This window comes from Macaca thibetana, chromosome 8, assembly GCF_024542745.1.
Source record: "Macaca thibetana thibetana isolate TM-01 chromosome 8, ASM2454274v1, whole genome shotgun sequence".
In the NCBI taxonomy this organism is placed as follows: Eukaryota; Metazoa; Chordata; class Mammalia; order Primates; family Cercopithecidae; genus Macaca; species Macaca thibetana.
The window spans coordinates 134,778,599-134,848,537 of record NC_065585.1 but is presented as its reverse complement, the minus strand read 5'-3'; the positions used below and the strand labels follow the sequence as shown (position 1 = coordinate 134,848,537).

The window sequence follows — 69,939 nt, the reverse complement described above, 5'->3', positions numbered from 1 at the left end:
TTTTGTAGCCGGCCCTGCCATGGCCATTTTTATACAAGTTATCTCATTTAATCCCCAGACACAAACCTGCCAGAGGGGTATTACCCAAGTTCACCGAGGCAGGTCCTGGGGCCTAGAAAGGCTAGAGGACATGTTCAAGGTCACCTGGCTACTAAGTGGCAGAGATGCAATTTGAAATAAAATCCCCCTCTCTTCAAAGCTCATGTTCCTAACCACCGCCACATGGTGTCCTGACAACCTCCCCTCTTCCTCCTCCTACAACCCCAAAGCTACAGTAATGCTCTGCCTAAGGCCAGAGTCCATGGAGCTACTGTCATTCTCTCCTATCTTCTGAGCTCAGTGGTGAGTTAGAGCCTGGCCTGACCCTGCAGGAGGTGAGGGAATCAGCCCGCAGTTACTGCCACCTGTTGGCGGCTCATCTATCTGACCCTAAAACGCAGATTAATCTCAGTTTCCTGCCTCCCTGAACCCTGGGTGTGCACCTGAGACTTCTTGTCATTTCTTTACCCCTTAATGAACCTATTGAGAGTTCTCACAATTTTATGGATCCTCTCAAGGAATCAGCTTTTATTTATTTATTTTTAATTTTTTTTGTGTGTGTCCATTTTCTTTTTATTCACTCTTTTTCTCTGTCTCTCTCTTTTTTTTTTTTCTTATTTACTTTGGGTTTAATTTGTTCCCTTTTCCCTTACCGTTTCTTACAGTGGAACCTTAAATTGTCTATTTGTGAGCTTTTCTGCTTTCTATCATAATGGCATTTAATTATAAATTTGTCTCGAAGAGCCGCTTTTGTGGCACTTCCACAAATTTCATTATGTTATAGTTTCATTTTCTAACAGTTCAACATATTTTCTAATGTATCTTGTGATTTCTCCTTTGACCATTTAGAAACATGTTCATTGATGTCCCAATATATGGGGATTTTTCCAGATGACTTTCTGTTATTGATAGCTTTGTAAATTCCACTGTAGATAGACACTATCTTTTGTATAATTTTAAACTTTGTTGATTTTTTGAGACATTTCATAGGTTAGTATGAGCTCCATTGGGTAATATTTTAATGCATTCTGCTGTTATTTGGTAGAGTGTTCTAGAAATCTCAAATAGGTTGTGCTGGATGATACTGTTGTTCAAGCCTTCTCTATCTTTACTAATATTTTGTCTGCTTTTAAAAATCTATTACAAGAAGAGAAACATTGAATTGTCTAATTGTAATGTTAATTTGTCTATTTCTTTAATGTCTACTGATTTTTCTTTAAGAATTTCAAAATTCTGTTATTAGGCACATACTGATTTAATATTAACGTCTGTTCTTGGAGATGTAACCGCTTTATCATTAGGAAAAATATCCCTCCCTATTACTGATAATACCCCTTGCTCTAAAATCTACCCCAATTTATGTCAATGAGCCAATATAGCCAATACTATTTTCTTTATACTAATGTTTTCATACTATATCTCTTTCCATCCTTTTATTTTTACTCTAAATTTGTTCTTACAGTTTATATATAAAGTGGGTTTTTATAGACAGTATGTAGTTGGGTGTTGTTTTTTACTGAACTGAAAATCTCTATCTTTAAGGAGCTTCTAGAATGTCCACAGCACGCTCTTTTCATCATGTGGAATCAAATTTTTACCTGGCATCTTCCCTTTCTACCAAAAAAATTATTTTTGCTTTTTATAGTATGGACTTGCTGGTGAGGAATTCTCTTAGCTTTTACTGTTGTTACTGGAAAATGCCTTTACTTATTATTTGATTATGTGTTTACCCTTTTTTAGAAATATACTTTTGCTGGGATGGATTTCTAAGATAACATTTTTTTTTTCTTTTGGCAGTTGAAGATATCACTTATGTTTTGTTCTTCTGTAAGTAACATGTCTCCTTTCAGGCTGCTTTGTAGTTTTATTTTTGTTTTTGAGATGGAGTCTCACTCTGTTGCTCAGGCTGGAGTGCAGTAGGGTGATCTCAGCTCACTGCCATCTCCACCTCCTGGGTTCAAGAGATTCTCCTGCCTCAGCCTCTCGAGTAGCTAGGATTATAGGTGCGTGCCACCATGCCCAGCTAATTTTTGTATTTTTTTTTTTTTAGTAGAGACAGGGTTTCACCATGTTGGCCAGGCTGGTCTCAAACTCCTGACCTCAGGTGATCTGCTCGCCTTGGCCTCCCAAAGTGCTGGGATTATAGGCATGAGCCATTATGCCCGCCCTCAGGTTGCTTTTAAAATTTTCTTTTTATTACTGATTTAAAATAATTTGATTATGATATGTTTCAAGTGGTTTTCTTCATGTTTGTTCAGTTTGGATGTCTTCGTGTGGTAATTTTGTGTGTCTATAGTCTCACCAAATTTGGAAAACAATAGGCCATTCTTTCCTTAGCTCTATCCTCTCTCCCAAAACTTCTTTTTTTTAATATTTGAGACAGAGTCTTGCTCTATTGCCCAGGCTGGAGTGCAGTGGTGTGATCTCGGCTCACTGCAACCTCTGCCTCCCGGGTTTAAGCGATTCTCCTGTCTCAGACTCCAGAGTAGCTGGGATTAGAGGTGCATGCCACCACACCCAACCAAATTTTTATTTTTAGTAGAGGTGGGGTTTCACCATATTGGCCTGGCTGGTCTTGAACTCCTGACCTTGTGATCTGCCCTCCTCAGTCTCCCAAAGTGCTGGGATTACAGGTGTGAACTGCCACACCTAGCCATCTAAACACACATTGGTGCTAGGTTGCTTCATGTTTCTGCACAGGTCACTGCTTATTATTTTCCAGCCCTTTCCTCCTCTCTTTGCATTATTTTTTTATAAATATAAACTCAGTAGTAATATAAACTCAGGTTTACTGATCTTTATTTTGGAATATATGCCACAATCCAATTCATAATATTTTTTACTCAGATGTTTATTTTTAATCTCTGGAAATTCCATCCTTTTTTTCTTTATATCTCTCACTCATTATAAACAGTTTTTCTCTTCAACCTTGGACACATTCATAACATTTATAATAGCTCATTTATATCTTTTTTGCTGATCCTAGTGTTCTTGTCATTTCTGGATCTGTTTAAACTGAAAGATTTTCCTCTTGGTTATGACCATATTTTCCTGCATGGCTACTAAGTTTTTACCAGGTTCAGTGCATTATAAAGCACAAATTGTTGAATGATGGATTTACTTGTTTCCCTTTGAAGAATGTTAGGCTTTATTTTGTCACACATTTAAGTTTCTTATAGATCAGTCTGGTCCTTTCAAGAATGGTTTAGAAAAAAATTTGTTAGAGTAGTTGCAGAACATTTTAATCTAGAGCCAAATAGCACCACTGCTAATGTGTTAGTTGTCTGAGAACTCTACAGTCTCTCCACTTTGCTGGTGGGAATGAAAACTTTTCCAGCCTTTAGTGCTCCTGAAATTGTTATCCAATCCCTTTTGGGTGTTTTCGTTTGCCTCTGGCCTTGTGAAATCTTACCTCAAGCATGCTCACATGAAAACACAGCAGCCCGGGACTGAAGATTTACCATGTGTCCCTGCCCCTACCGCCAACACTTGGGGGCCTGGCTTCCTTCTAGGTACCCTCTCTCTGCTATTCTGCCCTGGAAGTGGGGGTGTCTTGTGCTTCGGAAAGTTTAATTTCAGTCTCTTCAATGCCTCAGGATCGCTGGTCTTCGTTTGAGTCTTCCTCTGTGTGCTGTGGTCTGGACCCTGCCGCTGTAGTGAGCTGGAGGCAGTTGAAAGCGTCACTTCACTGGTCTGTTGCACTGCTTATTACCCAATCTCTGAACACAGCTGTCACACTTGTTGACAGGTTCCCTTTTGTCTACTGTCAGAGGGAGATTCCCATAGCAGTGAGTCCATTTTGGATGGAAAGTGAGGAGCAGTCTCATCTTTTTGGGTCCTTGAGCCTTTCTTCCTAAGAGCCTTGTTGTATTGTCTTTTCTCCATATATAGTGCCATGACTGGGGTCTGGTGTCGGGTATGCAGGACCACACACTCCATTTCCTGGAATCCTTCTGCATCAACGTTGAGAGAGCACTAGATAGTTAAACTGCAGTACCTCCAAATCATTTGAATGATTAAAGATACTTCAATCAATAAATCATCTGAATGTACTTCAATTCAATAAATACTTGTGAACAACCTTCATGCTCAGGGCACTTTACAAGCAGTCCAGGAAGAATTAAGACAAACTCCTTGCTTTAAGGCTCACAAAATCTAATATGGAGATGGGCAGTATGTCACTGTACATAATGTAAAAACCAAGCAAGGGTTATAGATGGAGGACTCAAGTCAGAACCCTGTGGTGAACCAGAGGAAAGACTGTAAGCATTTGGAAAATCACCTGTGTTTTTAAGATGGAGATAAAATGTGAAACGGTCCCTGAAGGACAGGTTAAAGTTTAGAGATGAAGTTGGAGGAGTGAGGCAGACATGAGGCCAACCAGAGCAGAGGCATGGGTGAGAGAAAGCAAAGTGAATATCTGAGGAAGAGCCAGGTTCCCTATTTCTCCGAAGACAAAGTTTTTGGAAGGAATTGGGATAGCCCCTGAGGGATGCATGAAAACCTTAGAGATAGATTTAGTGGAGAGATGCCATTTGGGGTAGAGGGACTGAAAAGGCTCAAGGCTTGGGTGACATGAAAGCAAAGGGCGTATTTCAAGAGAGTGAAGAGTCCAACTTCACTGGGGCGTCACGTTCACAAAGGAGGAATAGAACCTGGTAACCCTTGGATAATAAGGTCAGCCTCCCTTGTCGATTTCTCCAGAGATTCTACTTTCTTTGAAAGAAAGGTGAGTCCTTAAGATTTTCTGAGTTGCCTGTTTGGAAACAACTACCAAAATGACCAGCTTTTTTTTTTTTTTTTTTTTTTTAAATCAAGCTCCTAATTTTTTTTGAAAAACATTTTAATTTGATTTTACTTTTATAAACTTTAAGAAGGCATTTCTACACTTTACAACATTCTCGTCATGTTTCTGGGTTTTTACTTCTTTCTTCGACAGCATTTTCGGCCACGTGTCGAGCACTTGCCAATCTGTTCCTCCTTTGGAAGGCAGCTGAGCACAGCACACCGGCCACCTCTGACTCTGCAATAATATTTCTGCAATGTGTTTATGATTCCTCCATGACCTGCAATGACAAAATAGCACACATGGAAAGGTTTTAGGACGGCTTTTGGTATTCCTCAAATAAATAACTCATCTGTTGCTTTTCTTGTATTCTTTTATTTCTTTTTCCTTTTTCTATAAAATTGGGAGAAAAATAAAGGTATGACTAAACGACCCATAGACAATGTTTCTACGGCTGCAGCTCAGCTGTGGACCCACAGTGGCACCAGGGAAGTGGCGCGACCCTGTGACTGCCACAGGAACAGTGGGGGTGCTGAGGCTGTGGTGTCCTCAGAGGCAGCCCAAACACTCCACCTCCAACCACTGCACTTAGTAAAACAGGAGCCTGTGCTTCTGTTCTGTTCAGAGTAAATCAATCTTCCCTGCTGTATTAAAATTTTATGTTGGATTCATGTCTCATCAGCAGGTATAACAATCTTCCCATGAAGAGATGGGGAAAGAGCTTTGGGGAGCTATTTAGTTTCTTACGAGTGGATCAGGAAAGTTTGGGAAACCTGATTTACAGTTCTTTTTTTTTTTTTTTTTGAGATGGACTCTCACCCTGTCACCCAGGCTGGAGTGTAGTGGCACGATCTCGGCTTACTGCAACCTCCACCTCCCAGATTCAAGCAATTATCTGTCTGTCTCCCGAGTAGCTGGGATTACAGGTGCCTGCCACCATGCCCGGCTAATTTTTGTATTTTTAGTAGAGACAGGGTTTCACCATCTTGGCCAGGCCGGTCTTGAACTCCTGACCTCGTGATCCACCCGCCTCGGCCTCCCAAAGTGTTGGGATTACAGGTGTGAGCCACCATGCCCGGCTGCTAAATGATTCTTGTCTGAAAAAAAAATGGTGATGCCTAGTTCCCATACAACAAACCTGCTTGGTCTAAGGCGCTCTGAAGGATGGAGAAAGACTGACTCTGAATTATGTATTCTCAATTAGTTCAATCCTTGGATTTCCCAGCCCATCTTACCTGGAACAGGCACCAAAAACAAGAAGAGCAAAGCAAACAGAAGATAATGGATCCTCATAGCTGCCAGGCTTCACCCCACGCTGAGACTGGATGGAAAGGTGTGCTGGGTCACTTTATAAAGGTTCCAGCCATGGCTGCAATTCTTGTCATGTTACAGTGATGAGACTATGACATGTTTCCTGATGCGTCATACCAGTACCTCTCACCATGTAGAACACACCCACTCACTCAGTTCATTAGGAACCCAATGGACAGGCAGAGCTCCCTGTGAATGTGTGGCTGTCCTGGAGCTCTCTGGGCTCCAGGGGCTTGTTTGAGTGTGGGTTGGATTGGGTTGTGGGTACAGATAGGGCTGGCATGGGCAAGAATGCCCCCTTTGGGGAGTAGTCTCAGGGCATGTGGCTAGGGCCTGACTTGTCCGTACTTTGTTACTCTGGAGCTTTTCTTCCTCTTCCTAAAATGCTGGGAGAGTCTAAGACCCTTCTGGGGACCACATAAATCCAGCCCTGGACATATTCAGTATCTGGCAATAGGACTAGCTTTTTGGTAGTGAAGTAAGGGAGGAAAATGGGCTACATTCCCTGTCCCCCTGGCCCTTGGCCTATGATGGAGTGCTATAATTTGAGTGAAACATGGGTCATTCTTTCATTTTTATTGCGGGGGGAGACAGAGTCTCACTCTGTTGCGCAGGCTGGAGTGCAGTGGCCTCATTACAGCTCACAGCAGCTGCTGTCAGGCTCAAGAGGTCCTCCCACTTCAGTCCCCTGAGTAGCTGGGACCACAAATGCATGCCTCCACACCTGGCTAAATTTTAAATTTTCTGTAGAAAATAAAGTGGGTTCTCACTATGCTGCCCAGACTGGTTTTGAGCCCGGATGTGAACTCCGGGGCTCAAGCAATCCTCCTGCTTCGGCCTTCTAAATTGCTGAGATTACTGGTATGAGCCACTGTGTGCAGCCCATGTCTGATTCTTCATTATTGTCTAAAACCTACCAAATTTATGAGTAAAGAAGGTGTTTAATTTTACTTCATCAGAGAAAGGGGTGCTGGGATGATAGATTTAATAGACTGGCGTCTCCTCCTAGTCAAAGACTATCCCTGTACAAAAGAGGGGCTTCAGAATAGACATTTAAGACCTCAAGTTACTCTTGACTCAGGAGCATTCGAGGTTGTCCAGGGGCCAGATGATTTCCCCTGGATATAGATTCAATGTTCGAGGGAAAAATGCTAAAAAAGAAAAAAAAAAAAAAAAACAGCGATTAAGCGATTAGACTTAAATGTTCAGGAATCCAATAGATGGGTTATATTTGGTTGACTATCAATTGGGAGTGAAGTAAGTCAGTGACAATTCAATTGGGAGTTGAAGTCACCATGATGTCTCCTAGCTGCTGCTTCATGTGAATGCAATTATAACGGATCCACTAAGGATCCAGGGTGTGTTAGTTCTGGCAGTGTGTGTTCAGAATTTGTGTGCACCACACCTGTCAGATTCAGTAAGCAAACTCTGAACACACACTATAGGAAGGGACAAGTATCATGTTTTCAGGGTAGGTGAGGGTGAAGTGGGTGAGATACAAAGAGGAACCAGTCTTGGTTCTTTCTCTCCAGAAGCTCCATGTAGGGCCAGGTAGATGGGCAGGCAGTCAAATTATAAATTTAGGATGGATTCTAATGGGAGTCATAGGAAGAGTTCAAGCACAGGGCTGCAGAAATGTAGAAGAAAGATAACTCAGGCTAAGAGTGGAGCCCGATCAGCAGATGTAAGACTTTAGATTTGTAGATAGTTCTTTTTAAAATCTAACTTTCCTCTTAAGTTCATGATTTGAGACAAAGCAATTGGAGATATTTATAAATGGGGGAAGGAGGTGAGTGTGGATGGGATGAGTGCTGACTTCACAGTCTTACGATGTCAGAGATAACAATGGCGTTGGGTGTTGTAGAAGATTAGCACCAGCTCTCAGCCTGGGGTGCAGAGAGTCAGACGCTGGAGATGACTTGCTTTTCCACATGGAGAATAGACCTCCACAGGTGAACCCCTGGTCTAACCTGTTCCTTCACAGACTGGGAGGCATTTTTATGACAACACCACTATTTCATAAAGGTTCCTTGGGAAGGAAAAAGCGCCACTTTTTCTTGTCAACTAATTTGGGAGCTGGGAATTGGAGACTGGGCTGTGACAATCAGCCTTTTCAAGTTTGGACACACTCCTCACTCACAAAATCAGTTTTGAGGGGGACTTATGTGTTTTAAGAAAATTATAAAAGTAATGCATTTTTATGGTAAAATTCAAACAATAGAAGAGAGAGACTGTGTAATTTACTTCTTTACTCTGGGGAACCACTGGTAACTGTGAATTGCCCTCTTTTTGGCTTATTACAATCCTTTTTATGTCATAAATACTTTTAGCCTCCCAAATGATAACAATTACACATGTACTGTCCTAATAGTTGGGTGAATAAATTCATGCATCTGAAGCTTTACAACACTAACAAGAGCTGGGTCTTGTCACTCCCTGTCCCTGGGCTGAGTCATAGCTCTTGGAACTGCAGATCCTGCAAATTTTTGCACTCCATGTTCTTGATTTCCTTGTAGCTCTCACCGCCAACATTTCTACAATTTTGATTAGGTTGCGCGAGGAAGAGAAACTTTAGTTATTTATCACCTTTGTTCATGTCAGACTTTCCTTTAATTATTCTTTTTAAATCCTGTTCTGAGAATGTGGAGCAGAGATGTGAGTGCTCCAAGTTTTTGGCTTGAGGGCAGAGCTCTGTGGAAGACAAACACCAGGTCTGAAGTGAGGCATCATTGGGCTGTGGCTCAGCCCTACCATGTATGGTGTGGGTTTACCTGAATGAATTACCTAAGCTCTGTGAGCATCTGTAACTCAGCAACAAAGCACAGAGAGCAGTACATTTCCTGTTTAGGTCACAGTGAAAGCCCTATGAGTTAATGGTGTGAAATTGACTTGTACATTGCAAATTACCATGTGACCCATGTATCACCAAAGTGTCACCCACGTGACCCTCGGCTAACAATATCAAGCCTCTGACATGGGCTCCCAGCACGGGAATCCAGGTTGTCAACTCTTCTTCATCTTGACATAGTCTAAGATGAAGGTTGGCTCAGCCATTCTCCTTTGCAGCCATTAATCTTATCACAACCACCATTATATAAGTTATATAAAGGCAGACAGTTTTGCGGTTTTATAGATGAGGACACTGAGGCTCAGAGAGGTTGAGTGACATGCTGTAGTGAATGGCAGCATTGTGACCTGAAGCCAGCGTGGCCAGTCATTCCTCTGTCTGCTCTCAGAGCCATCCCTTGCCTGCTGGTGGTCTACACTCATATGTAGTGGTCTATACTTAGGTGTGTACCCTTTTCCATCACCCCATTGTCCCTAAACTCACTGCATCCTCGCATCTCAAGAAATCTGTCCAAACTACTTTTCCTAAGTTCAGCCAAGCCTTTTACATCCCCAGCTCAATGGATTTTTTTTTTTGTCTGTAATCTCCCAACCTGACTACTTTGCAATATGTGTCTTGTAAGGCCACTTTCAGAAACCTATCCCTCCATTTCAGTTCAATATCCAGAGAACTTCATGGACATCTGTTCTGTATTAGGGTCTTTGGACCTGGTGCTGTGCAGGATAGAAACATAAACAATATTTACAATCTAGGCTCTGAATTTTCGCTATTTCCCAGTCTAATGGAAAAAGATACAAGCTGACACAGTAACACGATGTAACAGACATCTGCTTTCCATTTTCTCCTCCTGTCCTTCCCATTACTGCCTTTGATTCATCATGGAATTTTTCTTCCTTCTCCTGTCCCTGAAGTCCCCAAAAGGGAGCATCTACAAGAATTTAACACTTTTATGGCAATCATAATGATGATGATGACAACGATCCTCCTCCTTATCATCATCACCACATCATCGTAACAGATTTATTGAGCACATATTATGTTCCAGACACTGTGCTAAGCAATTTACTTGCATTTATTTCATTTGAATCATGCAGTAATTTAATAATGTTGATACACTTACTTGCATTTCACAAATGGGGAAACTGAGACCTAGAAGGCCAGTTGATGCTCCCATGTTCCTAACTGTATTCCAGATGCTTACTTGCTGGCCTCTGCTGGCTTCATACGATCTTTGGGATGTGGTTATCTATGCCTGCATGCAGCTACCTTCCATCTTCATCTCTAGTCTGGACCATTTCTCTAATGTTCTCAACCAATCTTTACATCACTTGAATATCTTTACCATCTTGATAACATTAATACCTTGTACCTCTTCTCTCTTTCTGTAAACATCAACTTCACTCCCCAGATTGCTTGGTGACAGAGGCTGGAAACTAGATTCTTTCTGACTCTTCTCTTCCTAATTGCCCAGACACCATCACACATGGCATCTTTTCTTTCTTTCTTTTTTCTTTCTTTTTTTTTTTTTTTTTTTTTTTTTTGAGACAGAATTGCACCCTGTCTCCCAGGCTGGAGTGAAGTGACGCAGTCTTGGCTCACTGCAACCTCCACCTCCCGGGTTCAAGCAATTCTCCCACCTCGGCTTCCCAAATAGCTGGGACTACAAGTATGTGCCACCATGCCCAATTGATTTTTGTATTTTTAGTAGAGACAGGGTTTCACCATGTTGGCCAGGCTGGTCTCGAACTCCTGACCTCAATTGACCTGCCCTCCTCGGGCTCCCCATGTGCTAGGTTTACAGGCATGAGTCACCATGCTTGGCCAGGCATCAGCCAATTCTTTCTACAAAGTGGTTTGCATAATTTTCAGGGACCAACCCAAATACCAGCTCCTTGTTGAAAGTGATCCCCAGTTGGAAGTGATCCTTCCCCCCTCTGCAGTTCTGCAGAGCACATTTTGCATGACACTTGGAGCTTCTACCAAGTTCCATAATGAATGCCGTATACTATTTGTGAACATTTCTTATTATCTTTAATAGATGGTGTCTTTTCATTTATGTCCTTACATTAATGAGTAAGTACATACTCAAGTCCCATGTTGCTTTTACCCTTTGGATAATAAGAATTATTTTCAAATCCTAGAGTATCCCCTAGGATGCTCAGGATGAATATTACAAAGAAGAAATAATTCCAGAAGATTAAGGAAATAGGAAGAGAACGCTAGCAGCTAATGCAAAGACAACAAATGATTTACAACATGAGAACAATCTGAACACACTTATGGTTTAACAAAACATAAATAAATTCGTGAGATACTGAGTGTGGCAGGCAGCCACTACAATGGCCCCCAATAACCTCTGCCTTTAGGGAATGCTGGTATTGTGCTTTGGTACAGATATGATATGATATGATATGGAGCAGAAGCTTACGAGACTGAAGGCCAGAAGACCAAGAACTGAACTCAGGGCTGCTGTGTTTCGGATGCCAGTGGGAGAAAGATGCAGACTTGAGTGCCAGAGCCATCTAGAAGAAGCAATCAAGAGTTAATACAATGGTTGAGCATGAGAGAAGAAATTAAGAGAGGAGGCAGGCTAGGGAGACTGTTCAGGGGACAGGGTAGATGGCGGTCCCATTAATTAGAATTAGAGTGGTGATACCAGCAGGCACTGAGGGAGACACGCTATGGAGAGAGACAGCCAGGGTTAAACATATGACATCTTTTTCAAACAGGCTCAAACTAGTTTAGGAATTTATAGGCTTAGCAGTGATGCGGGGTTGCGTGCCTTTCCCAGAGTTTCTAAAATCATGCCTGACAAGATGGGGAATGACTCTCCTAATTCCTATGGGCAAAATCAAGGAGTGGATAAGTGTATGAGAAATTCATATACAGTTACCCTAAAGACATTTTTCTACCCATCTGGCGGCAATATTTTCGCCACAAATAGAATGAAGTGCATAATAGTGCCTCAACTTCTGTTTACACTGTGATACTCCAGTTGGATTCTTCCTATTTAATCATAGCCCTGTCCCAGTGAAATCTCACCCTATGCCACCTCTGGCCACCAGCCTACACAGTTCTGCTGGCTGCTTCCTCAGGCAGGACTTTTAGGGGACAGGTGGCTCTTACAAAACAATCATGAGGTCAACTCATCAATGGGCTGGCAGCCGAGGTGGGGAAGTGATGCGTCCAAGGCAAAAGGTGTGACCCAGGGGATTTTTTTGTTAAAATAGCTCAGCTGCCACTGTCCTTTCTTCAGAACTGGTAATTGAAATGAGCCTATTTACTGACGTGGTAATAGGCCATGGATGACTATTAAATAATTTGCACATTGTGGCTGGTATCTCTGGAGCTGTTAGTACGAACCTGGCACTGCAGTTGGTGCTTTAATGCATTTCTCTGACAAGAAAAGGGCATAAAGTAGGTATCAGAATTTTTACTTAAGGATAAGGAGGAGGCACAGTGGCTCATATGTGTAATCCTAGTACTTTGGGAGGTCAAGGTGGGTGGATCACCTGAGGTCAGAAGTTTGAGACCAGCCTGGCCAACATGGTAAAACCCCGTGTCTACTGAAAATACAAAAATTAGCTAGGAGTGGTGGCAGGCACCTGTAATCTTAGCTACTTGGGAGGCTGAGGCAGAACAATTGCTTGAACCTGGGAGGTGGAGGTTGCAGTGAGCCGAGAGCACGCCATTGCACTCCAGCCTTGGTGACAGCAAAACTCTGTTTCAAAAAAAAAAAAAAAAAGATTAGGAAACTAAGGCTAAGACAAATGAAATAACTTTCTAAAATTTGAAGCCCAGGACCCTCAGGCTCAAAGATTATGCTAACTACTTGCTTTATTATTCAGATTATTGTAGTTATATTTTATATCCACGTTTTTGTCAAAGGTTTTTGGTGTGGGGTTTCCCAGTGGAAAGGTAAATGATTATATATGGTGGAGAATAAATGAGAGAGGGCTTGGGGAATGGAAGCCATACCTCACCCACTTGGCCCAGACCACAGGGCTACTCCTGTTTTGAGGATTTCCAGCTAACTGCCTTATAAAAGTACATAGCACGGTATTTATGGTGCTAGAGCACCAAGAAAAATTCAATAAAATGATGAATTTGACATCATCTCTGGCTCAATCTCCTCTTCAATATTTTTCAAGAGATTTTATGATTGCATATATTAGGGGCCAGCGAACTTTTTCTGTAATGGGCTAGACAGTAAATATTTCCAGGCATTGCTGGCCATGTGGCTTCTGTTGCAACTACTTAATGATTCTGCATGTGTAGTACAGAAGCAGTCATAAACAAAACATAAACAAATGGCCGTGGCTTTGTTCCAATAAAAATTTATTTATAAAACGGGGTGGCAACTGGATTTAGCCAGTAGTCCACAGTTTTCTGACCCCTGGCATAAATTCGTGAGACAGTGCGTGTGTGGCCGGCAGCCTCTATGATGGCTGCCAGGGATCCCTGTCTTTGTGAAATGCTGTTATTCATGCTCTAGTGTAAGCCACTCCTTTTGATTATGAGCTGACTACATTCACTCATTTCTAATAAATAGATTATAAGTCTATGAAGCAATAGATTATAACCTAATCTCAGAAGTCATGAAAGTAAGCTATAAAAAGGCTGTGGGTTCAGTTTTTGATGCCTTCTCACTCTTCTTGCTCTTATGGAAGCCAGCTGCCATGTTTTGAGCTGTCCTATGGAGAGACCTTCGAGGCAACGAACTGAGGGGGTTCTCTGGCTAACAGCTAGGGAGGTGCTGAGGCTCTGAATATACCAGCCCACACGGAACTGACTCCCGCCAGTAACCATGTGAGTGAGTTTAGGGAAGTAGATCCTTCCCTGTGTAGGCTTCGGATAAAACTGCAGCCCTGGCTGACAACTTATCTGCAACTTCGTGACTGAGCTTGACCTAGAAGCACCCAGCTGGGCCATGCCTGGATTCTGCAACCCACAGAATGTGTGAGATAAACAATGTTTGTTGTTTTCATCCACTAAGTTTTGGGATAATTTGTTACATAGCAATGGATAGCTAACATAGTGAGGTATAGTGCAAAGAACAGAAGAGATTTAGAGACCTATGTTCCAGTCCCAGTTTTCTGACAAATTTACTATGTAAATTTAGGCTAACTGTCAACCAAGTCAGGCCCTTCCATTTTTTATTCTGCCTACAAAAGGGAAAGGAATCATAGATTTCTGAGGTCATTACAGGTCTAAGTCTTCATGGTTCATTGAATTGAGTCAAGCTGATTCCTGCATCTAAACCAGAGTCTTGAACTGGAAACCTATGAGTCAAATATAGTCCATCAGCGTATTTTGATATTAGGTGTCAACATTTAAAAAACTAAAAATTTTGTATAAAAATCCAGCTTTCTCACTTCTTCAGAAAAATGCAATGATTAAACCACCAGGGCTCACATTTCTACATGGAACACTAAGATTTATCAAAAAATCTCTTGCCCCGTTACATCAGGGGTCCCTAACCTCTGGGCCATGGACCAGTACCAGTCCATGGACTGTTAAGAACCACGCCACACAGCATGAGGTGGGCGACAGGCAAGTGAGCGAAGCTTCCTCTGTATTTACAGCTGCTCCTTGTCACTCGCATTACCACCTGAGCTCCACCTCCTGTCAGGTAAGTGGCAGCATTAGATTCTCATAGGAGCGCGAACCCTATTGTGAACTGTGCAGGCCAGGGATCTAGGTTGCATGCTTCTTATAAGAATCTAGTGCCTGATGATCTGTCACTCTCTCCTATCACTCCTGATAGAGCTCTTTAGTTGCAGGAAGACAAGCTCAGGGCTCCCACTGATTCTACACTATGATGAGTTGTATAATTATTTCATTGTATGTTACAATGTACAATGTAATAATAGAAATAAAGTGCACAATAAGTATAACGCACTTGAATCATTCCAAAACCATCTCCCCCACCTTGGTCCATGGAAAAATTGTCTTCTACGAAACTAGTCCCTGGTGCCAAAAAGGTTGGGGACAGCTTCTTTACGTAGAATATGAGCGCTCCAATGCACTGCAGTACCCAATTCCTTACCATCTCTCACTGGCCTGGCTCTGATGGACTTTGGGAAACCACTTGAATGATGCTTGATTTTATTTTGAGATCTTCCCTAAAACAGAGAAATTATGTTCTTTTACCATCTGGTTGTATCTTGGGTCCAGGACACTGGCTAATTTTTAGTTCAATGTGGCCTTTGCAAAGTTCTATGATGTCATAACATCTAGATCCACAAGTCCTGCTGGCACAAACTTCAGGGAAATCCCAGATTAGAGCCACATATTCCTATGTTAGAACATTAGAGCTCTTATGTTCTTCTCTCTCTTCGTCATATCTAGAATACTTCTTATCCCTCCATCTTTATAGAAAAACACAGATACTTCTACATACACACACACATTTCTAGTTTCACACCATTGTGGTTGGTAAAACATACTTCATATGATGTTAATGATGTTAATCTCTTAATTTTATTTATTTAAATGTATTAACTTGTTTTGTGACCTAACATGTGATCTACTCTGGAGAATATTCTATGTGCCCTTGAGAAGAGTGTGTATTCTTCTCTTGCGTAGAATGTTCAGGATGTGTGTCTGTCAGGTCCATTTGGTCTTTAGTGTTGTTCAAGTTCACTGTTTCTTTATTGTGTTTCTTTCTGGATGACCTATCCAATGTTGAAAGTGGGGCACTGAAGTCTCTGCTGTTACTGAATTGCTCTTACTCCTTTCAGTTCTGTAAATCTTCACTTTATAGATTTACAATTATTATCTTGAGGAATTGGCCACTTTATCATTCTATGATAACCTTATTTGTCCCTTGTTACAGTTTTTGACTTAAAGTCTATTTTATCTGATATAGGTACAGCCACTCTTGTTCTTTTTGGTTACCATGTGCATGGAATGTTTTTTCCCACCCCTTCACTTTCATCCTGTGTGAGGTCTTCTAGCTGAAGCGAGTCTCTTGTGGACAGAATATAGTTGGATCTTGCTTTTTTATACATTCAACCACTTTACATGTTTTGATTAGAAAATGTAATCCATTTACATTCAAAGGGATAGGTAATGACTTACTATTGTTATGTTGTTGATTGTTTTTCTTTACTGTTTGTAGTTCCTTTGCTTATAAAATCAATGTACTATTCTCTTTCTAAACTTCAGATCTCAGAGTGTATTTAAGAATATCACGTCTTTGAGCAGTTGCTCATTAATTCAGTCTCAAAACTGGGCATCTTCTTTAAGTCAAGCTATGAGATCCTCACGCCATCCTGTGCAATGGCAAACCAAAAATGTGCTTTAGTTTTTCTCCCAAGTATATTGAAATCTCTTTATCTAGTTTTTGCAGATGGAAGATTATGGGAGTGGAAGTCAATCCCCTCCTCTTCTCTGTTAATCTCTGATATAAGCATGTGCACAGAGGTGGTTTTTGCGATTTCTCCATTTTCCAGGGGACAGCGTCTTTGAAAAGAAAGTCTTTTTTTCTCTCTTTTTATTTCCATAAAGGCTACTCAGCCAAATAAATGAGATAACTGTTTATTTCCCTACCCAGCATCCTATTTGTTATTTTTTCAAGATTCCAACTTCTTCTTACCTTTTTTGCTTTTTTCCAGGAAGAAAAAAATATTTAATTCGATCCTAACTTGAAGAATCCAGGCTCAACACCTCCTGAGATACAAAAAGAGGGTGACAGTGTGCCTTAATGATCCAAGAAGGCATGAGGTGGAGCAGGAAAGAAATCAAATGCTACTTTGGTGAACAATAAGATCCTAACTCTTGGGGAAGTGAGAAGCATCTCAGTAATCAAGGAAATATTTCTTTCTTCACTTTGGGTTAAGACTGTACAGTCCTCAAAACCTAACATTTGTCCTGGGGAGTTATACAGGTGTTCTATCTAACAGGTTCATGAGCTATGAAATAAGCTTGTCTGCACTCACCCTGGTGGGCACTCATGGAGAAAGCCTGAGGGTTGGACCAGTACCCAGTAGACAAGGCGTTTTGGAGAGCTCAGCCCCTCAGGCTTAATGTTCTCTGGAGCTTGGGTGTGACTAGACACCCATGATATTTCTGCTGTTGTTCTCGGTGACTGTTTCAGCCTGTTTAAGGGAAGGGAAAGAGGTGCTGGGACAATAAAGTGGTGTCCTCCCTGCTGGCAGGTGGGAGGGAGCTATCCCAAGCAGTGAAGGAGAGAAGGAGGGTGAATGAAGGAGGAGGACAACTTGGGGTCAAGAGACTGAGGCTGGAACATGTAAGAGCCCACTGGCCTTTTAAAGGACCTAAGCAAAGAAACTTCCCTTTTGGAATCTGGGAAAAGCATAAACGTTCCAGACTTTGATTTGTCGCCCTTTGATAAAATCTCCAGAAACTTTGGTAAAATGTTCTGTTTGTACTGCATAGGTCTCATACAAAAGTGTGAGGGAATTTGAGGGAACTTGTGGTCAAGGGAGGGTCACTGTGGTCCACTGCAACCCTCCCGTGTGCTCCTGGAAAGAGGGCATCACCTTTTACATGGAGGTGACCACAGCAGAAAACCGTGACCCACACAGCAGAGCCTCGGCTCTGGGGGATGCTCAGTGCTCACAACACATAGGAGGACCCAGAAACACTTTGTTCAGGAAGAACAACTCTGTACTTCCAGCAATGGTTCTGAGCTCTGGACGCCGAAGAAGCACAGTGAGGTAGCTTAATAAAAACAGTAAAGATCTGCCCCAGACAAGGAAGTCAGGTCACTGTAGGAGGTGCCTTAGCACAATATTTAATTTTCAAAAGCGGCCAAGATGGGACCGAGAGCCACAAGATTAGAGGAAGATGACTCCTTAAGGATGAGGACACTCATCTGGCTTAGAGACACAACCCGGCCTGTAGCTGGTACCGTCTGCACCTCAGGCTTCTCCCTGTAACAACTCAGTGACAACAGCAAACTCAGATGTGAAGCTTTTCCAGTTCCTTTGGTTTTGCTCACCTATGACATGCACCACACCTAGCATCAAACATCGCAGCTGAATATTCAGTCCTGTGAGTCACCGTGACTCTCTGCCATCAGCTGGTCAGGCAGACGTGAGTTCCAGGAAGCCCGAGGCTGGCACATCCCCCTGCCGGGAACAGACCCAGTCCCTGTCCTGTCTTGTGGCGTGAATGTGCATTCCTGGTGCTGAGAATGCACCTTTACTCCTAGTTATGCTAGAGTCTGCCAGGCTTTCCTCACCTGGAGGAGGACACATGAGTCTTGTGGGAGGAACTGTATAGACGGACACCCAGCTTTAGAGGAAGGAGGATGGGGAAGCACAATGATGCCAAAATCCTGCCTTCCAAGACTTCTTCAGCTGTAGCAACTTTCCCCACTTCCAGGCACTACCACACGCCTGGTCAATCCTACAGAGAGGCTGAGAGTCTCTTTGTCACCTGGTCCCCCCATTGATGTCCCTCTACCCGGCCTTGCAGCTGATGCTTCTCTCCATGGGCTCCCCCACCCAGAATCCAGGCGCTGAGTCAACTGGGAAGCAGGAAGGGAGGACAGAGTCCCTTTGATTCTCCCCACATTCTGGTGGGGCTAATCTGTCACTGTTCCGGGTGCCAGCCACTGGGCTAGTCCTTAACTTCCTTCCTTCATTTCTTCCTTCCTTCCTCCCACTATCATTCCTCCCTCCCTTTCCTCCTTCTTTCCACAAACATAGGCATCCAGCTAAATATTCAGGAAAACAAATGGTGCACAGGTCACAGGCCCTGGGTGGCACAGGGGTCTGCTGTAGAGGACAGCAGACACAGGAGTCTGCCGTAGAGGACAGCAGACACAGGAGGCAGTTGCATGGTGACAGACTCCAGCTCCAGGTGGGCCCGGCAGTGGAGGAGTCACAGGAGGGGCAGCTAGCCACACTCAGTCCTGAGCGTTAGCTTCCCAGAGAAAGTGTAGCCAGAGCTGCCACCTAAAGGGTGCATAGGGGAAAATGTGAGCAACGCCCCAGGTGTAGGAACCAGAGGGGGTGCAAAACTGGAAAATAAAAAAAGCATGTGAGTTCAGGAATTTAAAATACCTTGGGGCTGGAAGTGGTGGCTTAACACCTAAAAAAAACTAGCAGTGTGCAATGGTGCATGCCTGTGGTCCCAGGTATTTGGGAGGCTAAGGTGGGAGGATCGCTTGAGCCCAGGAGGTGGAGGCTGCAATGAGCTGTAATAGTGCCACTGCACTCCAGCCTGGGCAACAGAGTGAGACCCTGTTTCAAAAAACAATGGCAACAAAAACAATACTTTGGGCAGGTTGGAGGTGAACAAGGTAGCGTTTCTGGCTGGAGAGTTTAGCAGGGGCTTCTGTACAAGGGGTCTTGGGGACCCTATCGGGAAGTTTGGGGCTAACCAGGAGGACAGCGAGCAGCTTGTGATGAGGTTTAGGCAGTCAGTGTGGGAGTCAGACTAGGCTTCAGGACAGTCAGCCTGATACCTAGGGAGGCCTGGGAGCACCAGGCCCAGCGCCAGGGAGGCCCCTCAGCTCCTTTCTCTCTGGTGCTCATCGCCCCTTTACGGGCCACCTGGCTTTGGTTTTGATGTCTTCGTCTTGCTTTTAGACCAAAACCGGTTGCTGGATCCATGCCCAGGGCCTGGGACCCGGCTTTGCTCTCTGCCGGCCTCCCCGCGGCTTTGCTCTCTGCCGGCCTCCCCCCGGCTTTGCTCTCTGCCGGCCTCCCCCCGGCTTTGCTCTCTGCCGGCCTCCCCCCGGCTTTGCTCTCTGCCGGCCTCCCCCCGGCTTTGCTCTCTGCCGGCCTCCCCGTGCTTTCTCCCCGAGCCTTTCCCACTTGCCATTTTCAGCTTCCACGCTGTACCCAGGATCCCAGCGTAGGAAGGAAGCCAGCTCGCTCTGCTACATCGAGTTTTTGCATCTCTCTTGATTTTCTGCACCGTGCAGACCCACTCGGGGACTGGGGGAGCCTACTGTAGTGAGGGGTCTCATGCCTGACCCTTTTCTCTCCCTGCAGCCCTGCATTGGAGTCCTGGAACATGAGAAGCTGCCAATTCAAGGCCTGACAGCAGGCTTAAGCCAGTGTCTAGAGGCATGGAACTGTGCCTCCAGTTCCATTATTTTTTGAGTAGGAAATATGAACAATGAATTCAAACTTCTCCTTGGAAGTTCAGATGGCAGGAGGAGAGGCCTGCTGTGCTAACATGGATCAAAGGGATGGAGACTTTCGAGTGTAAAATCATTCACCAGCTTCTCCCGATACCCACTGCTTGCACAGACACAAATCTCCCTCCGTCCAGGACCATCTTGCCAGGCTCCTGTCTGCTTCCTTTCTCCTGAGACAGGGCAGCGGTCCCTTATCTCTTAATCTTGAGGTGAGCTCTGAAATACCTTGAGATGGCTTCCCAGAGCAGCATGGAGCAAAGCCCACACGTCGTTTTCCACCTTGCCCAGATCCAGTAATACACACATTTGGCAGAAACCCCAAACTCCTTTCACACATTCCCACCAAAGCGAGAATAGGAGACTCCGCTCCTTTCTTCCACTTTACCAGCTGTGTGCCCTTGGGCAAGTTTCTTAACTTGGGTGAGTTTCCATTTCTTCATGTCCAAGTAATAATAACCACTTCACCGCAGATCAAGTGTACAACATGAAAAGCAATTCTTAATGCTTGGTCTTCTGTTCACCTTGTTGTGACCACAGTGGTTGTCGCAAGCACTATTTATTAAGAGAAGGAGAGCTAGAAGTGACATTGTGGGTGAACAGCATGTCTCCTATATTTGATGGCATAGGAACCATGTGGCATAAGGGAAAGTGCACCAGGTTGGGGGCCCATCTGGGTCCACCGTTGACTTGCTCTGTGCAGACATGCCTCTTGAACCTTAAAATAGACATAGTAAAAGTCGGCTGGCTCCTGGCTATGTGGCTCTGGGTAAGTGACTTCACATCTCTGAGCCTTAGGTATCTCATCTGCAGTGTAGGCATATTCATGCCACACCATAGATGACCATGATCAAGGCATGGTCAGTGCTTGGCATAGAAGCTGGAGTGGAGAAAGCATTCAGTAAGCTCCAAGGAGCTGGGAGAGGTGGTGTTGCTAGGTTTACCTGCAGGAGGGCCCCTGGGAGTTTAGCAGCAGAGTTCTTCTATACCTGTATGCTGGACAGATCTGGTCTGAGCTCTGCATCTGCCTAGGCCTTGTCTATGCTGGTGCTTGTGTCCCGTCCCAAGGGCCTCACTCTGGGTAACCACGGTGACCACGAAGCCCTTGCTTGCCTGTCTATGGGGTGGGCTACTCCTTTGTGTGCATTCTCAGATTTAGGCAGAACAGGCACATGTTTCCCTGCAGGTGAGAACTATGACTAAGCTTCCAGTGGAGTCACCTGCAGAACAACCTGCAGTGATCTCACGCACACGTGGCATCCCACGGGGAGGAATCCTGGAAACAGCTTGAACCTCTGGCATCCCGCCATCCCGAGGACCATCAGGATTTTAGAGACGCTGTTTATGGTCTTCTGAGTGTGGCGGACCCTTGCTTCTCCCCAGAGTGAGGGAGGAAGCTGAGGACCTTGGGTGAATTTCTTTTAGAATTTTGGGTGAATTTCTTAATGTTCAGGTGTCCTTGGCTGAGAAATGGTAGACTAGGTTCATTCCAAGCAGATGACATTATTTGTGTGCATAGAGGGGGATGCGGAAGGCAATTCCAAAAGAGGAATTTTAGTATTCTGAGCTATTGCAGTGTTATTGTTAAAGCACATACATAGCCTATGGTCCTGCAAGAGTAGTATTTTGAAAGGTTTCCTTGTTTTGTTAAAAATCCGTCTTACCTCTTTATTGTTGCAGTATCTTAGCAGAGAGCCATTTTCAGGTGGTCGATAATCAGCCCGGGAGAGCTACGCTGCCCGTCTCTGCCTCATGTGAGGAAGTAAAGGGGCTTGGAGGAGTTTCGGTGGGATGGACCTGCTCATCTCCCCCAGCACAGAATTGTGATGTGGGTGGGATTTGGTGGTAATAAATCACCTTCAGAGATGGGTGGCAGGACAAGCGCCTCACCTTTCTGTGACGATTATTCGCATTCAAGGGTTCCAAGAGGTGGCGGGACAGGCCTGACTGCCTTGATCTGAAGAGCCCAGACCAACTCTAAAATGTTTAGACATTGAGCTTATGTGGGAGATTGGCTCATGCATGGGTGGTTTAAAACTCCATTCTGGGCCGGGTGCGGTGGGTGACGCCTGTAATCCCAGCACTTTGGGAGGCCAAGGAGGGTGGATCACCTGAAGTCAGGAGTTCAAGACCAGCTGGCCAACATGGCAAAACCCTGTCTCTACTAAAAACATAAAAATTAGCCAGGGGAAGTGGTGCACACCTATAATTCCAGCTACTTGGGAAGCTGAGGCAGGAGTATTGCTTGAACCTGGGAGGTGGAGGTTGTGGTGAGCTGAGATCACACCATTGCACTCCAGCCTGGGTGACAGAGTGAGACTCAGTCTCAAAAAAAAAAAAAAAAAAAAAAAAAAAATCCATTCTGGCTATAATTGTATAGTGAGACACTATGTGTACATGATACATGTATCTGCATGTGTGTAGTTTAGTCACTAAATTACTCCACCTGTGTGATGTTAAAATGCAATGTGCACTCTTTCCAGCTTGACAACAATCTCAAATCACATTTGCTGTATCTTATTTGAATCAAGAAGATCCAATTATTAGTTAATAAAATGAATCACCTGTATAGTCCCAATACTGTATGGTTCACAAGGAATTTTATGTATCCTTTGTTTTCAAAATCAAAGAGCACATGTGTGTTCAAATTACCAAGGAAGGGCCAAAGCTCAGTGAGGTCAAGGACGGCAGACACAGGACAAGGATGCAGGCATTTTCATTCCTAGTTCAGGGCTTTTTCCAGGATGCCATGAGGCCCATCGGGGGATGGCTTTGTTTAATGACATCCTGGGTCCCTTTTCTGTCTGTGATTCCATGAGGGAGGGACAGAGGGTGCACACGTCACGCTGTCAGAGCCAGATGCTCAGTGTGGAGGCTCAGGGGCCAGGGGGCTCTTCACTTCTCCAGACCCCACATGTCCAGCCTGCCTGTTAGTTCTGCCACCTCCCATGGTGTAAGTGCTAAGCCCCTGAAAATGAAGGGGTTACAAGTTCTGTTGTGAGACCCTGTAATAAAGTAATAAAGGAGAGTTAATAAAGGCTTTGCCCCACCTTCTGACCGGATTTTTAGAGACGAGTACCCCAATGGGCGGGGGAATGGCTGGAAGAGAAAAGGAAGAAGGTGGTGAAACCAGGGGGCTTGTGAGAGACAAGACAGGGATGTGGGCTTCAGGCTGTGAATAGGATGTGGCCACAGCCACAGTGGGATTTCCCAACATCCCCTGGTGAAACCTGCCCCAGCGCTTGGGACAGTAGTGGCGCACTGAAGAAGACCCTTGTTTGAGGCTTAGATTAATTCCCTCATTCCTTCCTCTATTTCATATTTATTGTTCTTCACTGGTTACTAAAGGTGTAAATAGGATGGTTTATGAGTACCAGGCCCTGTCCTTGAGGAGCTCAAGGTCTAGTGGGAGGACTATAAATACGTAAGTAAATTATGGCAACAGAGTGACAAGACCCTATGATAGGGTGCACCAAAGTGTCTGAGGGGCACAGACGTAGGGCAATTGATAATGCCAGGCAGGAAGGTGGGGACAGGGCCAGCAAGGCTTCAGAGTGGGGTTGAAATTCAAGCCGATTTGAGTCTGAGGAGGGAACAGCTTTGTCATTCTGGGTTACTGTGTTATCTCAGGAAGCCGATTCCTTAGAGATACAGTGGAGATGATCATACTTATCTCAGAAGAAACAGCTATGTGGAAAGTATGAGGACTTGCCAAGAAAAACATCCTGGGCCCCCACTGGACCAGGCCTGGTCCTTCTGCCCCTGTCTGCTGGCTGGAGCTCCAGCCCACCACCAGGCACCCTCCTTTCCCTTCCTGGGGTTGGCAGAGGGTTCACGTACCTCTGAGTGCCAGCCAGAGAAGCAACTTGCAATGTCCTGGGTCTCCCAGCACCTGTTCCCAGTTTCCCCTGACCACAGGCTGAAGGTGTTTTAGCAAAGACAAGGCAGGTGAATCCTCAAGTTGAAAACAGATCTGGACTGAGGGCAGGATGGGGTGGACACAATCACTACTTTTGTTTGTCCTCCCACTGAGGATCATACTCCGGTCTCTCACATGGATGCGGGGGAAGCCAGTCCAGGGAGCACAGCGGAGAGGCAGCCCAGTCTTAGTCAGAGCCACCGACTGTGGGCGAGGCTCCCGCTCTTCAGGGAGCTGCCTTCTGGCCTCTGAGGCCGATCCGCCTGGGCCACCCTGCGGTCACAACTCCAGAAGACAGGAGGCAGGAAGAGGACGGCTCTACTCTCCTTATCCACAGGGTTGTCTGTGCTGCTGACCTGTCCCTGTTCCCAAATAAGAGCAGATGCACGACAATACCTCAATAAATATCCCTGCAGATTCAGTCTGAACTTAATTCATTTCCACACACCTGGCGTGAATGGTACCCCGGGCAGGGCAGAGACAAATGAGGCACTGTAATCAGTGCCACGACATTCAGGCCAGAAGCGTTGGTAACCTGGGTCCCCTGGCTGTCCCCTGCGGTGACCCGAGCTGCTCCTGTCCTTAGCCCAGTGCCCACCTTCAGAACAGGTGGTAAAAAAAAAAATCCCATCTGCAGGCTCTGGAGGGGCAGCGCGCCCCCGCGTGGTAGGTATTGGTATTACCGGGATGCCTGCCTGGCCCAGGCCTTTCAGGCTTTGAAAAAGAGCGTTTTGGGGACTCTGTCTTAGAGCCACGCCAGCACTTTTTAGGACTGAGTTCAATCCTGTACAGACGGGGACAGGATGCTATGGAGATCTGCCCAATATCCCAGAGGAGCGGAACAAGAATGTGAGCCCCAGTTTTGGGGGCTCACTTCGTCTCTGGGCTGATCCAGTCAGATTCATTCTCAGGCCTCACAGAGACACTTTACATTGAAAAAAAGAAAAAGAAAAAAACAGTCAAAAAGTAAACAAAAATTAAAAAGGGAACAGAGCAACTCTGGAGCTCGACACTGAGGACTCCAGGAGCCTGCGCCGCCTTCCCTCCCCTCCCCCCCCCCCCCCCTCCCCTCCCCTCCCCTCCCCTCCCCTCCCCTTCCCTTCCCTTCCCTTCCCTCCCCTCCTCCCCTCCCCTCCCCTCCCCTCCCTTCCCCTTCCCTTCCCTTCCCTCCTTGCCTTCCCTTCATGTTTACTTCCCGGAAGCCTCAGCAAACACTCCCAGGCAGCCTGTTTTGTGCTGGGCAATGCCATAGGTACCAGTTTTTTGCCATTCCTGACAGGTGGACACACACTTCCTTTGGAGAAGTTTTACTTAAGAAGGAGATAACATTTTCCACAATTTAGATCAGCCCAGGCCCAGGGTCCACCTTAAAAATATTCAATAATACAGCCCAGGGCCCATGCGAGTGCCCTGCTGGCCGGCCCTGGACTCTGCGGAGGACTCCCTGGGGGTTCTCACCTGTACCACCCTGGCAGGGAGGAACGGGGTTCCCATCCTCCCCACCTCACCTGGTGGAGACCCCGTAGGTCCTTGGGTGAGGCTTTGCTTCCACACCCACAGGCTGCTGTGCTCTGATGGGGTCTGAGATTGAGCCCAGCTCCTTCATTTCATTTCTGAGGAAGATGAGGCCAAGAGAAGGGGCTGCTGTCTAACAGCACCTGACCAGAAGTCCCATCCTCATGGAACCAGGCTCCAGCCCCCCAGTGCCCCTTCATGGTACTTTGTGTTTCTGGTACACAGATCTGCTGGTGTGGGTTGGTGGCACTCCTGCCTGAGAATGTGTCTGCCTGTTCTGAGGCATGGACGTTTGCTGCGTTTCACTCTGAGTCAAGGCTAATAGGGGCCAATGCCCTTCAGGAAGTCATTCCCTTCAGGGATGGAACAATGGCTCTTCCCTCTAGAGGCATGACAGAGGGCCCTGCAGAGGTGCCTGTGCCTAAGAGAGACTTACTCTGTGCACTTCCAGGGGTCTGTCTGATTGTATTTAGAAAAGAGGAAAAGCAAGAGTGAGTTTAGAAGAGGCTGCGAGAGGCCAAAGGCATGATGCCAAATATTCATTGCAACCTGAGCTGGGAATTGAGACTGGGCCCCAAAGTGTACATTCTAGGGGGCTCTTTGGAGCAGCTCAGCTCATTCAGAAGCACACTGGACTCAGGCAGCAACACAAACAGGGACACAGAGCATCTTCCCAAGCCCCCTGTCAGTCGGGAGAAAGCTTGTCATGTGGTCTCTACCCCTCAGCACGTTTGTTTTTATTATGTTTTGCATTCCTTACCTGTAATTAGTATGCACTACTCTTGGAATTAGTATTCAACAAATTCAAGCAGGATCCAGAGAAAGGCAAAAGGCAGCTAAGCATTCAGGAATCTCCATGAGCAGGGGCCCTGCCTTGCTCCAATTGCACAGAAATATGTTTTTTAGAAGGAACATAGAAGAATGAATGCTGGCTGATAGGCATACCGAGAATGCCATTTATGAATTGCTAGCCTGGGGGAAATGTGCTTCACCTGATGATTTTCATTTTTCTTTCATTCCTAAAATGGACCTGCTTGCACCTCATTATACACACTATCAGCTTGTTGTATTCATCAATTGAAATAGCCTAAGAGTAAATGCTGGAAAACAATACTATCCTACCAAAATGTGACCTATTGGTGTTATTGCTTGAGGAGGCATAAAGGGAAAAGGGATAAGGTGCTTTACCATCTGGGTGAATAAGCAGAAGTCTAGTGCTGGGTGTGGCAAGAAAGATGTCATCAGATGGAAAACAGAGCAGCAGATTGGTTGCACTTACGTCCCTCTGAAAATCAGTTTGGAGCTTGGTTTCTAGTCTATTCCTATCTCCAGGTAATTAAGAGATATTCCCTTGACTAGGAAAGGAAAGTGGAATATCACGAAATTCTGAGACCCCTTTGAAAAGGCAGTACATGGAGAAGTAAGGAAGTTAAAAAAATTATTTTATCAGCTCTTCACCTTTGGTGCTAAATTCATTCAACAAATATTTATTGAACACCTACTACAAGCCACACATTCCTTTAAGCCCTTGGGATACTTCAAGATCCCTGCCTTCCAGGAGCTTATATTTTAGATTCCAGATCTGCCATCGGTCTTTGGCTTCTCTTTTCCTTCTTCATCTGTATTTGATACGCAACACCTATTCCAGGGATCAGAGCAAATGTCACGCTTTTTCTCACCAGAATGGCAGAAAAAAAGTCTGCAGGTCCCTTGCTGCATAAGGCAGATGGTATTTCTAATTCCCGGTGGAACGTCCCCTATGGATACAACAAAAGAGAGTTGACATTTAACTCATATAGTGCAGAGAATAGGAGATGACCCCAGCCCACAGCCAAGGGTTGCTATATTCTGACAATGCTAAGTACTTTTGGAAAAGTCCCAATTTAACCGAACTTTGGCTTCTTAGCTTTAAAACAGGAACGATAATTTATATCTGATATGTTGCCAGGAGGATGATAGGGTGTGTTGTATGCATGCTCACCTGGCCCATCTAGGCCCTAAAAAGCCCATGCAGCTCTTAAATCAGGGTCCTCGAGCCTCCTGGTGAGAGATGTGCACTAGAAGGAAGCAAATGGAGTTTTGGAAAACAGAAGTAGTCCAGAATGGGACAGGTCTTGGTCTCTAAGGAAATTAGAAGTATTAACCCATTCTCAGCTTATGGCCCAATTTTTAGTTTTATGTCCTACAATGAAAAGGAGGAAATAAAACCTGTCTCCTCACCAGGACCTGTGGGCTTGTAAGTCACTAATGACCACCTGAATTTTGTTATAACAACAGGACATTGTGCAAGAGATGGTTGGAAGAAAGATCTTACTTATGTCAGATCTGCAAATGCCACGTGCAATGACTTTAAACAGCAGCAGCAGCAGCAGCAACAACAACAACAACAACACAGTGTTGGTCTTGCGTGATTATAAAAACACTCTTGCACAACATCCAACCTCCAAACGGGGTCTGATCTCTGATTCTGTATCATTGCAGCCCTGTCACAGCTTGGAGGAGACAGCAAAGTGAAGAAGGTGGGGGAGTCCATCTTTAGTCAAAACAGAAGAGCCCCCAGACTGGAAGCGTGGAGACCTGGATTCTGGTCTTATGTCTTCCAATATCTCATTATGTCTCCCTAGACAACTCATTTAACTGGTTACACTTCAGCTTGCCCATCTGTAAAATGAGTTATATGAGCAAGCAGGGGGACTATTAAAAGTTTGAAGACCTACTATGCCCATAATTATTCATTGCACAGTGGTAAATTAACACTTTCTCTGGACTTTGGTTTTCTTTTTGTAGAATATGCGGCTGCTATGGATGATCTCTGATTCCCTTCCAGCTCTGACATTTGTATGACTGTAACTTCCTTCTGAAAACTTTTCTCAGACTGCAGTGAGTGCTTCTCACTTGTATCACAGCAAACATACCCATTTGTCTTGTGTCAAGATCCTTGTAACACTTATTTAGCTTTTAAAAAAACTTCACAGGGGAGATCAAAATTGTCCAAGGCTGAGCCCCACTGTGGCCCACCTGCACCCACTAACCACATACAGACACACCTCCACACTGTCCACACAGACACACACATAAATGGAATTCCTGCATGACCTTCCCCAGGGCCAACCAGGAGACATTTACCTGAGTTTCTTCGGACCAAACAGAAAAGAACAGCAAATAGAAAAAAGACCTTCATGTTTTAAGGTCCGTTGAACCTCCCTGCCCTCCCGTGAAGGAGAGCAAATATGATGAATGACGGAATGAAATGGAGCGGAGAAGGCACAAAGTGGGACATTTATAGGTTTTTGGGAATACTGATCAGTATGAGCGTATTTATCTGCTCTACTGAGTAAGGCTGTGGGCAGAAGGTTACTGACTACTCTTCCCTTTCTGCCTAAAAATAGACTGGCTTCCTGATATTCAGAGAAGCAGGAATCAACCAAGAATTCCATATACGGATGTTGAAGAGGAAAGTGAACCAACGTTGAGGTGTGGCTACTGAGTGCCAAGCGCTGTGCTAGGTGCTAGAGACATGGTTGTGTAAAGATATATTTTCTGCCTTCAGAAAGCTGCGGTGTCCACCACAGTTGAGCCGATAAAGAGCTTATTTCCCAGCAACATGACTCCCATCTACCAACAGAAACATAGGCCCATGTGCATCAGGAGACACGTGCATGAACGTTCACTGTAGCACAGTTCCTTGCAGCCAAGAGAACGCAACCAAATAGTGTATTATGACAACAATAAAACACATAGTGTATTTCCACACCACAACAAGAATAGAAAAACAAGATGATGCGTACAACAACGTGAATGCACCTCACAAATGCTATGCTGAAAGAAAAAACAAACCAGAGACAATGTACCACATTATTCCAAAAATTTGGCAAAATTCATCGATTTGTGAAAAGCCAGGACGTTGTCTACTCTGGGGGAAGACGACAGGGTCTTCTCTCATTTGATGAAGTTATCCCCTGATGGAGGTGACAGTCTAGTGAGGAATGCAGAGAGCCCCCGGGGGCTGCAGGGCTGTGCCATCCTGGGCTGGATGCCGGGGGTTGTGAAAACAGAGTCTGCAAGGACACGATTTTTTGTGTGGGTTTGTATAATGTGTGGTATTAAAACACACAGTTGATGAAGCTGCGCATTTTGCCCCTATTTGATTTTAGTCCCAGGGTCACTTAGATTTATTTTCTTTAAAATTCTCTTAAGCATAAGGGGAAAGTGAAAAGGGTGTCGTCTATCTCCCTGGGCTTCATAACAATTGCTATTAGCTTCTTATTAATCCTTCCAGAGGTGTCCCACATATATGGAAGCAGAGATGAATCCATACCCCATTTTTATGTAGGCGATAACAGACTCTAGATATTATTCTGGCCTTGCCTATATTAATATCTTGCAGAGCTTTGTTATTCTTCAGAGCATCTTCCTCATATTTCTGCAAGCTGTCTTCTGCCTTCGTTAACCTGTCTACAACAACCATATCTCACCATGAGTCTTACCTAGACATGGATTTCGAAAAAGAGACATCAAGCAGTGGCCTTGGACTTTCTGCATGGGTGAACAGTGCGAGCATGCCAAAGAGGCAGAGGCTCGGTGTTCATTTTGAACTTTCCATCTCTGGAGAGATTAAGCAGGACAGCGTGCCTTGGCAGGGACTGTGTGATTCACAGACCTTTCTGTACCTTGCAAAAGCACCTTTGAAGTTAGGACTTTAGGGGAAATTGGGCACTCCAAGCTGCTTTTGACCCTCTGCCAAAAAAAAAAAAAAAAAAAAAAAAAAAAGGTTACCTTAAATGTTAGCCATGTACTAAGTAATTGTAAAATAGTTATGAATATTTGTGAGGGTCCAACTCAGTACATTAAAAAATTGATTAAAATGTGAAATTCTTTCTCTGTGGAGCATTTGTTCTGAAGACATCTCTGAAATCTCTCATTAAAAAAAAAGAAAAGAAAAGAAAAGCAGTTTCATTTGCCCCTTAGGGAAATTGGCTTCCACACCAAAATGATACCCTAACTTCAAGGACCCCAAGGAGTAATGATAATTCTGAATGTATCCTGTGCACGGACAAAGTGGCTGCACGATACATGAATAATTGTTTGATAAAAACACTGAGTGTGTATATTCAAAAATTTGAGGCATTTTTTAAAAGTCACTAAGATGACTTATAGATAAAACAATAAAATGCATATTTTATACTTTATATTCATTCTTTCTATTTATACTACACCTTATTTGGGAAGGATCTAAGGTAAAGCTGGATGGCATATTTTTTCTAGCAGTACAGTCACTAATCAAATCATTGTGAAATTATAGTTTAAAAAATTTCTGTATAGTTTGGAAACAATAGACTATGTTGGAAAATAAACTCATTTGAGGGAGAAATAAATTAATAGTGTCAAATTTTATCACATACCTTCTCCTCCAGACTTGAATCCATTTCCAAATCACAGATCCAGAAAGCAATCCCCAAGGAACTATTTCGTGGATAATTCTGAATAATAAGGCATATCATTTCAAAGAAATCAAAATAGAAAATCAACCTTATTGGCTAATTTTGTTAATATCTGGTCATAGGCTCATAGGTTCATCTAACTGCAGAGTCCAAAGGAAATAAGAGTTCAATTTGTCTCTACATACAAGATAATTATTCTGATGTGCATCATACTCAGGAATGGAAAAGAAGAGTGTAAGGAGAAGAGAGGAAAAATACATCTGGGTTTGCAAACATTTGAAAGTAGAAAAAATGTTTTTGTATTTTAAAAAATCTTGATACAATTCAACAACAAAAAGGCAAACAACACATTTAAAAATGGACAAAGGACTTAAATAGATTTTTCCAAAGAAGAAATTCAAATGGCCAGCAAGCACACGAAAGATGCTCAATGTCATTAGTCATTAGAAAAATGCAAATCAAAACCATAATGAGCTATCACTTCAGATCTACTAGGATGGTCATAAAAAAAAAAATAAAACTTCAGAAGCGGTGGCTCACACCTGTAATCCCAGCACTTTGAGAGGCCAAGGCGGGTGGATCACAAGGTCAGGAGTTCCAGACCAGCATGGCCAATATGGTGAAACCCTGTCTCTACTAAAAATACAAAAATTAGCGAGGCAATTAGCCGGGCGTGATGGTGGGCACCTGTAGTCCCAGCTATTCGGGAGACTGAGGCAGGAGAATCGCTTGAACCCCGGAGGCAGAAGTTGCAGTGCGCTGAGATGGCGCCACTGCACTCTAGCCTGGGCGACAGAGCGAGATTCCGTCTGAAAACGAAACAAAACAAAACAAAATTTCCGAAAACAGCAAGTGTTGGTGAGGATGTGGAGCAATTGTGACCTTCATATGTTGCTGGTGGGAATGTACAGTGGTGCAGCTGCTGTGGAAGTCTGGCATTTCCTCAGGAAGTGAAACAACAGGAGTTCCAAATATGGCATAGCAGTTCGACTCCTAGGCGTATACATACAAGCAGTGAGAATAGGTGTTCAAACCACAACTTGTACATGAGTGTAGTGTTCATAGTAGAATTAGTCACAACTGTCAATGGTGGAAGCAATGCAAATGTGCATCAGTTGATGAATGCATAAGCAAAGTGTGGCACATCCATACAATGCAATATTTTTCGGTCACAAAAGGAAAAGAAGTACTGCCACATTCTCCAATATGGAGGAACATTGAAAATCTCAGATTAAGTAAAATAAGCTAGGCACAAAATACCACATATTGTATAATTTCATATATGTGAAATGTGTACAGCTGGCAAATCCAGTGGCTGCTTACTGGTGTCTCCTTTCAGGATGATAAAAAAGCTAGCTGGGGGTTCTCCCCACTTGTTTATCCTCATGGACAATGCTAATGTTACTCCTCTTGCTCCAGAGATTTTTTTTTTTTTTTTTTTTTTTTTGTCTTTCAAGAAAGAGGCAGGGTTTGTGTTAATGAATTTAATCTCTCTTTATGAAGGCAGACTAACTTTCCATTTTGGTCTTATTATTTGTTTCCATTTTGGTCTTATCAACTAAGGGAGATTCCCTGGGTGCAGAAGGTCATTTTCCATGACCCAGAGAGGTAAGAATAAGCCAAGTGAGAGCAGGTCAACCCTGCAGGGTTGCAGTGACCACCACATGTAGGGACAGTAAGCAAAGACTAGAAGTGACCATTATTTATGTCATGCGAGGTGCAATGGGGTAGAATTGACTGAACCTGCCCACCTGTCCCTTGCCCCGCAGACCTCAGGCATTGAGGAGAAGACAGGCTTCCTGATGACAGGGACGCTCTGGGCAATGGATGAGTCAGAAGGATCAAATCCCAGGGAAAGCTACTGGGGTGCAGGGGAGGGAAAGACACTGGGCGGAAGGTGGGCGTACAGAGCTGAATACAAGGCAGTCAGGTGTGCTGCAGTGGGTTCTGAGACAGCCTCCAGCAAGCTCCTAAGGACCTCTTCCCACTGCGGTACAGCTGGTGGCCATAAAACGTCAGCAGGGCTCCGGGGCCTGTACTAAAAAGCTGCCGTGAGAAGAACAAAGAATGCATAACTAATGGAATTGCTGACTCAGGACTGACCTTGAGAACCCATTATATTTATTCAGTTGTCTCCAAGCAGGATGGCAAATTATTTTTTTAATGACTGTAATTTTTATTTATTTTTATTTTATTTTACTTTAAATTCTGGGATACATGTGCAGAACGTGCAAGTTTGTTACATAGATATGCACGTGCCATGGTGGTTTGCTGCATCTATCAACCTGTCATCTACGTTCTAATCCCCGCATGCATTAGGTATTTATCCTAATGCTCTCCCTCCCCTTGTTCCCAACCCAGCACTGCAAATATTATAATACCAAAGAATGAGAGGAAAATAAAATCAGTTTCTACCTGTTTTTTATGAATCCCAGATAGGCTCCAAAATCTCTCTGGGTAACATGCTTTAATGTCATATCATCTTTTAAAAATTTTTTAATTTATTTTTTACTCACCACTATACAAACAAGGAGTCTTATCATCTTACTGCCCAGGAAGTGCTTTCTTCTGTTAAATCTGTGAGTTTCTGGGTGCAACTTGAGTCTACAACAGAATGTCTTTGCCTATAATTAAGGGATATATTTGTAAATACATATATATTTATTTTTAGGCACATTAATTTTGTTCTTACAAATGTATATTTAAATTTTAGGAGTAATTCAATAACTTGATGGTATTTTTAAAGGTATAAATGTCTAAAAGTCGCCAACAATTTTAAGATTAGAAACTTTATTATTTTTGAACATACTTCTTACAGTTAATTTTATATCGAATATGTAAACATTGGTATCATAATTTTTAGGACAGATACGTATTTTGAAAATGTTATGCATTTTCATGGTTTTTCACTGTGTTATATTTATGATACCTAAGGAATATGTAATATCTCTGAGTAGATGTATTATACTTTGCTGATACAGTGCTCTATTTGGAATATTTTAGAGTTTTTTAGGTTTCTCATTTTTTTTTATTTCCTAGGATAATTTCTGAGCAGAATAACTGAAACAATGGGAATAAGTATTTTATGTCTTACATACATATTAAGATTGCTTTACGAAGAGGTTATTTAAATTACCACTGCTTCCGGTTTTGTATGTAAGTACTAGTTTCACATACCTTCATTATCGCCAGGTGTCAGCCCTATGTGAGTGTGCCCGTATGTAAGTTGATTAAGGAACAGCTTTGTTCAGAAAAGAAGCCTGGAAAGGTGGCATTCTTTAAAGGGCTCTGTGTGCCTTGCTTTTTCCTATGCTGAGCCCCGGGATCCTGATTGTTACCCAGATACTTGTATTTAGGTTGGTGCAAAACTAATTGCGGTTTTTGACCATTATTTTCAATGGCAAAAACTGCAATTAGTTTTGTAGCAACCTCATAAATAACAATATTTGCAGGAATTTTTAATTTATGGGAATTAAAGAAAGCTGCAAAGAGAATAATGAGCTCAAAGTTTTGTGATATGCAGTTTATTATTAATTAACTTGAGTTTAAAGTAATTACCACTGATGAAGATTTTACGGACAGGTTAGGCAAATATCATTATTTCTTCCCTATGTATTTATTAAAGATATCCATGAAACTTCTTTTAAGTAGAGATACTCTACAGAAAATTTTAAGACAAACAGCAGATTCTACCCACATTGATTCTTTGCCACCTCTCAAGCCTACCCTACCAAAGTAATCCTCCACAGCTGGTCTGCTTGAGCAAGTAGATGTTAGCAGTCAGTGTAAAACTAGCAGAAGTGAAATCAGCACTTTTAAAAACTGGAAGAGACTTAACTGAACTGGAATATGTGCTATGTCAATGGAAAAATGCAGTTTTTAAAAAATCAATGTGTATTCCTAATGAGATTTGAGAAACTATGGTCAGCAAAATGAGAATTAGGTCCCATGAGAAAGCCACACGTTGAGAAAGAAAAAGACTATTTGCAAATGTAAGACTCTTTAACAATAAATAAAAATCTAATAACTGAACCTCAAAATCCAAAAATAGTAAAAAAAATAGAAGGGCTCTACAGGAAGAGAAACTGATATAAAAATAAATATCTGCAAAGTAGAGAACAAAAGGGAAAAACATGAAAATTATGGTTGAAAGATAATGAGAGGATATTTCAAGGATAACTGGGGTTTAAACAGGAGGCATTCCAGAGAAAAGGAAGATAATTGATGGAGGAAATAATATGTAAGGTTAGATATAAAAGGAGCACATATACATGGATAAGAATAAAGTAGTAACCGGGCCGGGCACAGTGGTTCACGCCTGTAATCCCAGCATTTTGGGAGGCTGAGGTGGGCGGATCACCTGAGGTCAGGAGTTCAAGACCCGCCTGCAACATGGAGAAACCCCATCTCTACTAGAAATACAAAATTAGCTGGGTGTGGTGGTGCACACCTGTAATCCCAGCCACTTAGGTAGGCTGAGGCAGGAGAATTGCTTGAACCCAGGAGGCGGAGGTTGCGGTGAGCTGAAATAGTGCCATTGCACTCCAGCCTGGGCAATAAGAGTGAAACTCCATCCAAAAATAAAAAAAAATAAAAAATAAATAAAGTGTAACCCAATAAATTATTAAATTTTACAGAAGAGAAAAAATGATCAATAAAGAAATGAAAAAATGCTCAACTACACAGTAATCAAGGGTGTGCCAGACTGACATCTGCAAGATGGTGGAATCAGAGGCTCCAGCCTTTCTTCCTTCCACAGATACACCAAAGAAATAGCAACACACAGATCAGTTCTTTCTGAGAGAAAGCCAAAGACTAGTTGAAAGACTACTACACATCAAGCAACTGAGAAAATATTCATGTGAAAAGAGGTGGGAAGAGCTGAGGCACACTCCCAGCACAATCCCTATCCCAGGCATAGCACCTTACAATCAACCGGTAAGGAAGTCCCAACTCCTAGCTTCTCCCTGAAGAGTGAAGGCTTTGGACCACACATACAGTACCCTGACCTTTATGCTTCCCACCCAGGGATTTGGCTCCTAAATCGCCCAGCCTGGGGTTGATAGATCTGGCATCTGCAGGTCTCCCTAAACCACAGATGCCAAAGAGATGGTTGGACACAGATTTGCAAGCACTTTTGGCAGCTGTCTCCCTGGGCTCGGGCCAGAGCAGGCAGGCAAATGCCCACCTCCCGGTTTCTACCTGCAAGGGCTTTATCTACCCATTTTCCCATCTGCTGCCTGAGGGTTGACTTCTGGGTCTGCATCTGGGAGCCAAAGGGGCAGGGTAAACAGTAGACCTGTGGGAGCCTGAACAGAGATATAGATAGGCACTGTGCCTGCTCTTCCCCACTAGCTCCAGCAAAAAATCCAGGTCTCCAACTTCTCCCTAGAAGGAGAATACATCAAGCATAGTTTTATAGCTGCCACCTGGGGGACTGGCTCCTAAATCACTTATCTCTGTAAGTGAATGTGAGGCAGGAGAATTGCAGAGGAAACTGGAAGTTGGATAAAGGGCAGAATGAATAAAAGCAGAAACAGAAGCAAGGTGAAGGGGTGGGTGAGCAAGAAGCAATATAAGAGGCAGAAGTGAAGCAGCCAAAACAAAAAGTAAGATAAAGAAGAGAGCAAGGACCCCATGGCCAGCAAGATCCAGACCAAACCAGGAAGTGGCAGCTCTTCAGAGACAGGCATGCGCATTAAAGAGAAAAAGTATCCTTAACAGGACCCCGTATGATAATCAGCTCATTAAAGCGTATGCATATGGATTGCATATCATGCATGTACTTAAAATTATAGGCTGGAGACAACACACAAGCCCGCAGAGGCTAAAGTAACTAAGCAACACACCTATCAATCAAAAGGCAAGCGCCGCCTAAAGATAAGGCAGCCTTGGGAACAGAAGGAAAAAAAACACAAAAAAAGACCCAAGTACACCGAAGTCATGCTGATCCCATTTGGCAGAAGTCAGCCCACTCTCCCCTCTCCGGGAGTGTAATACTGGGCTTCACACACTTTTGCTGCTTGCTTTGCTCTTTGAGTATCACATCCAGTTCTTTGTTCAGGACACCAAAAGCCTGGAAATGCACAGCACCATCGGTTCATAGATGGGGCTCTGCGTTTTGTGTCTTCTAAGGCCACGAAAAACAAACGGGTAGTTTTAAAGGAGCACAAGAGGACTTCCAGTGGGTATTCTTCCAGCTTTAGCACAAAGAGAACAGGCCGTAACTCCCAGCTCCCAGTCTCTCCCCAGAAGGCATTTGCCTGCACGCTCTCAGCCGCTGCTAGAGAACAGGGCTTTGAACCGGCCTGCGCGTAGTTGCTGATGGGGCTGACGGAGAATGGGTTTGACCACACACCTAACATCCTGACTACATTCCACAGTACTTAGAACAGAATGGACTCCATTGCACAGAACCTAGAATAGAAGTAGGTATTCAAAAAATAGTTTTTAAAATAAAAGAACAAATTATTTGAATTCTTTCCAATGAAAGTTTATTATATCCACATTTACTAGCACAAATTGACAACTTGTGTGATTTTGAAAATTCTGTTTGTGTCAAGCTATATCATCTTCTTTAAGATCACGGGTAGCATTTTTGCCATTTATTTTGCCACAATAAAATACTTGAACTGTCTGGCACAAGTGGCAATACTTCCGCTCCCCGCTGCTCAGGCACTTCCGCAAAAAACCTGCACCTGATTGGACAACGTGGCCCAGGAGAACCGGTAAGTGGCAGAGCTTTGTTTCTATACCAGCGACATCGGTTTTAATGTAAACAGCACGCGTCTTTCTTTTTCGAACAGTAGCCTACTTGCGTTTCCAGATAATTACAGTATTCTTGACAGAAGCCTTCACTTCTCTTGCAGTCGACAATTCTTAAATCTGATTCAACTTCTGCATTAAAAAAAAAAAAATCCAACATTAGCTTCTTAAGACCATCTCCAGAATCAAACTGTGGTCATTACAGCCCTGAGGGACAGGGCGGGGTGGCATGGATATGAAACAGCTGTCCATAGTTAATAGCTTCAAGTTCCAAACTAAAACATCAGCTCCAGATGTATAGCTCTTCCCTGCTAAATCTCCTCTAACCAAAGGAAGGAATAATCCTGTCTCATAGGAATACCGTTAGACTAACACATGCCTACTATTGCACCTGTTTATATTTGTTGTGCAACAATTGAGTTTTCTTTTTCCCTTCCCTTGGGAGGAGATCCAGATGAATGAGTCCTTTGGAACTGAGGGCCAATTAGAAAGGGATGGGAGGTTAGGTAGGATACTGCAGGTGTCAATATTAGCAGGACATTATTTGCTGGATGTCACAGCAATTTGCCGACACACTCCTGTCTTTCTTACTCTTGCTCACTGAGCTGCTAACCTAGTTCTCCCTGTCTTACGATCAGCAATGAGCTTGGGATTAAAGAAGCATCTTGGAAACTACAGGCTCCTCCAGGCCCTTCTGGATTTGTAGCTGGTCCTGTCCAGGGGTTTGGGGGTTGACCAGAAGCCTGGCCCTTCTGGAAGAGTCCAGATGGGTGGCTGTGGACTCAATTGCCCCTTGAAATTTCCTGCTACTTCCTCGCCTAAGTAGACTGATAATACAGTCTATTCTCTGCCCCCATCCTCGGGAAGCATTTTCCAGACTGCAATGGACACCTGGCACTTAGCAGGTATTCAGTAAATTCCTGTAGGGTGGAACGACCTCCAAAGCTAACGGCATGGGGTTGCAACCTGGTAGGAAGCCACGTTTCCACCAGCGTCTCCTCTGGCTCCTGTTCTTGGAGGAAGTCAGCAATTAGACGTGGCCTCAGATAATTTGCCTTTTGGACCCTCAAAACTTCCATGTTCCACGAGGCCCTCAGTGATCCAGCCCCAGGGGAAGCTGTGAGACCCCAGGGCCTCCCTGACAGGCAGGGCAGCCCAACGCACCCACACCATGTCTTCCTCAAACAATGACTGCTCACCCACCTGACCAGCACAGACACCTTCCCATCTATTTGTTCCCTTTACATCTCCCCAGTGGATGCACTTGTTTCCCGTGTTGGTCCCCGACTCACCTGGGTAATAGGGGATGCGCCGTATTATGGGGGCCCGTTTCACTGGGTGGCGTAGCAGCTGAGACCCGTTTGTGCCTTGCCCAGTGGCTCCTTCCCGGAGTTCTCTGAGAGCCTCGGTGGCTGAGTGGTTAACATGTCTGGCTTGGGACAATCCTGTGCAAGTGGAAACACATGGCTGAGGATGCTCAGAGGCCTCCTCCTGGAAGACCCGTCAGCATGAGGTACCTACGCTCTACCAGGTGAGTGAGTGTGGGTGACTGGGTGGGGGAGTTGGGAGGGATGCTAGTATTCCATGTGTGTGCACATTTGTGCACATGTGTTGTATGCGCCTGTGTGTAGAGAGAGAAGGTGAATGACGTGTAAGAAATGTATGCCATGAACAGTGAGTCTGAGCACCTCAAAGCCAGTGCAGCCAGAGAATGTATTTCAAGCGTCACTAATGCAGCTGTTAAGATTCCCTAAAATTAATATTCTTCTCTGTAAGGGAAAGGGGAATGTTAAAAGGATAAGAAAATGGAGTCGGGGTGGGACCCTCTCCCCTGGGAAGCAAGTGCCATCAGCCAATTCAGAGTGCCATTGATGAACCCAGTTCAGAGACCCGAAGCTCCACCAGGAATGTGTGCTCCCAGGACTGCATCTCTCCCTGCCCAGCCTGAACTCCCATACCCCAGATGACCATTGCAGAGAGATTCTAGCACCCATGCCTGGGTCACCTTTCCATTTTACCTGGAAACAGCAGAGCCACAAGGAGAAGGCTGGTGAAGAACGGGAGCAATCGTTGCCTCATGTCTGCCAAGAGGACTGCAAGCCAGAAAGCACCCCGGGTGGGTGGGCAGGCAGCGGGGCTCCTTTGATGGAGTGGAGCTGTGTGTGTGGGCCCGGAGCGTGGGAAGAGCGGTGCCCCAGAATGACTTCTCATTCTCAAAGGACAATGTGGACGTGCTACTATCCCACTGCTGGTGGAACAAACACTTGAGTCACGTATTTCAGGAAGTAATTAATATGCCTGAATGCCTTGGATGGGTTTGGTGAATAAGGAAGAACAGAGAGAGAGTAATGAAGAACAGAGAGAGAGTAAGGAAGAACAGAGAGAGAGTAACAGAAAGATTAAGGCATGGAGGGGCAGAACAAACATGAATTAACATAAAATTGCCAATGTTCTCAAATGCTTCTCAAAAGCCCCCTGATGTTCATGAGAACAGGGACATAAATAAACTGCCATGTTGATTCTATCCTGTCTGCCAAACGTTTTTATTTTAGTATTAAAAATCATGTATAAGACATACAACAAAACCAGTAGGACCTGGTTTTACAAACTCTCCCTTCCTGAAGTTATACAGAGAGTTCCAAGGCTGCTCAAAATGTTATTTTCTTGTTCTTCTCCTCCCTGAGTCTCTCTCCCGTTTCTTGGTCCCCTCCACTTCTCCTTCCTCGCTTTGGACCCCCTTCCTTTCTATTTTAACTTAAATTTGAGTTGTCTTGATTTTTTTCTCCCCTTTCCATTCTCTTTACCCCCAGACACCTCCTGTTGATGTCACTGGGTCCAATTCAATTCTTCAAAAAAAATCTGTGTTTGAGCCTTGGTTTTCTCCTCTTGTAATATCCAAGCAGAGGGCTTGTCTTCCCTTCTCCTTCATCTCTTTAAACATTTTAACCAAGTGTGTGTTTCTTATTTGGCTGCATGAGCTCAGACATACATGTAACCCAGACAGGCTGCTCTGGACTTAACTAAAGGGATGAAGGCTTTGGTTGAAGAGTTTTGTATTCACCTAATATCCAATATAACATCAGCGATATCTGGAAAAGGTAGTACTTTTCTCATATGTCTCATTTGCATGTGCATTTTAATCCAGACAGAGAAAACAACTTAGGTCATTTGTGTAAATAAAAATACTTATTCTCTACCTGGAGAAAGCTGGAAGCAAATGGAGAAAGAGGCAGCAATGACAATAGAGACCTGGGCATCCAGGGAAGCACCAACGAAGGACAGAAGGTTTGCAGCTGCGGACAAGTGTGCACAGCAGCTGCCCTGGCAGCACAATGCGGAGGCCACTATCTTTCGGGTCTCAGGACAGATTCTCCACTGCAAAGCACGAGGTGCTGGTCAGGGAGAGCAGGAGCATCATTCACATCCTTTCACTTTAAGGAATTAGGAAGTCTTCCAATTCCAGGAGCACAAGGGGACATTGCGGAGACCGGGGACAACTGGCCCATGATAAGTTTCTTTAATCACTTACTGCATCAAATTCTGACAATTGGATGTTGGAAGAACATAGATGGTCAAGAAACGAGGTAGACAGCTGCTGCTACCTCAACCCTAAACAAAGATTTATTCGCTCATCTATGTACTCTGGGTATTTTTTATACTCTAGTTCAATAGCAATTTCTTACAGTTGTATTTGTAATTATTTAAACTTGGAATGTGGATCTTTTATAAAAGTGATCGAAATTTTGGAGTATATTGGTAATTTATTTCTACATATTTTTATCTTCTCTATAAAAGGAAAGGAAAAAAAAAGAGCCTAGTCCACTATTCAGATATTAATAGTAATGAATCATTAATCAAAATCATGACTTAAAATATAACAGCATTTGAGTAATTACCACCCAGGTAATGGAATCTTCTTCTAAGTCATTAAAATTATTTGATCTGATTTAAATGAAGAAACTGAGCCAAAAATAGTTAGATCTCACTTCCTTTGTCTAGGTCTTGAGATAAAATAAGCTCCCTCTCCCATGTTTCTAAAAAGAACAATTTTAAAAAGAGCAGCAGGGGAAAACCTACTTCTGCTCTTTGACAGGCAAAAGCTGGTGAAATTGTAACAATGGTAATTAATGTTACATCTCTCCTAACACAACAGTGCTCTCAGCTCCTGTCCTCTTCTGCCATATTTCTGTGTCCTAAAAAAATCTTTGAATAATTCTCCTGCTAAAAGCCACATCCATCCTGAGGGGGAGGATGGCAGAACCCATTATAGAGTATTCTAATAATTGTTTCAAGATTTTTTCCGGTCAATTCAAATAATAAATAGTATTCTTTTTTTTTTTTTTTTTTGAGATGGGGTCTCATTCTGTTGCCCAGGCTGGAGTGCAGTGGCGTGATCTCGGCTCACTGCAACCTCCGCCTCCTGGGTTCAAGTTACTCTCCTGCCTCAGCCTCCTGAGTAGCTGGGGCTACAGGTGCCTGCCACCGCGCCCAGCTAATTTTTGTATTTTTAGTAGAGATCCGGGTTTCACCATGTTGGCCAGGCTGGTCTTGAACTCATGACTTCAAGTGATCCTCCCGCCTCTGACTCCCAAAGTGCTGGGATTACAGGCGTGAGCCACCCCACCGGGCTGAGGTTGCCAATTCTGACAAAACAATCGTAACATTTTAGAACTGAAAACTGTCTGAGATACCTAACCAATATTTTAAGAGGAGGAAATGGGGGATGAGTGAAAAAGCAATGTGTCTATATGTGTGAATTAAAGACTAACGATCTGGAGCAGGCTATGCACTGCAGACACTATTAACAGAATGGAGTCCACATAAATAAACAAAGGTGTGCTCAAGGTTAAAGGGAAAGGCAGCAAATTTGTTTGGGGAAGAGCAGGAGTTCATGGTGGTCACAGACATAAGAAGAAATGTAGTTTTTCACTGGAATGGTATCTTTTCTCCATGATGCTTTTATTTTTTGTGTGTAATTTCTCACAACTGGAAAGCATTTCAGCCCCTTCCCAGTCCTCAGAGGTTGACCATTTTTTCCCTCGGATTCAGGCACAAAGTCAGCTGTACCACTCACCATGTGTCTGCCTTTGACTTTGTCATGTTGGGAAGACTCAGGACCCCACCTTCTTTTACCCACAGGGCCCTCTGTGCCTATGAAACTGAGGTGGTCCCAGCAGTCCTTGTGGACGTACCACAATCTAAAATTCAGGAATAAGAAAATCTACGTAGGAATCTCTGCTTCACTCATCTGTGAGACTCCTCCAGGCTAATTTTCTTTGGGTCATGTGGTAATGCAAGAGAAGGTTGATTCTATAGCAACTTCTGAGCACAAACTTGGCTGCAATATGTTTCCCCTTTTCATAGTCATATTTCCCAGGATTTAATGAGATGTCTCTTGGGAGGCAAGAAAGAGAATGTGCCACTGTTGAAAATCTTAACTACTGAATGTTGAAAATTTCAAATTCTGCACTTTTGGATATTTTAATAAGGACCTGGGTGGTGGATTTGCTCACCCAGAGATTTTCTCTGTCAATCTCTGTCTCTCTCTCAACTTCAAATAATAAAAAATGCATAAATTATAAAGTGAAAAATATCCAAACAATCCTTTCTTCTGTAGATTTTCATTAGGCACATTTCAAAGGGTTACTGATCATTCATTGTGAACTACAGACTTCAGATCTGTATCCATCCTTTGGAGATAGAAGATAAGTAGCGATGTTATTGGGTTTCTGGTTGTGTTTGTAGTGCATCAAGTCCAAATTATTAAATATTTCCTGCCAATTCTGGAAACAATAAAATAGAACAATCTATCTTTGTCCTTTCACTGTAAAGCCCTGAAATTAAAGTAGTGTGACTTTGTGATGTCCTTAAGTGCTGAGGATAGTAGTTCATTAATATGACTATGTGAATTACACTTGGGGGTGGCAGGGGGCGCTGTTTCAGAATCCAGCCTCTTTAGAAAGCAAAACAACAGGACACCAGGACGGCAAGCCAAATCCAGGGCTCTTCAGAGAAGACCACGATACAAGTCATCAATGACAATGAGATAGCCTTGCTTTCTGCTTGTTATTGTCTCTCTGGCCACCACGGCTGGTGGCGCTCATTAAAGTCTGTAGAAGTCCCTTGCTTTGCTCTATATTTACACTGGGAAGTGCAAGATGGCCTCTCTTGGCAAGGCATCAAATTAAATTCTAAAAGGAGGCAAAAAATAATTTTAGCACAGGGTCAGCAGTTGGGTCTGTGTTTGTAAGTGTTGTTGGGCAAAATGGCCATATGGCAGGAGGGGAAATCAAGGTACAAGTCAGATTAGTCACCTTCCCAAGGTCACCTGCTGAGCAGTAGAGCTGGGATTCCAGGCTTTGTGTATTTGTACATGTCATGCTGTGCTGCCTCTGAATTGCACTTGAGATGTGGTGTCTAGGCCTGGTCTTGCATAATATCCTGGCCAATGTTAGGAAAACACTAGTCCCTCTGAACCGTAGTAACAATGCCTAAAAGGTGAGGATGATGACACTTACCATGCCTAATTCAAGAGTTTATGGTGAGGATCAAAGGAGATTATGTGTTAGAAGTATTTTATAAAATATGAAATATGAGAATAATGAAAAGGGTCTAAAACAATATAAGAATAAAATAAATGTCACATTGTCTTATAGCGTGTTCTGTATGTTGCATTTGGAATGTGGCATCCTTAGTGGTGGTTCAGTAGTTTCTTCTTTTCCTGTAATTGCAGTGATGAGATCTAGGGGCTTGCCCAGATATACACTCAATTTTCAGCACAGTATTTTATAGATGGAATAGAAGCACACATCACCATCTATGCAAGAGGCCTTGGAGGTAAACAACCTGAGGCAGTATGTGGACCTTCCTGGATGCTAATAGAGCAATTCTTTAAAAGGCACTTATGACATGCTCAGGGTCATTTGAATACAGATTGACTATTAAATTGTATTAAGGAACAAGTGTTGATTTTTTTCCCGGGGTGATAATAGTATTGGGGTTCTATTTTACAAAATGAGTTGTTTCCCCCCTGAGTTGCACCTTCTGAAGTATTTTCAAAAGGGCATCTTTGAAATAATTTATTTTTATTTGAGATAATCTAGGAGAGGGTCTTATTAAGGGATGAAATAAGACTAACCACATGTTGAGGCCGAGTGATGGCTATGTGAAGGACCATTACACGGTTTTGGCAGAAAGGGCACAATCCAGCCTCAGTTTCCACCCTGAAAAGGTGAGGATGATGCCGCTTACCATGACTAGCAGCTCATACATGGCATTATGTCCTTCTATTAGGAAGCCCAGGGTAGCAGGTTGTCTTTCTGGCTTATTTTAATTGCTGTTGACATTCCTTGGCTAGATCCCTGTCTCCCTATGTGTTTGCAAAATGGTGACACTCCTCATTTGTCAGCTGAACTACTTTTGAGGAGAGAAGCTTTTGACTACCTTAAAATTTGGTTTGGACAAGAAAGGCAGGCAGGCCAAATGTTCATCAGTCCCGTTTCTTTACCAGTTTTCAGGATCAAGAATCCACAGCTCAGCGCAGGGCTGCTCTCTGCTGCCCTCTGCTGCATGGGACTCTCCACAGACACCCACTTGATCAATCCCTTAAGTTCCAGTGGGTTCCCAAGCTTGTCATTACACATCACTTCTTTTGTTTTTCTCCTCAGAGGTCTATGTTTTGAAATACAGTGTATTCTAAACAAGGCACACTTAACATTGATTTACTTTCCATTTTAATTAACAAAAGACATATACAACTTCTGAGCAAAACTTTTGATCAGAAAAGAAAACCAGCATTATCAGAATAAAAAGGATGTTTTTCTTCAGTTTATAGCTGATTAGGTAGACATATTTTTGGTTCAACTTATGCAGTGTTGAAACTCATGATTAACCTCCATTACTATTCTCCATTATCACAACCAGAGGGGCTTTCCAGGCTGTATTCTTCTTCAATCTCCTATATTGGCTTTGCATTGAGTGGAAGCTCAGCAAACCTTGTTTGATAACTGAATCTGTGGTTGCAATGGGGATGCCCTTGCTGCAAGGCCACAGGAAGGAAAGCCACTGAGGTCCTGCTTCCAGCGACTCTAGGGACCAGCACTACTGCGTTTCAGGGTTTTGTACGATTCAGTAAGCTCTCATCCCATTTTCTCAAACAGCATGCATAGGAGTTGGGACATCTTCCAATTTCGTATTCTTGGCTTCGACATTTGTTCCGGCAGCGGGCAGTCCCATAACCACATATTCTGTCCAATTCAAATTCACTTCTCACTAGATAACAGGATATGGCACTGTGATTAATTGCGCACTGGCACCAAAAGGCAAGGCTTTGGCAGAAGGTGTTTTCGGAGGGGGATAGAGAATGTTAGTGCATGGTGGTGGAGGTTTTCCTGCACCCCCATCCTCCTCCACTTTTCTACACGATCGACTTGACCCTCTGATTCCCAATGTATTTGAAAATACACATCAGTCCATGTCACACCTATTTTCAAAATCCCTACAACAGTTTACTATTGTTTTTTGATTAAATCTCACCAAGCCTCTTACTGGGTCTCCAAAGCAATCATGATCTGATCTTGGGCCACTTTTTCAAACTCATGCTATTCCACTGTGGCCCTCACTCTGTCCATGATACCCTCGCCAGCCTCCCTTCTGTTCCGTGTGAGCTAACTCTTTGCTATCCTAGTACCTTCACGTGCACTGTCCCCTCTGCCTGGAAGGTTTTTCTTCCCGTACGTGGATTCTTTGAACTTTTATATCTCAACCTTAAGATCCCAATATTGGGCATATCTTTCTCTGTCTTTTCATGTATTTAAATGCCCCAAAACTATTTTTCTCCCTATGTATTTGTTAGTCTTTTATATTACTTATCACAAGTTGTAGCTATATATCTATGTATCTATATATATAGAGAGAGATAGATACATATATAGAGAGGGAAAGAGAGAGATACATACATACCTAAAGATAGATATAGATATGTGTATATGTATGTATATTTTATTATTTGGTATTCTCAATGGAACTACGACCTCCCGATAATGAGGCCCATGTTTATTTATGTTGCTTACCATTGTGTAACTGGTACCGGGAACATAGCCTGTTTTCAGTAAGGACCTGGTGAGTGAATGATTGGATAGACTAGACAGGAGGAAACTAGAGTGGATGCAAGTAGAGTGGAGGAAACTAGAAAGGAGCAGAATCCGGATTGTTTGGCCCTTGGCCCAGAGCAGTTTTCAGGAGACATGGATTTAGTTTCTCAGTCTCAGGGTGTGCTCTCTGAGGCTAAAAGCAGCTTTGTAAAGCTCATTATCTCACATGCCACACTGATAGGATCTCACAGAGATATCAGGAAAAGCCAGAAGCAAGGCTGATGGTAGGGAGGACAGTGTAAGGTGGACGGAGAGAGCCTCGCTGGAGAGGGCTTTGCATGAGGTTCTCTAGCAAACTCAGCAGGAGCCAGGCTTGGGGGAGGGTGTCAGAGGAACCCTGGGGAGAGGAGAGTCAGAACTACAAGTGGACCTCTTTGTAGAAGTCGGGGCCCAAGGGCCCTAATTTCACTTGAGCCCTGAGTCCTTCTCCCCTGTTGCATCTGTTCATTTTCCACAAAGCAGCGGGGCAGGAGAACTGAAACGGGCTGCTAATCCTCACACCAGGGTTTTATGTCTTTCCCTCGTTCCGGTAAAGAGAAGCCTCCTGTTTCTGATGCTTAGGTGTCAAGATTCTTTGTCCAGGATGTGGGTGAGGACTAAAAGGAAGTTCGACCAATTCTTGTGTTTGATAGGATATTGAACGGGTTTATATTTGGAATGGCCCCACAGTGGGTGACGAGGAAAGACTGTTTTGCTGTAACCTTCATTCAAAAGCAAGCCCTTGTGGTCACAGTACAAGGCAATGAAGAAAGGAGTGAGGGGGGCTGCGATGTGTATCATGCTGAGCGAGTGTGGAGGTTGGGCAGCAGATATGTGCCTTCTGACCTATCTGTGGCAGGCCACTTTACAACCTGTAGTTATAGGAGGAAAAGAAGGACAACATGCTTGCTCAGGGAAAACAAAGCTTAGCATTAAGGGAGAAGAAGAATAGACTAGGAAGAGAATACAACCTTTAAAATGTTAGACTGTCAGTTTCAAGCGAGCCCTCACAGGCCATCTATTCAGAGATGGGAATTAAGGCTCAGAGAAGGAAAGTGACTAAACTGAGGTCACACAGCAACTTATATGTCAAAGCTGGAACAAAAACCCAGTTGGTGTGTCTTATAGTCTGAGTAAACAGAATGCGAAAGGGAGAATACAGTCCATACACTGAGGCTGAAAAATAAATACATCCTAAGCAATAAATACATTCCAGGGTAGTCTACACTACACTAGTTTCTTTCTTGCATAAGCAATTTTCCTTCTCTGCTCTATAGATCCAGAAACTCCTAGACAGGTCTCAGATCTTAGTTAATGTAGAAGTTTATTTTGTCAAGGTTGAGAGCACACCTGTGACACAACCTCAGGAGGTCCTGAGGACATGTGCCCAAGGTGGTTTTGATATAGTTTGCTTGCTTTTATACATTTTAGGGAGACATAATACATCAACCAATACATGTAAGATTTAATTTTTTTTTTTTTTTTTTTTTTTTTTTTGAGACAGAGTCTCGCTCTGTCTTCCAGGGTAAAGTGCAATGGCATGATCTCAGCTCACCGCAACCTCCACCTCTCGGATTCAAGCGATTCTCCTGCCTCAGCCTCCCAAGTAGCTGGAATTACAGACATGCGCCACCATACCCAGCTAATTTTTGTATTTTTAGTAGAGACAGGGTTTCACTGTGTTGGCCAGGCCAGTCTCGAACTCCTGACCTTAAGAGATCCGCAGACCTCAGCCTCACGAAATGCTGAGATTATAGGCATGAGCCACTACACTTGGCTGATTTACATTGGTTTGGTCCAGAAAGGTGGGAATTCAAAGTGGGGGGCGGTTAGGGGGGCCTGCAGCGGTACAGTGGGAGGGTGTGGCAGGGGGCCTTCCAGGCTATAGGTAAATTTAAACATTTTCTGGTTGACGATTGAGTTTGTCTAAAGACCTGGGATCAATAGACAGGAATGTTTGGGTTGCGACAAGAGATCGTGTTGTGGAGACCAAAGTTGTATCATGCAGTTGAAGCTTTTAGCTAGCAGGCTTCAGAGAGAACAGGCTGTAAAATGTTTCTTATCAGACTTAAAGTCTGTGTTGATGTTCATGCTGGAAAGTATCATGAGGCATGTCTGACCCCCACTTCCTTTCATGGCCTGAACCAGATTAAATTTAACCAGATTAAATTAACCAGATAAAATTTTAAGAGCCCTGGCTGAGGAGGGAGTCCATTTGGATGGTTGGGAAGTGGGGTTAGAATTTTATTTTTGGTTTACAGCCCCCATCCCCAGTCCTTGTGGGTATCTGAGGGGTTGACAGTGTGTGACAGCCAAACTTACCCAAAGTAGGGATGGCAGGAGAGGAGGCGGGCAGCGCATGTCATTCAACCTCACCCACTTCTGCCACTTCCCTCCCAAATCCTCTTCCTGCTAAGGGTCTTTCTCAGAATTAGACTACAGAGACCAGTCTGACCCAGTCCTCAGCAGTTAAGTGCAGGTAATGGCAGCCAGCTCTGTGGTGCATTCTTGGGGATCTGGAGGGATCCCTGACCCAGGCTTTCCATCCCAAGATGTTCTTTGTCTTGGGATCACAGGTTGAAGAAAACCTGTTCTTTGATAAATTGCTACCATATTTTGACAGACCTGGAACATGCTCATAGCAGAATTTCACAGAAGTGTCTTTGGGAAATGACACGGGAAGAAAGAACAAGGAAGAGTTAACCTAAACAGGTACCCTCTGAAAAAAATCATTAACCCATCTGAATCACAGCAGAGGCACAGCCTGGAAGGGGAAAAAGATGGGTGCTGAGTGTCTGTCAAAGCCCCACAAAATTGACTGAGCAGCTTGGAAGAGAAGATCCGATGGCCTTTATGAGTCAAAACAATTGGTTTCGTCCCAGCACTGCTAGTCTTATTAAGCAACTCTAAAAATCTTATTTTCTCTCACTGTACTATAGAGAATGTTGCTCAGCTTGTAAAAGAAACTGAGCAACATTTTGAGACTCTGTCTCAAAAGAAAAAAAAAAAGAATGTTGCTCAGCTTGTAAGATTAGATTATGTGCTCTCTCATATCCATTCCAAATAGATAAGAAATATATGCTTCTAGGGACATAGAATAACGTAGGAGTCAGAAGATTTCTGACCTCTTAGTCTAACTTTAAAATTTGCTTAGCAGAGTTCAAAGGCACCTGCTATTTGTGTTGTCAGTAATTTATATTCTTGCCTACTAAAATCACTGCATTCCCTTTAATCCTAATCATCTGACTTCATATGAAAAGTTGCAAAATTTAGGAGGATGAGTAGGCATCCATTCTGTGCAGAGTAAAGCTGTTCAGAAGGAAGAGGATGGGGGAAGGCATCTTATTCTACAAAATCAACAATGAATAATTACCTCTGACCTGCAATGGAACAAGCATGGCTAGTAAGTCCTCATTGCTGAGGACTCCATGAGGAATTGTTACCGTGTGTGGCCAGGGGGCCAATGACATCCAGGACTCCTGATCCCTACGTTTCTTTTTTCCTCCTTGAGCTAGTAAGCCTTGTGGCTGTAAGGTGCATACAAGGACTGCCACGTACTGCATTTTACTAATGGACCCAATGAAAACAAAGAGAAAAGGGCTGGGATTGAATAAGGTTATTCCATCCTTCAGGATTTATTTTCTAAATCAAATGTTTTTCTTCTCCACCTGTCATCCCCAGCAACTGTATACATTTCCAGCTGAGAGTCTCTTTTTACCTGGAAGATCTTGATAGAATAGAAGAGAAATGGCTAACAGCAGCACAAGTCTCTGCATAATGCTGGGGCCGCTGGCAAGAAGCAGACGGAAGTTGGAGGGAATCACCCCAGGCAGGAGCGGGGCAGGTGTATTTATGGGCAGAGGCTGTACCTGCTCCTGATTACTGAGGCTTATCAAAAGGCAGCGTTCCTTGGTGAACACTCACCAAGGCACAGTGTGTGTGTTTGGCGGGGGCGCGGGGTGTTGGGGCTACAGAAATGTCAGCAGGGCAGTGTTGAGGGTGGGGAGACAGGATTAGCATAGGTCAAGTCCAAGTCACTTCACTTGCTTCCTTGAATCATTTCTGAAGCAAGAATTGGATTAGATGATTTCTAAGATACCTTCCAGCCTTGACATCCCTCGATTCTGGTGAGACGACTTTCTCTTCCGTTTCAGTAAGTTTCAGTCAGGAGATTCTTGTTAAAACGGTGGTGTGGGTAATGGAATCGAAGTCCATCACCCCCAAGACCTCTCTGAAGTAAACATTCAAAGAAACACACAATGTCAAGGAGAAGAATGGCATGGAGCATGGGGAGGCCATAAATGCGTGAGGGTCCCAGCACATTTCTGTGATAGAAAGCGTGTAGGATGAGGATGACAAGTGACAACAAGGAATACTTGATGGTGGGCATTGTCCAAGGGTGGGATGTGTAACCACAGAGCATCAGGCTGACTTAGGGCTTGGGTGAAAAGGAGGACAAGAGTGAGAAGAGAGGTTAAAAGGAGACGATTTATAGGAATGCTGTGTTTCTAACAATGGCTCCAAATAAAACATAACCTTCCTCTTTAACCTTCCAGAGAGCATATGCCCTGCCCTCAACCCCGGGTATATGCTCCCTGGATTTAACCCCAACCCCACCCCAGGCAAAATATAATTCTTAAAATAAAATAAAACGTTTTAGAGAAAGCAAAAATATCCAATCTTGGAAGCTGACATTCTTGAATAAGCTCTCCTCATTCTAGAGCACAGATTAAGCAAAACCTGACAGACATACGTCGCTTGTACATCCTAAGCAAAATCTAGCAGTCAGTGTGTCTTCCCCAGAGTTCTCACTTAGGGGAGAATGTGATAGAAAACCAGGTCTCCTTACAGGGTAATAGAATAGAATAGAAGATCAGAAATCACAAACTGTGCCAGTTTGGGTGCTCCATGAAGCATATATCAACAGGAATTAGAAAGGAAATAAATTTACTGGGAAATGCCTGTGAAAAATAAAGGTGGGCCAGGTGCAGTGCCTCATACCTGTAAATCCCAGCACTCTGGGAGGCTGAGCGAGGGAGGAGGATCATTTGAGCTCAGGGGTTTGAGTCCATCATGGACAGCATAGACAGACCCCATCTCTACACAACAAGAAAATTAGCCAGGGATGGTGGTGTGTCCCTGTAGTCCCAGCTATTTGGGAGGCTGAGGCAGGAGGGTCTCTTGAGCCCAGAAGTTCGAGGTTGCAGTAAGCTATGATGGCACTACTGCACTCCAGTGTATGCAATAGAGCAAAACCCTGTCTCTGAAAAAAAATAAAATAAAAATTCAAAATGAAAAGATGGAGCGGGGAGGGAGTAAGATTGAGTAGGGAAAATCTTCAGAAGGTGATGTCAGTTAACACCTGTGAAAAGGTTTGGAGTCGGGGGAGCCTCAGACTGCAGTGCAGAAAATTTCAGCATTGCCAGTGGGGAACCCCAGTGCAAGACTGTCCTACACCAGCAGACATGGCCCAGCTCTAGTCCACAGTGTGCTCATTCACTGACTGGAAGCAGTCAGGGCGAGAGTGGTAGCCATGGGAATCCTGCCGCAGGTTACATATATGCAGCAGGTGGAGGCCGTCGGATACTCTCCCTACAGCAGACACACAGCAAGCACAAACGTGCAGGAGCCATGGGACCCTCCTAGCCTGCCACATGTTAGGCTTTAGTAATTTTTGATGTTGGGCCTCAAGGGGAAAAAATCAGCTAATATTCAAGGTCATCTATGTGACCAGGATTCTGAAGAAAATTAAAAAATTCTGATGATAATAAATATTCAGTAGCTCTCCAAAAAAAAAAAAAAAAAAGGAATTCATATACAGGGACTGAATAACCAAACTTCAAAAGAAATCCTATATCTTCTTAGGAGAAAAAAAAAAGCTTTTTTGCTGAGTCCGTATAAAGTATTTCAGAGTTCTGGTTTCGGTAACTACAAGTAAAAAGACTGAAAGTCACTACTTTAATTCTTAAAAAAAGAAAAAAGAAAGCCAAATAAAAGGAGAAATCAATGACTTTTCTTGAACCCACTAGGCCACTGAGGTCTCAGGGCAAACCCATCGCCTGGAAATCTGGAGTCACAGCTGAGACGAGCTAACCCGGAATGGAAGCTCTGAAACCATAAACTAGCAGGGACACATACGGTAACTTTGACAACTTGCTGGAGGCTGAACGTGGACATTTAGGAGAGTGAAAAACTACTAGAGACCATGGTCAAAGCTCTCCCTTCTCAACCCCTGCTATCCTGGGTTTTAAATCCAGGAAGCCCCCAAGGTTATCATGGTGAAGAGCCAGAATGGAAGCCCTGGTTGCTCTGAAAGACGTGAAGAGTGATATTGTGAAACACGTCCAGAGGATTCCCCATAACAAAAGCCTCCTCCTCTGCAGGAAAAACGGTTTTACTAGAGCCGTATCCCACCTGGAAGGGAAGACGTTTCCCTACTCCAGCCCCATCTGACCTTCCTGTCTCACTTGAGGGATGGGGGTAGCTAAGAAGTTCTTGTGAGCCGGGCATGGGGACTCACGCTTGTAACCCCAGCACTTTGGGTGGCCGAGGGGGGCGGATCACAAGGTCAGAAGTTCAAGACCAGCCTGCCCAATATGGTGAATCCCCATCTCCACTAAAAAAAATTAAAAATCAGCCAGATGTGGTGGTATGCGCCTGTAGTCCCAGCTACTTGGGAGGCTGAGGCAGAAGAATCATGAATCCAGGAGGAGGAGGTTGCAGTGAGCCTAGATCGTGCCACTATACTCCAGCCTGGTGATAGAGATTAAAAAAAAAAAAAAAAAAAAGTTCTCTTGGCGGTCACAGTGCAGGAACACAGGCCCAGGTAAAGATGAGATTTACTTATAAGACTATAGAATGCTTCCTTTTCCCCTGCCTCTTTTTTGTTTGTCCCTTGCAGCTGTCTGAGACATAAGATCCTTAATATCATCCTCAGGTTAGTTCCATTCAGCCATCGCCTCCATTTGCAGGCTGCACCAGGTCCCAGTATCATGTGGATAAATTGACAAAGATCAGGAAGTCATGGATTATATGCTTAAATGAAGATTCTAAATTCCTCAGCAAATTCCTGGTGGTTTTCCTTTGAGTTGGAGAAGTCTTTCACGATTTCCGTCAGTTCGGATTTTGACCAAGACATAAAGGTAATTAAAGAAGGCAGACACAGTTGATCTGAGGACCTAACTTTAGAAGGCATTTTCCTAACTTTCTTCTCATCTTCAGAGTAGAAAGGCAGCTGAGTGAAGAGGTTGGTGGAATCAGAGTAATTAGGCAGAGGAAGAAGAGAGAGAGGAGGAAAAGAAGGAGTATTCAGAGTTGAGTGAGTCCATGTACAATTTTTTATCATCACTGATTAAGTGCTTAAGCTTTTAATTTGCCTTTTGCAAAGAGTCTTTAAGAAAGGCAAGTTTTGATTTGCTTAGTCTTTTAGAAGCCTCTGCATGCCAATTAAAAACATATGTCATTTTTTTCTGAGGCATTTAAGATCACTTCTCTTTCAATGTAGCTTATAGATGAATAACTGTTTAGGTTAAAATTTCTTCACTGTGACCACCGTAATTCTAAGTTGTCATTAGGAAAGTTTACACATTTATTTAGAAAAACACAGCTTCTGGGTTCATAATTTTTATACATGAACGTAGCTAGAGTCCCAGATGGAGAGGTTCCAGACTACTTGGATAAGGACGAACTCATGATTCTTTGTCTTCCCCAAACCCTACCTTCTTAAGACCTTCTGTTGAACCCAGTTGAGCTTCTGTTGGATCCAGACACAGAGAGAAAGCAGTGAGTATAATGGGCTCAGCTGGTAACTCCATCTGGTTACTCATTGTCCCAGGAACCACCATCAGGGCTTCCTTGGGTCCCTCTTCTGACAATAGAACTGTTAAAAAATAAACTTAGGCACACAAACATCTTAAAGTTTTCTTTTGAGCAGGTATCAATTTAAGAATAGGGCAGGCTCCAAGTCACAAGTCTTCTGGGGCTCAGGCAAAGAGGCATGAGGAAAAAAAAGGCTTTTATAGGGTGAAAATAGAAGAACGGCAAATAAAACATTTAATTGGTTAAAGTGGAGTAAAAGCCTTATTCGAATCATTCCAGTTGACAGTCCCTTGTCAGAGGTTAGTTGGTGGTTTCTGATTGGTTAAAGTTTTCTTTTACTATTCTAACTAAGTTGGGTTTTAGTTTGTTTATGTAGAAACCGAGCGCACTGAAGCTCCCTCAGTCTCAATGCCTCTCATTTAATTATTTTAACAAGAGAAATATTCTGTGTTCATATATTGGAGAATTTAACGTTAAGGTGTCAATTATTTACAACTTGATCTATAGATTAAATATAATCCCAATCAAACTTTTAGCAAGATATGTTGTCGATATTTCCAGACTGATTCAAAAGACCTAGGATCGTCAGTACAATACTGAAAAGAACAAGGTTGGTAGGTTGGTGGATGATACGGTTTGGTTGTGTCCCTACCCAAATCTCATCTTGGATTGTTGCCCTCATAATCCCTACGAGTCATAGGAGGGACCTGGTGGGAGGTAATTGAATCATTAGGGTGGGTTTTTTTCTGTGCTGTTGTCATGATAATGAGGAAGTCTCACAAGATCTGATGGTTTTATAAAGGGCAATTCCCCTGCACACGCTGTCTTGCCTGTCACCATGTAAGACATACCTTGCTCCTCCTTTGCCTTTTGCCATGATCGTGAGGCCTCCCCAGCTGTGTGGAACTCTGAGTCCATTAAACTTCTTTTTCTCTATAAATTACCCCATCTCAGATATTTCTTTATAGCAGTGTGAAAATGGATGAATACACTGAACTTACACTATGTTATATCAAGACTCACTATAAAACTGCAATGATGAAGGCAGTGTGGGAGGGGTGAAGCAATAAATAAATAGATCAAAGAGATCAATAGAACAGAATGGATAGCTCAGAAAAGACCAAAGCAGCTGCTGTCTATCAAAGAAGCAAAGGTAATGTAATGGAGGAAGAACAGTCTTCTCAACAAATGATGCTTGAACAATTAGATTTCCCTATGCAAAAGAGAAGGAGAGGGAAAGAGGAGAAGAGGAAGTGATGAAGTGGGGGAAGAGAGAGAGAGAGGGAGGGGGGAGAAAGAGAGAGAGAGAGAGAGAGAGAGAGAGATGCCCTACGATGGGGGAGTGATTAAACAAACTGTGGTTCATCCATATCCTGGAATACTGCCCAGCAATGAGAAGGAAAGAGCTATTGACACATGCAGCAACCTGGATGAATCCTCAGAAAGTGATGCTGACTGAAAAAAATCAATCTAATACATTCCATTTATATGGTATTCCTAAAAGGATAAAATTGTAGAAATGGAGAACAAATCACTTATACAAGGGTTAAGAAGGAGGTGGAGGTGTGAGGGAAGGCAGAGTGGCTCTGAAAGAGTAACATGAGAAGTCCTCCTGATAATGGAAATGTTGTGCATCAGTGTCAATATCCTGGTTGTGATATTGCACTATGGTTTTACAAAGATGTTACTGTTGAGGAAAATAGAGTAAAAGATCTGGGTACCTTTCTGTATTATTCTTATTTTTTTGGAACTATATAGGAATCTACAATTATCTCAAAATACAAAGTGTAACTAAAACATCCTTTCCATAAAAGGGTTATTGATTATAATAGAATTAAATCTATCGACTTTGAAAAATTAAAGGGGAGGTAAGGCAAGATTTCTGAGCCAGCAGGAAACCAAAACTAACTCTTAAGCATTGGAAACATGACAGGAAATTCTTACTCAAACTGAGTAATTGTCTCAGTCCATTCATGCTGTTATAATAAGATCTCTTATACCGGGTGATTTGTAAACAATAGAAATTTATTACTTAGTTTTAGGGGCTGGAAGACCCCTAAAAGATTTGTTATATCCTGAGGACCCAGTTTCTGCTTCCAAGATAGCATCTGGTTGCTCAGCCTTCACGTGGCTGAAGAGACAAACTCTGTGTCCTCCCATGGTGGAAGGAGCAAGGCAGCTTCTTTCAACCTCTTTTATAAGGGTGCTAATTCCATTCATGAGGGCAGGGCCCTCCAGGCTTAATCACCTCCTCAAAGGCCTCACCTCTTAATCACCACAGTGGGAATTAGGCTTCAGCATTAATTTTGGAAGAACACATTCCCACCGTAACAGTAATTTTGAGGCTTAGAATCAGAAGGTAAATTGTCAGCCAGTTCCTAGGAAAATAGTAGGTAGTGATTTGGGGAAGAGGATCTAAATCACTGGAGTTACTGAGAATCATAGAGGTATTTACAACCCCCCTGCCTGTCAGTAAATTTTATCTCAGATTTACGTGGAGAGAACAAGTCTACAGGAAATATTTAATCAGTCCCAATTAAAGACATGGAGTCATGACGATTAATTTAGACAGGTGAGTGTGTGACACACAAAAGTCCTTGATAAATGGACTGCCTATCCATCAATTTGTCCTTCATGTAGCTATTCATGTAAATGTGTGCTCATCTATGTGGGCATATGGCACGATGGTAAAAAATTTTTTAAAGTGTGCTCATTACCTATTCATCTTCTTTCTACCTCACTTTCTCCCTTTTTTTTTCTTTACTTTTGTTTACTTCTTTCATCTCAATAGGTTAGTAAGGCCCAACTGGCTGAGTACAGGCTAGAGATTTGTTGATTTCTAGTCTCTTCTAGTCCTCTTTTAAGGAAAATATCATATGGCTTTGGGAAAATTTCTTTATCCCAGAATGATAGAAAAACAAACCAGGATGGAGGGAGCATCAAGGTCAGGCAGTGTTGTTCTTCTTTCTAAATGAAACACTTGACAAACCGAGCAAAGACAGTCATTTATATTTATTAAAGTGTCTGCTTACAGTAGAGGCAAGAGTAAAATGAAGCTAGGTTATGTATGCGTCTCTGGAAACCTAAATCTTCTGCATCAGTCTGTAGTGTTCCCACATGTCTGGATGGTCCGACAGCATTTCAGAGACTTCTGGCAGAAAGAAGTAAGTTCTTCATTTTTCTCACAACTGTTCTTGCATGTCCCTCTAAGTTTGTCGCATTTGTCATCAAAAAATGCATTCTTGGCTACACGAGGGAAGGAGCCATTTGGATTAATTCCCTTTTCAGACACGCGTGTTTACCAGATACAGTTGTATGACTAGTTGGTGAAGATTTTTTCACAAGCTGTCCTAGTGCCATATTCTACCGGTCGATGAGATGGTAGGGGACCTGATTTTTATCTGATATTTCAGTCTTGTAGTCACACAGGGTGAAATACCAGAAAGAATACATTTGTCTTTCAGCATTTGAGACCAAGCTGTGTAGGAGCTTTGGGAAACCTAAGCTATGGTTCTAGGATCGAAATCTGTTGGGGATAATTATCAACTGGTTCCCATAAACACTCGCAGAGGTGGCTCCTTTTCCCAGTGCACTCTTAGAGGCTGCTACCTGGTGAGAGTAGAGCAGGAGCTGAGACTGAGGAGATAGCTCCAGACCAGAGCAAAGGAAGGGATAAAGATACAAAAAGAAAATGAGTTTACTGTGCTAGATAGAAACTTGCTTGGAAGGCTCAGCCTGATTTCTCCTCCATATTCCACCAAAGCATCGACTGTGGAAAACTTGTGCTTTAGAGAAGGAGGGTGCAGCATGTTCGGAATGCTTTTCTAAGATTTTCTCTGTTCAGTTTGCATAGAATTCCAGTTCCCACCTTAGGGCTTTATCAGTAGCAGTCTCAAGAGCAACCTGCTTCAAGTTAAGGACAGACAGCACGTCTTACCAGGATCAACATTTTAGAGTTGCCCAATTTGTGTATACATAATGAAGGCATCAGATGTACAGAGATTGCATTTAATGTCTATACTATAATGTACATATATTTAATGTCAACATATAAAGGTGCCTAATTCACATCTACGTAAAACTTACAGCCAGATGGATGAGTGCCAGCATTATCCAGGATGAGCACATCAGTTCCTAAGTGAAAATACTCCACTATTTCAAAGCTCGATGAACTCTCGCTCTCACTGCCAGGGGTCTATGTTCTCTCTGCCTTACTGTAAGGCAGATACTAATATACTATACTATAGACTACAGTGTGGCATTCAGATAAAATCTTTTGGTTTAGTATAGTATTATAGTATAGCTTAATATATACTATAAAAATACTAGTATTATAGCATATACTAGTATAAAAGTGTATACTATAGTATTATACTAGTATATATACTATACTATATACTAGTATATAATACTACTAGTAATAATATACTAGTATAATATAGTATCTGGCCGGGTGCAGTGGCTCACACTTGTAATCCCAGCACTTTGGGAGACTGAGGCGGGTGGATCACAAGGTCAGGAGTTTGAGACCAGCCTGACCAACATGGTGAAATCCCATCTCTACTAAAATTACAAAAAATTAGCCGGGCATGGTGGCACGTGCCTGTAATCCCAGCTACTCAGGAGGCTGAGGCAGGAGAATTGCGTGAACCTGGGAGGCAGAGGTTGCAGTGCAGTGAGCCAAGATTGTGCCACTGCACTCCAGCCCAGGCAACAGAGTCTCAAAAAAAAAAAAAATATATATATATATATATAGAGTATATATACTAGTATAATACTATATAGTATATAATACTAGTATAATATTATACTATAATATAATATTACATTATACTATATTATACTATACTATACTATAATAATATTATAGTATAATACCATATTATAATACTAGTAAATAATTATAGTATATACTATGCTATACTATAATACTATACTAAACCAAAAAGATTTTCTCTAAATTCGATTATAGTATAGTATTATACTATCGTATATCTAATAGATAATTATTAGGTTATCTAATAATTATATAACAAGTGTTATGTAATGATAGATATAAGAATCTATAATTATATAATAATTATAGTAAATAATTATCTATAATTTTATAATTATAGTATTATCTAATAGATAATTTTATAGTTTTAAACATCTTTTTTTGACTAATTATATAATAAGTATGAGTGATCTGAAAAAGATACCTCTGGCCAGTTTCCAACGTGCACATCAAAGCCAGTGGCCTGAATACAGCATAGGTCACGGTGGGTCCTATATCCTCGTGTCCTGACACAGAATCTCCTCTCACAGGCTTGTCACAAAACAGACCAGAGCTATGAGCAGCTGATGTGAAAAGTTGAGCATTACACATGGGATCGTATATCACTGGCATCTGGCACAAACTGGGACTTACTGTGGGCTCTGAGAATCCCTTTCTTTAGGTCTCTGGAGGCTCACATGAGCCTAGTCTTACGCCTTCATTTTGGAGAGGATACAATTGGAGCCATTGGAGATTCTCGGGAGCAGGAGAAAGTGAAGAGAGTTTTGATATGGGAAGGGCGTCTTTAATGCCTCTTACTGTGGCAAGACAGTTGGGCTCCTGCCCTGGCTTTGTTTTGGTTATCTATATGACTCTGAGAAGCAGCCCATCTGAGGCACAATTTCTGCATCTGTAATAAAATTTGTAAAATGGACCTTCAAACCCAAAAAGATTTTCTCTAACTGCCATTAAATTAGAGGTAGGATAGAGTTTTCCTTAAAGGCACTGGCATTGGAAGACTAGATGCATTTTATGTGAAACTCTCATCACAGTACGTGGCTTGATGATATGTGATTAAGAAATGGCAGTCCAAGTTATGCTGCTTTACCTGTTGCCATGACTGGCATGCATGCATAGGTGTCTCTAAGCTCAGATCTTTACCTCTCTCTCCTCCTTACCTGTCTCAATCTCTACCATAACTATATTTTAAAAGGTTCATAGACTGCTATCCTTGTTTTTAATTTTTTTTCAATTTTTGTTTTTGTTAGTGAGCATGAGACTGGATGCCAAAAGACATGTTTCCTGGCCTTCCTTTACTCTTTCAAACCTGTGACAGCCCCTCCTAGATAAGAATGTAAAATGCAAAGGAATTACAGAAGAGGCGTTGGGGGATATCACCTCTTGTAGTAGATGGGTTGATCACACCCAGGCGTTCACTGAAGGGGACCCTCTCTCTGGGACACCGCCTCCGATCACCTTCCCTGTAAAGATGCCCATTTTACCTGGGGTCAGAAAGAAGAGCACAACAAAGAGAAAGAGGAAAGTCCTCATGACTGGGAGCGTCTTGAGAGATCAGCGCCGTGTTCATGAGGAAAGAGCAGCAAACATCCGCATTTATACATTTCTCCAGACCAAGTAACATCTTGATCAGTGAGGCTTATCAGAAACGAGAAGATTTTCATGCTCTGCTGCGCAGAGCCCAGCCAACCTCAGTGGGTGTCACTCAGTCTACAGCTCATCATTTTTTCTGATTCTGGAAAGTTTTCAAGAAGGAAAGTGGGGATGAAGGGAGGACAGAGTAAGGCAGACACAGAAAAAGTAAAAAAATCTGGAGTCCAGCAGTTTGATTTCTAATCCTGGCTGTGCTTCTGAACAGCTTTTGGTTTACTCATATGTAAAATGAGAGTAATTATACAATATCTCAATGCTTCAGTTAAGAGCTGATGAACCATAGTGAGGTGGAATCTGAATTCCAGATTCAGTCTTTTTGAGCTTTGCAAACTTGGCAAAGGGCTTGAACTAAGCATATATTTGTTAAAAAGTTTGAATCTTGCTGTATGCTGCACGCTTTTTGTGCTGGGTCCTGCCACGCTGCCCACCTGTATCATGGCGCCGTTGGCATAGCAAGGGGCTGGTAACCATCATGCCTTGCCCTAGACACTCAGGGCTTAGACACTCAACTCCAGTCCTTTGCATATTCACAGCCAGGCCACTGTGGGGTGGATGGTTGCTGCAAGAGGATAGTAAGGGGGAGGCCAGGTGGGGCCCAGGGTGCCAAAAGTGAGGGACGAGTGGCTAAGAATACTCCCAGGAAGGTGAAAAGGGAAAGGTAGTCTGGAGTGCACATAAGCCATGCTTCCAAAGTCCCAGAGCATGCTCCACAGTCCCATCAGACTTATTTACAATGCATATATTCAAAGGTAAAGTTATTAAGACTTTCAAAACAGTGACTGCAGAGCATTAAACCCCAAGTTAAGGCAGAGGGCTGTGACTGCACTGGGCATTTACCTAGGAGGTTGGTCCTGATGCAGGCTATACAAAATGCCTAAAAGCTGAACGCCCGGAGAGTCGGCCCTATCCCCTATGTATACAGGCATTAGCTTGGATTCTGAATCTGAATTGTTTGCAAGTCACAGCAGCAACATAAAAATGAGTGCCTTCCTGCATAGGTCAGAAAAGGTTCATGGTGAATTAATGAACTTGAAAAAGTGTTTACAGAAAACTTAGGTTCAAGGCTGAATAGAGAGAAATGTGCAGGTAGTACTAGTGACAGTAGCCAGGAACTCTGCTAAGTACTCTATATACCTTATCTCAGCAAGCCTCTTAAATGCTCTGTGACTAAGTACCATAATTATATATTCATTTTAAGGGTTAGGAAACTTGAGGTTCATCAAATTAAGCAACCTATCCAAGGTCATATACTTTGTAAGTCGTATACTTTGTAGTCTATATTTAAAATTTTTTCTACTTTACATTACAGAAATGAAGAACAGAACATCACGTAAATATAGGCAACAGGGTAGGAATAAGCAGAACTTATTTGAGGGGAAGATGGTATAAATCTTGCTTTTCATTCCACTTTTTTTGTGTGTTTTTTTGGTGTTTGTTGTTGTTGTTGTTGTTGTTGTTGTTTTGAAACAGGATCTCGCTCCGTTGCCCAGGCTGGAGTGCAGTGGCATGCTTATGGCTCACTGCAGCCTTAAACTGCTGGCTCAGGCGATCCTCCCACATCAGCCTCCCAAGTAGCTGTGACTCCAGGTACATACCACTGTGCCTAGCAAATTAAAAACATTTATTTATTTATTTATTTATTTATTTATTTATTTATTTATTTTTGTGGAGACAAGGTCTCACTGTGTTGCTCTGGCCGGTCTCAGAACTCCTGGTCTCAAGCAATCCACCTGCCTTAGCTTCCCCAAAAGCTATGATAATAGACATAAGCCACACATCTGGGCCAATACCCATTTCCTTAATGAATTTAAAATATGCAGTAATTATGGCTTTGGTGTGTGAAGTGGTATCTTACAGGAAAGGGGACTCAGAACTAACTGGACAAAATGATTGCTGCCCCTCCTCTTCTCCCTGTGATACTTGTAGACAATAAAAATGAAAGCTAGAAAAGTGAGAGTTCACATTTACTGAGTTCTTACATGGTACCAGGCCTCCTTCTAAGCATTCCACATGTTCAAAACACTTCTGCGTTATAATCATACTAGATTCTTACAAAACCTTGAGAGGCAAGCAGAATTTGTGAGTGGGTTCTTATCTTCTCCCAGAAAACAGAAGCTGGAAGAGATGAAAGGAGTCACTAGCTTCCAGCCCCTGCATTAGTATGGCAGAAACTAGCATGGCCTCTGCTCTTTCAACCTCTAGCCTGGTGTTCTTTCCACTACACCAGTTAGGCTACCCAAAATAAAAGGCTTTCTGGATGCCAAGGGTTGTTATCCATGGTATCATCCCTTGATCCTGGGAAATGGAGCATATAATTGTGCTTTTATTGATTCGCTTCACTGATCAAGAGCATCTCCCCATTACTTTTAAATAAAAATGAGCCTCTCGTTTGGGTCTTCTCAAGGAAATCCCAATCTCTATTCTGAAGAGTCTTCCCTAAAAGATGGCCCTGATCAGGAAGACATTTTATTTTGTATTTGCCGTGTTCTTCATTTTGGTTCAACAGCCATCAGGTAAATAAAAATGGATGGGATTTCGATTGGGCAGATTATAAAGCCTGATGATTCTTCGATGTTTGACCTTAATGGTCAAGCTCTCATGGTGCCTGTCATGGGAATTTCTTAGACCTACAGTGACATTTTCTAAGAGCAAACTGCATATAGTATATGCTTTTTGTGATTTGTTTTTGCTGGTTACCTGAATGCTGGCCTTGAGAAATAGAATAAAGATTGCAACTCTGTGATCTACTGCCTCCTGATATACCATGTCACACGTGGAGTTGGGAATGTTTTATACAGTGTTAATTCCTGTGTTGATTTTAATCTTCAAAATGTATTTTGTTTTGAATTTAGGGTGCCAGGCAGGACTTGAGTTTTCTGAACCATTTCCATCAGGTAAGTTAAAGATCTTCTATATAATTACTTTTTCTCTTAGGAACTCTGGCTCTGTTGGCTCTCTCTGATGTCTGGAGACAAAGAGGGGACAGAGATAGTGGTGGAAACAGAATTGCCTGAAAAACCAGTTCACTAACTTGTCTTCTTCTCTTTTTCTTGTTCCAAGGATAATATTTGGATATTTTTGATTTCATAGAAAAATATCTTTGTGACTGGACTGTAATTTGGCCATAGAGATTTGGACTCAGTGGCTTTTCCCACTAGCTGTTGGTGTTCACTAAACCAAGTTCTTAGATTTAGTCTTGTACCAGCCAATTAGCACTGCTCTGTGAACATGTCTGCCCATCTCTTGCAAGCTCTGCTTCTAAGTCTGGTAATAATATATGTCACAAATGCATGAGGTTAGTTGACGGAAGCTCAAATTAAAGAGTGAGGTTGCTTCAATGAAAACTCAGCACCATTGCAGAAAAGCTATTCATAACGAATAGCCCCCAGATCTTTTCTTTTTCTTTGAAGTCATCTTACACAGAAAGAAAGCACATTGTAAACAAAACTAAAAGAAATATTGTAGACAAAGTTGAAAAGGTTTTAGACAGAATTTCAAAGTGAGAAATATTAAGGTTGCTACTAGTACTTGAGTGTTTGCTCTGTACTAGGCATCCTGTTAAAAACTTTTCACGGAGTTTGTCATGTAATCCTCAAAACACTCCTATGTGGTAGGTATTATTATAACAAAAATATTTGCAAATAATATTCCATTTGATCCCTAAACTGATTTAAAAATGTAGTCAGGTGCTTCTCGAATGGCCACTGGACAAATGAGAATGTGGACCTTAAGAACCTGGCGATTACTAGGCCCAAACAAGAGTTGAACCTAAGTTTCTTAACTTCATCTTCGAGGATCTTTTCAAAACCACAATATACCCCTCCCATTTTTGTCTAGCAAACTTCACAGTCATATCAGGTATGTATTTTTATAGTTCTGTAATACGTGTGTCTCTTTGTCTGCCTGTGGTTTACTTTTGATCCCTGCAAGATGACAAACACTTGGAGAGTAGGAATTGTGATGATCTGTTGCTTAAAAATTAACTCTCCCCAACTCCCTACTGCAAAAGGCAGGAGCTCTTTTTGAAAACTCTGGGCTCGTTCTTGAGAATATTCCTTGTAATCATACACACGAACTCTCCCTTTTTTTGGTGGTGTTTCACATGTTCCCCATTTCTAGACATTTCCTGGAAAGCTCCCTCAGCAGCTGTTTCTTGGCACAGGGAGGTTTGCTGTCTGTGAGTCGTGCAAGCTCGGTCGGGGAAAATGCAGGAAGGAGTGCTTGGAGAATGAGAAACCCGATGGAAGTTGCAGGCTGAACTTTCTCTGCTGCAGACCGAGGATGTGACAAACCAGACCAGCACACTTATGGCCGTAGAAGCAGGCCTGGATATTCAAAGAAGTTCAAGAGAAGTTATGTGGTTTATCCAAATCACACAGTGAGTGAGTCTCAGAATCAGTCTCATTTCTTTCTCTCTTTGTTTTATTTTTTTTTATTGCTTATTTTTAAAAGATGACTTTTTTATTATTTTTTTTTTTTTTGAGATAGAGTCTCACTCTGTCACCCAGGCTGGAGTGCAGTGGCTCGATCTTGGCTCACTGCAACCTCTACCTCCCGGGTTCAAGCGATTCTCCTGCTTCAGCCTCCCAAGGACTACAGGCTTATGCTGCCGTGCCCTGCTAATTTTTCTATTTTTACTAGAGACGGGGTTTCACCATGTTGGCAAGGCTGGTCTCGATCTCCTGACCTTAGGTCATCTGCCCGCCTTGGCCTCCCAAAGTGCTGGGATTATAGGCATAAGCCACCACACTGGGCAAGATGACCTTTAAAAAAAACGTGTACCTAGTATCTGCTCAGTCAGATACCACTACTATATATTTGTAGAGTACCTTATAATTTATGAAATATTTTCCATACTTCTCTCATATGACTCATGATTACCTTACGAGGTAGGTTTTATTACTCCTTTTTATATTTGAAAATATTGAGGCTCAAGAGGCTGTCAGTTCTTCAGAGCCACAGCTAGGATCCAGTAACTGGTGTGCACATTGCTGTCTTGTTCTGTGTATCCATCTGTATGTACTAACTATGTTAATGGAGTAATAACTCTATCAAATACATTATTTTTATATTCACATTGTTTCTTGGTTTGCCTAAATACTGTCATTCATTGATTCTAGTACTTATGGTGTATGTACCTGTGAAAGAAAATGATTAGAGATTAACTTAAAATGTTCAACACAGAACATACATAAATGGTTGACTGTATAACTTTTGCCTTGTGAAATAAAATCCAGCTTCACAAAATAAAGGTCAAAATTACCAGCCCTATGACCAGTGACTTGAACTTGGTTACTTAGTTTTAACGTATGAGACTAAACAATGTTTTGTTTAACATTTGGGCCTATTATTTGTCTCTTTGTGCTCAAATCTGTTCCTTGTTTTTTTCTGCGTTGCTGAGTAAAATGGGAACTGTTAAATGCAAACGACATTTTCTAGGCTTCCTGACTTCTGGCTGGTTTTGGTCAATGTAAGTGTCTCCTAGGAGAATGGGAGACTGAAGAAGGGAGGGCAGTGTGTATCTCTCCCCGACCCCCTCTCTTCTCCAGCAGCGGCTCTTCCCGCTCAGCCAAACCCCTGCTTTTCTGCCTTCTGCTCTCACTTGGCAGTCCCACCGCAAGTTTAGCTTCTGCCAGCCAGTGCTCCTCCCAGGCTCACACAAATCCTTCCGTTTCTCCTCAAACCTTAGGGCAGTGGGAGATTTCAGCTGTGACTATCAGTAAGTTTGCCTCATTGCTCCCGCTTTGCATTGTCATCTTTTCCAACACTTTATCCGTACGTATTAAATTCTTTCTTTGGAACTATCCATTGGGGGAAACCTTTTAATGCTTGATTGATTCAATTTTTAGATTCATTCTATTTACATATGAACCACTGTTCTCCAAAAGAGATTTGAAACACAGCCCTCAAGAAGCCTAGAGTGTTTCCTACATTTATACAAGAATTACCCCAGGGCAGTGGGAAGTAGGGTATTTGGTCTTAAGAGTCCAGTTCACAGTAATTATCTGCTCGCAGATGCTCCTCCTCCCCAGGTCTCCACAGTGCAAATGCAGCTGCTAGCTTACAGAACACCAGGAAACTGGAATACTACTTACTCATTCCAAATACTGCATTGCTTTATCGTAAAAAAATGCTCTGGAACCTAGTTGAAGTTTCTTCTAATGAAAGATTCATGTGAGTGTCTCAAAGTCATACAACGTGGTAGACCAGTAGCTGTGCCCTGATAATGACCTCATGTAGCATCCAGATGGCAGCTTCAGGGGACACTTCCCACAGGTGCTCACCTAGTCACAAATTATCCCCTTTTGTGGCAGGCCAGGTCTACTAATCCAAGCCTCCATAACAACTGTTTTCGTACTCACTAAGTGGTTAAGTTAAATATTAAAAGCTTAAAAAGCCAGTGCCCTCATATAAAGGCTGGAATGTAACAAAATCCCACCAAGAGTTTTGCTTAGGCCTTTCCTGGGCCTTAAAGCATGACAAAATAACGAAGGAGTTCTTAATAGGACTCGTTTAGGATTAAACAAGTTTGTGGGAGGTCTGAAGAACTCCCTAAACATCAGTGATTTAGCAGGAGACAAGATAAGGGTAATAACCCCAGCACCTGGACCCATTTTGATTAAGTACATTTACTGAGGCTCTAGAGGAAGGTGTTTGGAACTCAGACCTTAGTTATAGATTAAAAGAAGTTAATGACTTATGTCTTGAGATGAATGCACACTTACACATAGACATATAGTTTAGAAGGTATATAAGCTCTGGAAAACTTTGTAATTTTAAGTTGGTCTGGTGATAATTTCCAGGCCTTCTCCCTGTAACTGGTTGCAGAAATAAAAGCTCTCTTCCTCCCCAGTTTATTTGCATCTCGTTATTGGGCTGTGAGAAATAGCAGCCCGACCCTCAGTTTGGTCCAGGAACACTTTTTCTTTACACTTTAGATTCATGGAAACAAAGAAGCTGAAAGTAAAAGGATGGAAAGAGATTTGCCATACAAACAATAACCAAAAGAGAGCTGTAGTGGCTATACTAATAGTGCACAAAACAAACTTCAAGACACAATTGGTACTAAAGACGAAGAAGGGCATTTTATAATGTTAATGACTTAACCCATCAAGATAATATAACAAGTATAAACACATGCCCCTAAGAACAGAGTGCCAAAATACATGAAGGGAAAATGGACAGAATTGAAGAGAGAAATAGAGAATTCAACAGTAACAGCAGTAGACTTTAATATACCACTTTTAATAATAGACAAAACAACTAGAAAAAAGATTAGCAAGGAAATATAAGATTTGAGCAGCACTGTAAAACAATTAGACCTCAAATTCATCTGTGGAACACTGTACCAGTTACAGCAAAATACACATTCTTCTTCTGTTCACATGAAATATCCTTTAGAATAAATTGTATGTTAGATTTAAAAACAAGCTCCCTCAATACATTTAAAAGGATAGGAATCATACAAAGTATGTTCTCTGAACACAATGGGATAATAGAAAGAAATTTGGGAAAGTCACAACTACGTGGAAATTAAACAACACAAGTGTAAATAAATGATGGGTCAAAGCAGAAAACATAAGGAAACATAGAAAATATTTTAAAGGGAATCCCCAAAACACTTTAAAATACACAACACAACAACAACTTACCAAAACTCTGAGATACAGCTAAAACAATGCTTAAAGGGAAATTTATAGTTGCAAATGCCTATATTTATAAAAAAGATAGATTTAAAATCAGATAGATTTAAAATTCCATCTTGAGATGGAAGATGGAATTATTTTCCATCTCAAGAAAATTAAGGAAGAGCCAACTAAACCCAAAGCAAGCAGAAGGAAGAAAATAATAAATATTAGAGTGAAAATAAATGACATAGAAACTAAGAAAACAATAGAACAAGTCAACAAAAAAAATTCATTTTTTGAAATGATCAACAAAATTGACAAGCCTCTAACTAGACTGACTAAGAAAAAAAGAGAATACTCATATTACCAAAATCATGAATGAAAGAGAAGTTTTACAAATGATCTTAGGAAAATTTTTTTAAAAGTATTATAAAGGAATACTGTAAACAATTGTATGGCAACAATTTTGATAACCTAGATGAATAAATGCCTAGAAATGCATACATATCAAACCTAATTCAAGAAGATATAGAAAGTCTAAAATGAACCAATAACAAATAAAGTACATGAACTGATAATAATAACACTAACAAAACTCCCACATAGTAAAACCCAGGACCAAATGACTTCACTGGTACATTGTGAAGATGTTATTCCATTTTCTCCTGCCTCGATTTTTTTTTTTTTTCAGACAGGGTCTCACTCTGATGCTCAGTGCAGTGGCATGATCTCGGCTCACTGCATTCTCTGCCTCTGGAGCTCAAATGATCCTCCCACCTCAGCCTCCTGAGGTGACAGATCACAGGTGCCTGCCACCATGTCCAGTTAATTTTTGTATGTTTTGTAGAGATGGGGTCTCATTATGTTGCCCAGACTAGTCACAAACTAAACTCCTGGCTCAAGTGATCTGCCCACCTTGGCCTCCCAAAGTGCTGGGATTACAGGTGTGAATCACCACACCTGGCCTGGCTTGCGTATTTTTTGATGAGAAGTTTGCTGCAGTTATTCTGTCATCTTTCTACCGGCAGGAGGCATATATGCCTTCTCTGTTGACAAAGTAGAGAATGTTTTTTGTTTTTGTTTTTTAATGTGCTCCCTTCTCCTAGTTCTCCTAGCTTTAATATTTTGTTTTGCATTTTTTAGATTGTTTATTGCACCAGTGCTGTACAAACAAGTGTTGTTCTTCCTCCGG

The 69,939-nt window shown here is 42.7% G+C and overlaps 5 protein-coding genes across 9 annotated transcripts; 1 reads left to right on the top strand and 4 right to left on the bottom strand.

The window, feature by feature from the left end:
- Nucleotides 1-4,873: 4,873 nt before the first annotated feature.
- LOC126961105 (beta-defensin 103A) lies at nucleotides 4,874-6,336 on the bottom strand. Its single transcript, XM_050801158.1, has 2 exons — nucleotides 6,061-6,336; nucleotides 4,874-5,105 (listed from the first exon to the last, which is right to left on the bottom strand). Exons 1-2 carry the CDS (start codon nucleotides 6,116-6,118, stop codon nucleotides 4,960-4,962), a joined length of 204 nt encoding a protein of 67 aa, XP_050657115.1. The 5' UTR covers nucleotides 6,119-6,336; the 3' UTR covers nucleotides 4,874-4,959.
- Nucleotides 6,337-24,093: 17,757 nt separating this feature from the next.
- Nucleotides 24,094-39,973, bottom strand: LOC126961085 (sperm-associated antigen 11A-like). 5 transcript variants are annotated; one of them, XM_050801129.1, is made up of 4 exons: nucleotides 39,762-39,886; nucleotides 39,036-39,188; nucleotides 27,217-27,294; nucleotides 24,094-24,384 (listed from the first exon to the last, which is right to left on the bottom strand). In XM_050801129.1, exons 1-4 carry the CDS (start codon nucleotides 39,820-39,822, stop codon nucleotides 24,350-24,352), a joined length of 327 nt encoding a protein of 108 aa, XP_050657086.1. In that variant the 5' UTR covers nucleotides 39,823-39,886; the 3' UTR covers nucleotides 24,094-24,349. The 5 variants fall into 5 exon arrangements, with proteins under 5 accessions (XP_050657086.1, XP_050657087.1, XP_050657085.1 ...); XM_050801130.1 differs by lacking the exon at nucleotides 27,217-27,294 and having other exon boundaries at nucleotides 24,095-24,384; XM_050801128.1 differs by lacking the exon at nucleotides 24,094-24,384 and having other exon boundaries at nucleotides 26,997-27,294; nucleotides 39,762-39,967.
- A 5,833-nt stretch (nucleotides 39,974-45,806) lies between these two features.
- On the bottom strand, nucleotides 45,807-50,699 carry LOC126961101 (beta-defensin 104A). Its single transcript, XM_050801155.1, has 2 exons — nucleotides 50,593-50,699; nucleotides 45,807-46,014 (listed from the first exon to the last, which is right to left on the bottom strand). The coding sequence occupies exons 1-2, from the start codon at nucleotides 50,648-50,650 to the stop codon at nucleotides 45,854-45,856; spliced, it is 219 nt and encodes a 72-aa protein (XP_050657112.1). The 5' UTR covers nucleotides 50,651-50,699; the 3' UTR covers nucleotides 45,807-45,853.
- A 6,990-nt stretch (nucleotides 50,700-57,689) lies between these two features.
- LOC126961107 (beta-defensin 106A) lies at nucleotides 57,690-61,037 on the bottom strand. The gene is made up of 2 exons (XM_050801160.1): nucleotides 60,951-61,037; nucleotides 57,690-57,938 (listed from the first exon to the last, which is right to left on the bottom strand). The coding sequence occupies exons 1-2, from the start codon at nucleotides 60,997-60,999 to the stop codon at nucleotides 57,790-57,792; spliced, it is 198 nt and encodes a 65-aa protein (XP_050657117.1). The 5' UTR covers nucleotides 61,000-61,037; the 3' UTR covers nucleotides 57,690-57,789.
- A 2,473-nt stretch (nucleotides 61,038-63,510) lies between these two features.
- Nucleotides 63,511-66,393, top strand: LOC126961096 (beta-defensin 105A). Its single transcript, XM_050801142.1, has 3 exons — nucleotides 63,511-63,632; nucleotides 63,972-64,017; nucleotides 65,286-66,393. Exons 1-3 carry the CDS (start codon nucleotides 63,563-63,565, stop codon nucleotides 65,404-65,406), a joined length of 237 nt encoding a protein of 78 aa, XP_050657099.1. The 5' UTR covers nucleotides 63,511-63,562; the 3' UTR covers nucleotides 65,407-66,393.
- Nucleotides 66,394-69,939: the final 3,546 nt, after the last annotated feature.

Excerpts from the sequence above, each read along its gene's own strand:
- LOC126961085 (XM_050801128.1), bottom strand. The coding sequence starts at position 39,954 with ATGAGAAGTCATTCTGGGGCACCGCTCTTCCCACGCTCCGGGCCCACA. Across the intron at positions 39,189-39,761 it reads TGTGGCTCTGCTGTTTCCAG|GATTGTCCCAAGCCAGACAT; the intron begins GTAAAATGGAAA and ends CCACTTGCACAG. Across the intron at positions 27,295-39,035 it reads GCGCATCCCCTATTACCCAG|GGGACGTTCCACCGGGAATT; the intron begins GTGAGTCGGGGA and ends TTGTATCCATAG.
- LOC126961107 (XM_050801160.1), bottom strand. The coding sequence starts at position 60,999 with ATGAGGACTTTCCTCTTTCTCTTTGTTGTGCTCTTCTTTCTGACCCCA. Across the intron at positions 57,939-60,950 it reads GCTCTTCTTTCTGACCCCAG|CCAAGAATGCATTTTTTGAT; the intron begins GTAAAATGGGCA and ends TCCCTCGTGTAG.
- LOC126961105 (XM_050801158.1), bottom strand. The coding sequence starts at position 6,118 with ATGAGGATCCATTATCTTCTGTTTGCTTTGCTCTTCTTGTTTTTGGTG. Across the intron at positions 5,106-6,060 it reads GTTTTTGGTGCCTGTTCCAG|GTCATGGAGGAATCATAAAC; the intron begins GTAAGATGGGCT and ends TTGTCATTGCAG.
- LOC126961101 (XM_050801155.1), bottom strand. The coding sequence starts at position 50,650 with ATGCAGAGACTTGTGCTGCTGTTAGCCATTTCTCTTCTATTCTATCAA. Across the intron at positions 46,015-50,592 it reads ATTCTATCAAGATCTTCCAG|TGAGAAGTGAATTTGAATTG; the intron begins GTAAAAAGAGAC and ends CCTGTTATCTAG.
- LOC126961096 (XM_050801142.1), top strand. The coding sequence starts at position 63,563 with ATGGCCCTGATCAGGAAGACATTTTATTTTGTATTTGCCGTGTTCTTC. Across the intron at positions 63,633-63,971 it reads TTTGGTTCAACAGCCATCAG|GGTGCCAGGCAGGACTTGAG; the intron begins GTAAATAAAAAT and ends TTTTGAATTTAG. Across the intron at positions 64,018-65,285 it reads GAACCATTTCCATCAGGTAA|GTTTGCTGTCTGTGAGTCGT; the intron begins GTTAAAGATCTT and ends TGGCACAGGGAG.